At 47.9% G+C, this 72,089-nt stretch overlaps 1 protein-coding gene across 1 annotated transcript; it reads left to right on the plus strand.

Moving 5' to 3' along the window:
- Positions 1-11,903: 11,903 nt before the first annotated feature.
- Positions 11,904-41,648, plus strand: LOC119395844 (uncharacterized). The gene is made up of 4 exons (XM_037662849.2): positions 11,904-12,022; positions 31,848-31,889; positions 37,692-38,099; positions 41,312-41,648. Exons 1-4 carry the CDS (start codon positions 12,001-12,003, stop codon positions 41,569-41,571), a joined length of 732 nt encoding a protein of 243 aa, XP_037518777.1. The 5' UTR covers positions 11,904-12,000; the 3' UTR covers positions 41,572-41,648.
- Positions 41,649-72,089: the final 30,441 nt, after the last annotated feature.

The raw sequence follows: 72,089 nt of genomic DNA on the forward strand, positions 1-72,089 counted from the left end.
TTATAACGCGGGCAACGAGTTGCTAACTCGTACACACCTTGGCCTGCCTGCTGACGTTGTATCCTACACCACTAGCAACATGTCAAACTAGGAATCGTACGAGCAAAAGCCAGATACCAACATCACCAAGCGAGTTCGACCCGACGATATGCACACGCACCACGTGAAGTATTTGGACCCTATGGAAAGTACTTACTTCACCCGAGGTTTAAAAACGATGGCGCACTCAACTATTCAACCGAGTTTGAGTTTTGGGGTATTGGAAGTAAGCAAGTCTAACAAGGACGACCCAGGCAGCAGTGAAACGTTTCAAGATATTGCCGCGTACGGTACCCACTACGCCAAAAATCACAATTTTTGTGAAGTTAGCAAGCACCCACTACGCCATTATTCGTCATTCTGATGAGAAGCCAGGTAGCAGCTGCACATCTCTAAGGAATTATGTGCACTTTGTTGATGCGACGACAGATGGCGATGAATAATTATGGCTGAGCCCATTGTAATGGGTTGGAAGCTTTAAACGACCGACTAGTTACTTAATATGTACGCATTGTGTGACGTCCGGTCTTTATTTCACTCACCCTCCACGTTATATAACATACAATAACGTGAGAAAGAGGGAGAGATATGCAAATAACTTTATTGAGACCTTGGTCAAATGGATCATGGCTGCCGTATGGGCTTCCTTGGCAACCAATAGAAGTGCACTTGCGAGGAACCCACTACGTTATAAATCATAATTTTTTTAAGTAGGAAAGCAGCCACTATGCCATTTTCCGTCATCCTTCATAGAACCATGGTGTATGGGCTACCGCTAAGACCGTCTATATGCGCCACCCAGTCTGACAACTCGCTCGAGCACTTCCGGTGCCCAGGTAATAAACATCAGTTCTTCCATGGCCACCGTTCATGTCGGTCTCGTTTCATACACGTGGTACCCGTTAAACACCTGTAAGGCACTATGTGAACATTGATGATGCTGTGCCTTATGATGATGAATTATGGCAAAGCCATTTGCAATGGGTTGGAAGCATTGAACAACCCACTCGTTGCGCTATTCGCATTGTGTGACGCCTCGTTACAGAATTAGATTTTGTGACGCCTCGTTGTAATATTACTGTTCTACCACGCTATATTACTTGCGTAAATCTGGTTCCTTCCCAACATTAAGCCTGTATAGGGTCTTTTTGCAAAGCAGTTTCAAGCACTGGCGTAGCTCTGAGGTAAAACACCGGGCTCCCACGCAGAGGCCCCAGGTTCGAATCCCGTTTCATCCTAGATATTTATTCATTTCGTGTTCTTTTTTCTCTTATTTCGTGCGATAGCGGTTACGGACAATGGCGGCGGCGGCGTTGGCGGACAACTATGGTGTCAAAGACCGCCGTTGTTGTGATGTCATAACAGTTTTCACTGTAAAAACGAACAAATAATCTCCCCTATGCTTTCATTGGTTTGATTGTCAGACGGTTTCATTGGTTTTGTCTAACAAACAAATGAGCCGCTCGAACGATTCCCTTTCTTTCGTACATTATAACATCCGTCACGCAAGTAACAGGTTATAACATAGGGTTATAACATAACAGGTTATAACAGGTTATAACACAGGAAAATCGCGTCGTGTATTTCATGTACCTCATGATATGCAGTCTTGCAGCTCTCGCGGCAGCTCCATGAGCTTGATATACAAAAAAAATGGCATGGTGTGACGAGTTTAGGTGCACGTTAAAGAACACCAGGTGGTCGAAATTTCCGGAGCCCTCCACTACGGCGTCTCTCATAATCATATAGTGGTTTTGGGACGTCAAACCCCAGATATTATTATTAACTTGTGGCCGAGAAAGTGAAAGTTAATTTACAGCAGTACGCGCGGTATGCACTGATAACGGCGAACAGGGCGTCGGCTGTCGATCAACTGACAAGCGGTGAAGCGCGTCGGCATTTATATATGTGCCGTCGAACATTCCAGCGTTATCGCTGGTTGTCGCGCAAGCGCTAGAATAAGCTCGAGTGTTCGCGTCTTGCGCGGTATCTTAACAAAACGATCTCCAATAATTGCTGAGAGCCTTTGTGGGCGAAAGCCGATTACAGCAAAAGTGATAATGAGAAACGCACGTGGCAATGCCCCCCTCTGAAAAAAATTCAGCTGAAAAAAGGTTCAGCTGATTATTCTTAGCTTTCCAGATTGTCTAGGATTATTGACCGTCTTCTGTTCGTCTTCTGTTCCGTCTTCTGTTCTGTGTATTAGCCGTCTTCTGTTCGTCTTCTGTTCGTACGCTGAACCGCTAATTGCCAGGCAACTACTTCGGGATTCGATGAGATAAGCTTCTCGGCTCTTCTGCGCCGTTAAGCAGCATTTGCGCTTCCTTCTCCGTACGTTACTCACCTGCAAACGCCAGTCAGAGGCCCTATCAAGCGGCTCTAGCACAGTGTATCAAGCGGCTCCAGCACAGCAACGGCCAATGCAAGCAGCAATCATTAACAACATTAAACCAAGAAAGTACAATAAACAATAAGCCCAAGCAAGAAACTACAATAATAAAGCAAACGTACGGTCCTCAGATTCAGTAGCACGCGAAATATGGCTTGAGGCGCGCGACATGGACGACTTCAGGTCGCGCACGGCGTCGCTGAGAGTTCGTAATGCCGTCAGGGACAACCTCGTAGTGGAGTGCGCTGAGGCGTCGAAGTACCCTGTACGGTCCGGAGTATCGTCGAAGAAGCTTCTCACTAAGTCCCCGTCGGCGTATTGGCGTCCATACTCATACACGGTCACCGGGTTGGTATTCCATGTGGCGTCGTCGAAGGTTGTAGCAGCGGCTGTAAGTCGTCTGCTGGTTCTTGATCCATAGGCGGGCGAGCTGTCGTCCTTCTTCGGCGCGCTGCAGGTAGGTAGTCACGTCGATGTTTTCCTCGTCGATAACCTTTAATAACATGGTGTCGAGCGTCGTTGCCGGGCTCCGTCTGTAGACCAACTTGTATGGCGTCGTCTGCGTCATTTCTTGTACAGCCGCGTTGTAAGCGAAGGTAACGTACGGAAGCATGGCGTCCCACCTCTTGTGTTCGACGTCGACGTCCATGGCCAGCATGACGGCTATGGTCTTATTTAGACGCTCGGTCAGGCCGTTTGTCTGTGGGTGGTACGTGGTGACCCACCGGGGGCTTGTGTGGCTGTATTCTAAGATCGCCTGAGTTAGGTCAGCCGCAAACGCCGTACCTCTGTCGCTGATGAGAACCTCTGGGGCGCCTGTCGAAGGACGATGCTCTCAACGAAGAACTTGGATGCCTCAGCGGCACTGCCTTTGGGCAGGGCTTTTGTTTCGGCGTAGCGGGTGAGGTAGTCGGTAGCCACGACGGTCCATTTATTTCCGCAAGTCGACGTTGGGAACGGCCCCATGAGGTCCCTCCCGATCTGCTGGAATGGTCACCGAGGAGGCTTGATCGGCTGAAGGAAGCCTGCTGGTCTTGTGGGTGGTGTCTTCCGTCGCTCGCTGACGGTCTCGGCACGTCCTTACGTAGTTAGTGACGCCGGCGGCAAGGCGCGGCCAGTAGTACTTTTCCTGTACTCGTGGGAGCGTGCGGGAAAGTTTGAAGTGTCCAGCTGTCGGGGGGTCGTGCAGGGCATGCAGAATTTCTAGTCGAAGTCCCGAAAGTACAACGATAAGGTAGCGGCCTCGGGCCGAAGAGAAGTTATTCTTTACGAGGACGTTGTTTTTCTAGGAAAATGATGGCAGTCCTCCCCTATCGGAAAAACTACCATGGTGGATACTGGAAAAGGTGGTGGATATAGTGGAATTAATGCTGGGTATGCTGGAAATCATGGTGTTCATAGTGGACAGTGGTGGGTGGCATGGTGTACATTAGCTGGGTAAGGTGGAAATGATGGTGGACGATGGTGGAGTGTAGCAGCAAAATACTGGGTAAGGGTAGGAGACAGCGCCCACTATGGCGCGAATGGTGGAAAGCAGCGAGGGAATGCTGGGTGAGGAAAATGATGGTGTACCATGCTGCACCATGCTGCACCACGCTGGAGAAGCTGCGCCAAACACCGTCATTATACTCGAAAGCAGTGGCAGCTATGATGAGTATAATGTGAAATATTATTGCAGTGCAAATGAACAGCATTTTGAGCGAGTTGGTAATGCCTAATGGAGCAATGTAAAACTCAATAGACAGGATATCGAACTTGTTTTGTATTTGTAATACACCCCTTGTGAGCATGCCTTTTCTTTATTTCTTACATGAAATAAATCTATATTTTTGTGGTGAGTGGTCGAGCCCCTTGAGCTTTCGTTTTCAATGCTATATTTGTTTGCAGTGCCTATTGCATTGATCGCAAAAAAATTCTCAAGAATGTATTGCCTGATTATTCGTAAATTTTAATACGATTTTCTTGGCTGAGAATATTTATTCGAGCACGAAGAAAAAGCAAAATTAGTGATCACTGGATAGCAGTTAATTTTTGGACTTCCGTGGGATGTACCTACCCGAGACCACGCCTGTTGCGCTTTAACATTCGCGCTGAATTTGCTGCTCGCTCACATTTATGATAAGGCTGGAAGTAAACATCAACATCATGTGCGCTACGGATGTAAACGTTGAGAAAAATGTCCGTGAAATGCATGCTGCAACCGAATCACCTCGCGTAAACAGATTGACAATGTACTGTATTGCAAAAACAATCTGCGGCTTGAGCCGAGAACCTCATTTGGACGGGGGCAAGGTGCAAAGCACAGCCGTATACTTAGATTTTGGCACACGTAAGAGCCCCAAGTGGTCGAAATTTCCGGAGCCCCCACACTACGGCGTCTCTGAAAATCATATCGTACTTTTGGGACGTCGTCAAACCCCAGCAGTTATTATCTGAGCCGAGCAGCTGCTTCTCAGCTCTCGCTGCGCTGGTAGCGGCTTACAACCTAGCCTCCGAGATTAATGTCTACTGCCCATCTCTGAGGCCGTGTTCGCCATAGGCGCTGTCTCAATGGCGGCGGTGACGTCACGTCCGACAGCGTCGGAAGTGAAATTCGTTTAGGCCGTGGCCACTGGCGTCGCCGCTGTCGTCCTCCCAGATTTCTCTTTGCTGACATGGCGGCGCGCTGCTTACAACGTGGTCATGGCGTGGTGATTGTGTTTGTGCTGATGCGGTTGATTTTCGTGCGTGCCCGTGCTTTGTGTTTTATGTTGCGGTCATTGACTTAGGCGGAACATCTTGAATCATTATGATGTGCGGTACACGGCACACTAAGTGAGCGGCAGGCGCCAGCTTCCCAAGTACGATTCCCTTGTTGGTGATCATCATCGGTTGAAGAGTGCCGGAATAGTTTCTCACAACGCGCGCTGTGGCATGGAGAATCAACGTGACAGTTCGTGCACAAGGGAACTCACCATATTGCCTCTAGACCGACGGATGCCTGCAAAGGGGGTGGTCAGCCAACGCCGACTCGTTACATCACCTGAAGACGGGCGGACGTCGCAACGTGTACGCTGCCAGCATGTTCTCTTGCGAAAGGTAGGTGGCTGTGAGTGCTACTCTGTGCACGTTATGCATTATTATTGCTGTATGCGTATTGCTAAGGGATATTGAATATGGTGGTGCTGAATGTCTTTGCAGTTGTGTTGAAGCTGCTCCCGCCCGACGTTTGTGAACAGCTTAATCGCTACTGTTACAAAGTGCTTGGATATGTGAGACGGGCGCACTACCCGCCGTAAAATTGAAAGCATAGATCAAATTTTCGACAGAAAGGCTTTCGTCTTACGCAGGTATTTAACAATCGTCACTGCACTTGTAATAACCAAACTAAAAAAATTATTGCTACTGCCACCGGGTTGTGCTGTGACTGGGAATCGGTGAGGCGCGATAAGTTTCATTTGGTGATGCAATAAACAACACTGATTATGCTAGCACCCTTGTGCACTCATAAGTTTTTACGTCGGAAATAACGGGAATTTGTTCAGAATCCGCCCCTGAAGGACGATATAATGTGGTAGGTGGGCTTCTGGGGAACGCGGAATGGGGTGGAGGTTCGGCACTGCAGCGCTAGCGTCAACTGGCCGGCTGTGTATCCCCGTTGGCTGGCCGCCGGCATCGTCGAATGTGGATGCGGCATCGTCGATGTGGAAAGGGGCAGTGTAAGACGCATCAATATATTGATTACTAAACGAATCATTTATATTTTTTAATGATGCTCTTTAAATATTTTTCAGGTTGCTTGAAGAAATGCATCTCTTTGTAGCCGCTTCAATTATATCCACCGGGGAACTACCGTGATGTCGCGGTGAGGGTTTTCTACAAGGGTTTTCTGCAGAAGCTGCTCGTCGAGGCAAAGGAGTAAGCATAACGCCAAGAAATGTAGAAAAGGGAATAAACTTATTCACTGAGCCAGTGTGTTTTTGCTTAGTGCAAACATCGTATTATTGTGCCTGTTTTGCCTGATAACACATTCGGAACCAAAGCTGGGAGATACCAATTGGTTTTCTGTGGTTAAACTGTATGCCTTCTGTAACAGGCAAATATGTTTTGAAATATAACTGAAATAGCATTGAAAGGGAAATAGTTCATTGACAAATGTGCCCGCCATCTCCGTAGCTGCCACGTACCTTGTACACAGAATAATTTCTACCCACCAAGGCTACCGTCCACCATCTGCCCACCTAAATTACTGTCCACTATCCATCCACCTTGGCCACCATCCACCACCGTCCACCATCCACCCACTACATTAATCCACTATAATGGTGGATGGCGGTTTCCACCATGTCCACCACTTGACTTTTTCCAATAGGGTCGCCTGAATACTATTGGGACAACGATGGTCCTGCCCTCCAGATATTCCACTAGACCCTTCAGTTCCGGGTCGGCTCGCTGTCGCTCGGCAAAGTCGTCGGCACTTATGGCTCCCAAGAAGCTGTCATCATCCTGGTCGTCGGGCGGTGGTCAGTCGACGGGGGCTCGAGACAAGCAGTCGGCGTCGGAGTGCTTCCTTCAGGACTTGTACACGACGACAATGTCGTGTACGGCAATGTCGGCAATGTCGGCTCCACCGTGCCAGGCGACGTGAAGGGTCCTTCAAGTTAGCTAGCCGACACAACGCGTGAGGGTCGCTCATAACTTTGAAGGGCATGCCGCAGAGGTAGGGGCGAAACTTTTACATAGCCCAGATGATAGTGACGCACTCCTTTTCTGTTGTGGAATAGTTGGCTTCTGCCATAAACAGCGACCGGCTAGTATAACTGATAGCCTTTCCAGTCCGTACGTCCGCTGCACAAGGACGGCGCCGAGTCCTACGCTGCTTGCATAAGTGTGAATCTCCCTATCGGCGTAATCGTCGAGATGCTCAAGTATCGGAGGCGGCTGCAGGCGTCGTTTCAGTTCATGAAATGCTTCGACTTGCGCTGTTTGCCACCTGAATTCGACGTCGGTCTTCGTGAGCTGCGTTAGTGATTCGGCGCTACGTAAAAAGCGTTTGACAAAGCGGCTGTAATAGGCGCACAAGCCGAGAAATCGGCGCACGGCCTTCTTGTCAGTAGGTGGCGGGGAAGCGCCGATGGCAGCTGTTTCGGCGCACTCCAGTCTTGCTGATCATGTGACCCAAAAACAAGAGCTCCTGTACGGGAAGCGGCACTTTTTCTGGCTTCAGAGTGAGCCTGGAGTTCTTGATTGTTTGAAGTACGGATTCAAGGCGCTGGAGGTGTTCGTCGAAATTTGAGGAAAACACAACGACGTCGTCCAAGTAAACAAGGCAAGTTTGCCACTTCAAGCCAGCTAATACTGTATCCATAACACGTTGGAATGTCGCAGGTGCCGAGCAAAGATCGAAGGGCATGACCTTGAACTCGAACAGGCTGTTCGGTGTTACGAAGGCAGTCTTTTCTCGGTCTTTCTCGTAGACTTCGATTTGCCAGTAGCCGGCCTTGAGGTCCATCGCAGAAAAGTACTTCGCGTTGTGGAGTCGATCTAGGGCGTCGTCTATACGTGGGAGAGTGTACAGGTCCTTTAACGTGATTTTGTTTAAGCGACGATAATCGACGTAGAAATGTAGGGACCCATCCTTTTTCCTCAATAACAGCACAGGTGACGCCTACGGACTCTTGGACGGCTGGAGGATGTCGTCGCGTAGCCTTTGTCGACCTGTTTCTGGATGGGCTCCCGTTCCCGCGTCGAAACCCGGTAAGGACTCTGACGGAGTGGTCGAGAATTTTCTTCTGTTATAATGCGGTGCTTAGCAAGGGGCGTTGGTCGGACCCGCGATGACGACGAGAAACAGTCCTTCTATTGCGGAAGCAGAGTTTTGAGTTGGTCTTGCTTGACCTTCGGAAGGCTCGGGTTGACGTCAAAATCCCGTTCGGGACCTCAATTCGTCCAAGCAGGTTCGCCAGCATGGAAGAGGGCGAAAGCATTGCTGGCGGCCACACATTCGTCGATGTAGGCAACCGCCGTACCAATGTTGAGGTGCCTATATTCGTGGCTGAAGTTTGTCAGCATTACCTTTGCTTTACCTCACGCAGCTCGGCTATACCTCGTGCGACGCAAATTTGACGGTTCAGGAGTAGGTCCTGATCGCCCCCGATGACGCCTTCAAGGTTCGCAGGTTTTTCGGTGCCGACGGAAATAATGACGCTGGAGCGCGGCGGAACGGTCACCTGCTCTTCTATCACATTCAGAGCATGGTTCCCTAGCGTCGCGTGGGGTGGGAGCGCTTTGTCTGAGGTTAGTGTTATCGACTCAGACCTCAGGTCGATGACGGCGCCATGGCCACTTAGGAAGTCCGTTACAAGTATCACATCCCTGGAGCAGTTCTGTAGGATTACAAAGCTCGCGGGATAAGTTCGGTTGTTGGTGACTCGCCGCGCAGACACCAGCGGCTTTATCAAATGGCCTCCAGCGGTCCGGATCTCGGGGCGTTTCCAAGCAGTCCTTTGTTCAACTTTGCGGCGAAGCGCCCACTGATGACAGAATAGTCGGCTCCAGTACCGACGAGAGCGGTGGCGTTGTGGCCCTCCATCCGAACGTCGAGGTCACTAGTTCGTCGTCTTGCGTTGCGGTTAGGACATGGCGTCGGATCACGACTGCGTCGGTATGTTCCGCTGCTTCCATGTCGGGTCGTCAGATCTTCGGTGCGCGAGGTTTCGTCGTCAGCAGTCTGTCTGGTTCGCGTCGTGTTCTGCAGGTATCGTCGCGTTGTTGTCGTCGGCGGCCGCGTAGGATCTTCGGCATTTCATCGTACAACAACCGCACATCCATCGGTTGCTGCCCTCAGTTTCCCAGATACGGGCTAGGCGACCAGCCCCGGTTTGGGCCAGTGTACTCATCGCGGTGCTGTGACATGTAGCGACCGGGCGATGGCGAGCGGGAAGGCGTCGTTCTTGCCAGTGTGTTCCGGCGAGGTAGTCGTCGATGTCGCGAGGCCGCTCGCCTGGCTGCGGGCGTGGCGCGTTGACGGCGAATCCGCGTAGCCCTATCTGTCGGTACTGGCAGCGGCGGTACGTGTGGTCGGCCTCCCCGCAGTGGTAGCAGAGCGGGCGGTTGTCAAGGGCGCGCCAAACGTCGGTCTTCCTCGGCGCGTATCGCTGGCCGGGTGACGGGTGGCATGACGTCGGTGCTGGCGGCGGACCTGCAGGGGCGGCGCGGCGTCTTGACGTGGTCGAGAAGGAGGGGGGGGGGGGGCGTTCCGTCGGGCTGCAGCAGCATAGTTCATTGCTTGCAGCTGCGGTGGTGGCCGGCTGAGGAACACCCAGTGACTGTTGGATTTCCTCGCGTACAACGTCAGCTATCGATGTCACTTCGGGTTGTGCAAAAGGTGCGAGCTTTCGCAGCTCCTCTCGCACGATGGCTTGGATCGTTTCGCGCAGATCATCGCAGCCGCTGGCTTGAACTGCTGCGCTGTCTTGGATCAAGAGGCGGTTGTACTGGCGGGTTCGCATTTCCAGTGTCTTGTCCATGGTGGTTGCTTCTGAAACGAATTCTTGGATGCTGCTTGGTGGGTTCCGCATCAGTCCCACGAAGAGCTCCTCATTGGCTCTTCGCATAAGGAAGCGAACTTTTTGTCCTCGGGCATGGCAGGGTCAGCGGGGCGAAACAATCGGGTCATTTCCTCTGCGAAGCTGGCCACGCTTTCCTTTGGGAGTTGGACCCGTGTCTCCAGCAAGGCTGCGGCCCTTTCCTTTCGGACTACGCTCGCGAACGTCTCCAGGAAAGCGCTGCGAAAGACGTCGCAGGTTCGAAGGGTGGACTCCCTATTCTTGAACCAGGTCCTTGCTGCGTCTTCCAGGTAACAGTAGACGTGGCGCAGCTTGTCCTCGGAGTCCAAGTTGTTGAATGTTGAGACCCTTTTGAACGTCTCGAGCCAGGTTTCGGGGTCGTCATTTGGCACTCCATAGAAGGTTAGCTCTCTGGGTGGCTGCATCACAATCGTTGCAGGGAACGTCCTCGTCGCGGTCTTGGTCTTGTCGGGTAGGGGTCCGTATTCAGGTGGAAGACCTTGCTGCGTGCGGCTGGCCCGCTGGTTGGCGTTGATGTCTTCTTGACGGTGTGGGCTTGGCTCACAGTTTGAGGGGGGTGCTTGGTACATGGAGCGGGAAGCACCTCCACCAGATGTCACGGGGTCGTGACGTCAACGAAAACCGCAGGCGACGTGTCCAAGATGAAACTCTTTATTGGCTGAACTTGTGGCCGAGAAACTGAAAGTTAATTGACAGCAATACCAACGGTATGCACTGATAGCGGCGAACAGAGCATCGGCTGTCGATCAACTAAGAAGCGATGAAGCGCGTCGGCATTTATATATGTGCCGTCGAGTATTCCAGAGTTATCGCTGGCTGTCGCGCAAGCGCTAGAATAAGCTCGAGTGTTCGCGTCTTGCGCGGTATCTTAACAAAACGATTTACGATAATCGCCAAGCTTTTCGAACAATGACGCGCGGTTTGCGCTGAGCATTGCTGACAGTCTTTGTGGGCGAAAACCGACTACAGCAAGAGTGATGATAAGAAACGCACGTGGCAATATGAAGAACTCGAATGAAAGGTTGTGACATTAATTTTTTTGTAATGCATGACATATACGTCATGACATACATGGCACAAACGCGTCATGACACACATGGCACAAACTTGGCCTCCAGCGGCGGTTTCATTACCTTGATGCAAACCAAAATTGGCACGATGTGATATTGGTGCATGAACATATGAGTTATAGGTCATGACATGAACAGCATGACATACATGAGAAAGCGCCATCGTGACGCGATGGTTGTCGTTTTATTAAATGTGCATTAGGTGGCGTGTGTGCACGACGAGCCTGAACGACAGATGACGACATGAATGTCTCCTGTACACGAGTAACACCAAAGACACGATGCGATAGTCGTGAAGCCGTAGGGGTCGTCACATTAGCATGGCATATACAGAATGTGCATGCATGTATGACAAACAGGTTTATTTATAACGGAGAACTAAGAAAAAGCAGCTATGCAGTGTATCTCAAGAAACACTTGTGCTTCCGTTTATCGATCGCGATGTGACATATGGCACGCGTCATATGTGACGTGTCACCTACATTTTGTCACAAGTGTCGCTTACCTATGCTTTCCGTGAAACCTATGCGGAAGCAGAGTGTATAGATGGCAATCCTCGTTTGCTGCCTTAAGGTTTCTCGCTTTCTTGCAAGTAGTTCTGCCATTCTTGCTGATGCTGGTCTTGACTGTCACGAAAATATTCCTGAAGCTTCAGGATCAACTGAAATATAAGCAGGGCATTTGGTTCTAGAAAAGTTTAGCTTTGTTGTAATTCTCAAGAAGTCTTATCCACAATAGACCCCAATGAACGTGTGCTTAGCATTTGAAAACTCAAAGGCTCCTCGTCAGTTGTTTACAAGGAGTCCTACAAATAGCAGCTGCCTCAGTATGGGCGTCACTCTCCTAAAGAGAGCAATGCTACAGAGGATTATCAAATATTTCACTGTGTCTTTTTCATTCCTAAGCAGCGGTCGAATAATATAACTGCGAAAACATGCTCATACTTCGTCAAATCAGTGAGTACTACTGCTTTTACAAACTGACACATGCCACATCAATTTTCAGTAGTTCGTTTCTCAGCGCCGAGAATCACAATCACTCTTATCCGGCTATTTTGTGTTCGCTCCAGTAAAACGGCGGCTGATCCACACTTATTCCTGTCCTAAAGGCGCTTATTGGTGGGCACTCGGCGACGATGCAAAACAGCGACAATCAAGGTGGGGAACGGACTCTCAGCGTAAGCTGCGTTTTCGCCGAAGAGGGTGACCAACTCGAAGGCGCTAGAGAGGACAACCCACTGCAGTGTTCCAAGGCTTAGCTACAATTGCCCCGGCTCCGAAAAGGGAGCCACCCGGTGACCTAACAGATTGTCACTGAGCGGGTCATGGTAGGCATTGAGGCGTTCCACATTGGCAATGTCGCGCCCTCGGCGGCTCATGTCCGAAAATGGTTCAATGGGTTTGATTAGTTAGCTGAAAGGGGATGTACGTTCGAGGACATGGTAAGTGCCGCAGGGACGACACCGTAGGGGTCGGCAGGGGCGTTCGACTATGCGGTAGGGGCCACGGTAGAGGCCAATTGCAGTGACAGGTACCAAGAGCCATACGAGCGCTCCAGAAAGGAACGTGGGCACAGAAGTGGTTGTCTCACCGCGAATGCTCTTCTGAAGCTCTTGGTCATGTGTAGTAATGGTCTCGGCAAGCTGGCGACACTCTTCAGCAAGTCTGGCTGTTGCAGAAATAGGCGCACACTCAGATTAATCCGGCTTGTACAGAAGGATAGTGTCAATAGTGTGTGACGGGTGCCTGCCGTACAATAAGAAAAATAGGGGAAAACCAGTAGTTCACTGAGGAGCGGTATTGTAGGCGCAAGTGACGAGGGCAGAATCGCATCCTAATCTGTGTGATCGGTGGCGACGTACATGGAGAGCATATAGCCGAGCGTACCGTTGAAGCGTTCCGTGAGGTCATTCGTCTGCGGGTGGTGAACAGTATTTTTGCGGTCAACAACGTTGCACTCTTTGACAATGGCTTCGACGACTTCCGACTAGAAGACACGGTCTCGATCACTGAACAGATCCTCGGGTAGACCATGACGCAGCATGAATCGGTGGAGCATGAAGGAGGCCACGTCGCGCGCTGTAGCCGCTAAAAGGCCGGCAGTTTCGGCGTAAAGGGTGAGGGGGTCTACAGCGACGATGGTCCAGCGGTAACCAGCCGACGTTAGAAGAAGTGGCCCATACAAATCGACTCGAAGGAGCCCAAACGGCCGGTCAGGGCAATGTAGAGGTTGCAGACCAGCCGGCGGCAGGTTAGTTGAAGTGTTGCGGCGCTGACAATCGATGCAGGAGCCAACGAATTTCCGCCCGTAGGGATACATCCGTCGCCAAAAGTACAGTTGGCGATGCGGTGGTAAGTTTTCAATACAACAGAGAACGCACACTGCGGATCAGAGTGGAACGACTCGGATATGTCAGAACCACGATGCAAGAAGTACTTTAGGTGAGCGAACGACGCGGAGGGAGCGCTTCTTGGGGATAGGCGGATTATGTTCTCGTCTTCCGCGTGGGGAGAAATGGCGCCTTGACAATGTCGCGTTACCGCGCGATATCGACCATCGACACGTCGCGCTAACGCCTCGTTTCGTCGCTCATAGCGTCGCTCGTCGCTGTACAGTGCATTTCCGCACATATGGGGGTTGGGCTTTCGCAGTCCAAGTGCTACGTTAGCAGTGCAGTGCACTGCTACCTTTGCTTCTTGATCTCGCTTTTGAAAATAGCATATTGGCCAAGTATTTTTCCGTTGCGGAAGAATGGGCAACTGCTTTGTGCCCTTTTGCAACAGTGGCTACAAATGTTGCAAAGAGAAATGCGTGCTTTTCACGCCACCAGCCAACGAAGAAAGGCTTCAGTCATGGAGGCGTGCAATACCACGAAAAGACCGCGTGCTGCAAAAGACATTTCTTGCACCGTGGCCCCGTTGTTTCTTTCATTCCCTCCTCGTGTTGCGGCGCTGTTTCCATAATGAATATAAACTAACTTGCCCAAATCTCTGTTCTCTTAAACTTTACGTAAGTTCTTCAAAAACAAGGACCCATAGGACCGGGACACTCCTTTAGCAAAGTGAATCCAGCATTGACATGCGTTTGACATGCGTTTGTTTAATTCTAGTTGCGAAGTTCAATGTCACAGGACTTCAAAGTTGGAGATTTGGTGCGGCATTTTGAGTTTCCCACTTAATTTTGATTACTTGGAATGCTCAGGTGCGCGAGAAATCAAAAGAAAAGGGATATCACTGCATTCCTCTCGTTTCGAATTGTAATCGCCGCGGTTGTGAACGTTTAAAAAATAACCTCAGCGACGTATCAGTTTACTGAAGGTGATAAGAGGGTGCTATTTCTTGTACTTGTGGCGAAGCAATTGGTACTGTTTAACGGTTGCGTTCTCCAGCGGCTCCTAGTGGGTCGTCCTCTTATAAACGCCGCTCGCTCTCGGAGCCCGTGCTTTTGCCTTGACTGTCGCCATAGCGAATTGCCGAGTCCCGTCCAATAAACCGCTTAACAAAATGGTGGAGAGTGCTGTGCTCCCATTCGATGCCTCTGGAGCTCCGATCCCGTACCCTACCAGCTACCATGCTTCAAGACGCCGCTCAGCAGACGCCTCCGCCTACACCGACCGCATGGCCCGGTGTCCCTCGTATCCGCGACCCCCCAGTCTTCACTGGCGCAGATGGGACCGACGTGGACGACTGGCTCGTGATCTATGAATGCGTGAGTGTCCCCAATAAATGGGACGAGGCGGGAAAATTGACCAACTTGGTTTTCTACCTCGCGGGTGTGGCCGGCCTGTGGTACAACAACCACGCATCCGATTTTACGACCTGGTCCGACTTCAAGACCGCCGTCATCAACGTGTTTGGCCGCCCTGCCGTTCGTAAGCTGCAGGCCGAACAGCGTTTGCGAGAACGAGCTCAGCAGGCCGGCGAAACCTTTACCAGCTACATGAAGACATCCCCGATTTGTGTAAGAAAGCCGACGTCACCATGTCGGAATCTGACAAGATGAGGCACATTATGAAAGGCATCGACGACGATGCCTTCACGATGCTGCTCGCCAAAAACCCCAGCACAGTGGCCGAGCTCATCACGCTCTGCGAGAGCTACGAGGAGCTGCGCCGGCAGCGGTCGATGACCCGTCGCTCTCCATCCCGCGACGCCGAGCTCGCTGGCTTCTCAACCATATCCGACCACTCCGCCTTGCTCGCAGAGGTGAAGTCATTCGTGCGCGAGGAAATTGCGCGCCAGTTCTCTCTGCTGGATTTTGCTCAACCTCAGTACGTTCAACAGCCGTCAACCATTCTTCTCCCTCCCCTGCGTCGAGCGATTGAGCAGGAAATCGCGGAGGTCATGCCTGAGTACCACCAGCACCATCCAGCTCCTGCACCACTCAGTTACGCCCAAGTTGTCGCCAGGACGTCCCCAGTAATACCTACGGCAGCCCCACACAGTTACGCCGAAGCCGCCGCTAGACATCAGTCCTTCGAAGCGGCTGTGCCGGCTACATACGCCGACGTCATGCAGAGGCCACGCCTGCAGCCAACGATGCAGTCATATCAGTCGCCACCCCGTCAATCACGTCGTGCGCCATGGGCGGGCCCTGCTCCAGCAAACCGATGGCGCTCACCTGACAACCGCGCCATATGCTTCGCATGCGGTTACGCCGGCCACGTGGCGCGTTACTGCAATCGCGTCCAACCGCCTCAAGTCGTGTCGCCCGCCACCAGCCAGTCAAACCGCACATTTTACGCCCCACCTACGCCTCTCTCGCCGACGTCACGCCAGGCTCCATGTACTCGGCGCTCTCGGTCTCCACGACGTCGCTCACTGTCGCCGATGCGCCCACGTCCGGTCGCACGCGACCAGGAAAACTAGTCGTCGCAGTCCAGGAGGCAAGGGCTGCGACGCTGTCGAACTGCGAAAGCCCTCAGCGAAGCCCAGCGAACGTGATAGACGTGTTTGTCGACGGTGTTCCCACATCTGCCCTTGTCGACACTGGAGCCGCCGTATCCGTTATGGACCAAAAATTGAGCCGATTACTACGAAAAGTGAGGACGCCACTTTCTGGGATGTCTCTCCGTACAGCCAGCTCCCAGAATATTCATCCTACAGCAATATGCACAGCTCGCGTCGTCATTCAGGACGTTCTGTACGATGTCGAGTTCATTATAATTGCTGCATGCTCTCACGACGTCATCCTGGGATGGGATTTTCTCTCCCGCCACGACGCCGTAATTCATTGCGCACAAGCAGAAATCGAGCTCTTCCCGTTCTCAGATCTGACGCCGGCAGACACTTCATCGGTATCGAGCAAGATCCTCGTCAAAGACGATACCAAAGTGCATCCAAACTCGTCGACGGCTGTGTCAGTCGACTGTGCCGGTCTCTCCGACACCATTGCACTCATTTCGCCATCTGACCACGTTTGCACAAGGAGAAGCTTGCTGGTACCTTTCGCGACCGCCCAGGTCACTCAGGGCATTACCGCTATTTTTGTTCACAACCCATCTCCATACATTGTTACGTTGGTGCGAGGGGAATGTCTTGGCAGAGTGGAACCCCTTGAAGACGCACAAGTTATGGACGCACCCGATGACACGCACTGTCCGAGTTCCGGTACGCTCAGTGCTGTTTCCGCGTCCGATTCGTCACCTGCTGATGTGTTTAGGTCCTCCATTGCTGACGACCTCACATCGGTCCAGCGTTCCCAACTTCTGTGCCTGCTGGAAGAATTTCGTTCTTCTTTCGATGTCGGGCAAACTTCTCTCGGCCGCACTTCCGCTGTTACGCATCGCATCGACACCGGCGCCCAACCACCACTGCGGCAACGCCCATATCGCGTGTCTCCGGCAGAACGTCGGGTCATTAATGAGCAAGTCGACGATATGCTTCGACGCGACGTTATTCGGCCCTCGGACAGCCCATGGGCGTATCCCGTTGTTCTCGTTGCGAAGAAGGACGGTTCCGTGCGGTTCTGTGTAGACTACCGACGGCTCAACAAGATCACTCGCAAGGATGTTTATCCGCTGCCGCGAATCGACGACTCGATTGACAGCCTGCAAGGAGCCGAATTCTTTTCATCATTTGATTTGCGCTCGGGGTACTGGCAAGTACCCATGGCGGATGACGCTCGACCGAAGACAGCCTTTGTCACGCCCGACGGCTTGTACGAGTTCAACGTCATGCCGTTTGGTCTGTGTAATGCGCCCGCGACCTTCGAGCGCATGATGGACACCGTTCTGCGCAACTTGAAATGGCACACGTGCTTGTGTTACCTGGACGACGCCGTGGTTTTCGCTCCCGACTTCTCTGCGCATCTCCAACGTCTGCGACATGTTTTGACGCGTTTGCCCAACGCCGGCCTCCAACTGAATCTGAAGAAGTGCCGATTTGCAGCACGGCAGCTGACAATCCTCGGCTACGTCGCGTCCAAGGACGGAATCCTCCCCGATCCGGCCAAACTTCGGGCCGTGGCCGAATTTCCCAAACCTACATCCGTAAAAGAACTGCGCAGTTTCATAGGACTGTGTTCGTACTTTCGACGCTTCATACGAAACTTTGCCACCATCATATCACCGCTGACGAAGCTCCTTGGAAGTAACGGACCCCTAAATTCGTGGTCGTCCGAGTGTGACGACGCGTTCGCAAAGCTCCGTCGTTTGTTGACGTCTCCTCCCATACTACGCCACTACGATCCTACGGCCCCAACGGAGGTACACACGGACGCCAGCGGTGTAGGCCTCGGCGCTGTCCTTGCGCAGCGCAAGCCAGGGTTCCCCGAATATGTCGTGGCATACGCAAGCCGTACGCTTACCAGAGCCGAGAGCAATTACTCAGTCACGGAAAAAGAGTGCCTGGCGATCATATGGGCCCTTACAAAGTTTCGACCTTATTTGTATGGTCGCCCGTTTGACGTCGTCACCGACCATCATGCACTATGCTGGCTGTCGTCATTGAAGGATCCCTCAGGCCGTCTCGCCCGCTGGGCACTTCGCCTGCAGGACTACGACATCCGCGTGCTGTACCTCAATGGACGCCAGCATGCTGACGCCGACGCCCTCTCGTGCTCCCCCTTGCCTGACGACAATGCCCCCTGCTCAGTACCTCACATGGCTGTTGCTTCAATCAACGTTCACACCATCGCTACCGAACAGCGCGAGGATAAATGGATCACGTCGCTGATCGACTTGCTCACTGATCCGTCGGCAACACCATCCACTCGCGCGTTGCGTCGTCAAGCCCACCATTTCGCCGTTCGTGACGACCACCTGCACCGACGCAATTACAACGCCGACGGCCGCCAGTGGCTACTAGTGATACCCCGCAGTCTGCGTTCTGAAGTATGCGAAGCCTTCCACTCTGACCCGCAATGCGCGCACTCTGGGGTATCCAAAACTTACCACCGCATTCGACAACGATACTTCTGGCGTGGGATGTACCGCTACGTGCAGAAGTTCGTTCGCTCCTGCCTCGATTGCCAACGCCGAAAACCTGCAACGCACGTGTCGCCTGCAGGTCTACAACCATTACCTTGCCCTAACCGTCCGTTTGGGCGCGTGAGCATCGATTTGTATGGACCACTTCCTCTGACGTCGGCTGGTAACCGCTGAGCCATCGTCGCTGTTGACCATCTAACGCGATACGCCGAAACCGCCGCCCTCCCAGCGGCTACAGCGCGCGATGTTGCCTCCTTCTTACTACATCGATTCATACTGCGTCACGGTCCACCCCAAGAGCTTCTCAGCGATCGAGGCCGCGTCTTCTTATCAGAAGTCGTGGAAGCCATTCTGAAAGAGTGCCATGCTGTTCACCGCAAAACTACTGCTTACCACCCGCAGACCGTGCGGCCTAACCGAACGCTTTAACCGCACGCTCGGCGACATGCTGTCAATCTACGTCGCCGCCGATCACACCAATTGGGATGCCATTCTGCCCTTCGTCACCTACGCCTATAATACCGCCCCTCAGAGCGCTACTGGTTTTTCACCCTTCTTCTTACTGTACCGAAGGCACCCGTCGCACACCATCGACACGATACTTCCATACAAGCCGGATCCATCTGAGTGTGCGCCTATTTCTGACACAGCCAGGCTTGCTGAAGAGTGTCGCGAGCTTGCCAAGACATTTATGACGCAGGAACAAGAGCTGCAGAAGAGGATTCGCGATGGCACCACCACTTCTGAGCCTACGTTCCTCTCTGGAGCGCTCGTATGGCTCTCGGTCCCTACCACTGCATGTGGCCTCTCTTCAAAACTGCTGCCGAAATACGAAGGCCCATACCGGGTCGTCGAGCGCACATCCCCGGTCAACTACTTGATCGAACCCATCGAACCAGCTTCCGACATGCGCCGTCGGGGGCGCGCATAGTCAACGTGGAGCGCCTCAAGGCCTACTATGACCCACTCATAGTGACGAGCTGTTAGGTCGCCGGACGGCTCCCTTTTCGTACCCGGGGTAATTGTGGCGAAGCAATTGGTACTGTTTAACGGTTGCGTTCTCCAGCGGCTCCTAGTGGGTCATCCTCTTATAAACGCCGCTCGCTCCCGGAGCCCGTGCTTTTGCCTTGACTGTCGCCATAGCGAATTGTCGCCGAGTTCCGTCCGATAAACCGCTTAACAAACTAAATACTTCAGATACCATTGCATTCGTCATATTCGCTATATGCACACTGGTTAACTGGAAGAGCTGCCTCAGTAGGCGTAGGTGTAGGCCGTTGTGCACACGGTGGCGTTGCGTCCGCTTGAACTAGCCGTAGAGTATCTGGATGCGCGCGGTCGTCAAGGCAGCCTACCGAGTCGAACTTGGTAGCGCCATCTCTCGGTCTCCTTGCGAAGCAGAACACAGTAGCGCAGCGGATTGTCTTGGCGTTCAATCACCTAAAGTAGTTCTTGCACCGTGGTCAGAACGCAGTATTACTAGTAGCCACTGGCGGCCGTCGCCTTCGTAATTGAGTAGGTGGACGAGGTCGCCGTGAAAGGCGAATGGTGGGCTTGAAGACGCAGCGCGCGAGTGGATTATGTTGCTGATGGATGAGTCATCAAGTCTTTCAGCGTGTCAATCCACTGATCATTGCGCTGTTCGTTAGCGATTGTGTGAATATCGATGGAACAAAGGGCAAGGTGAGACACAGAGCGGTGGGCATTGTCGTCAGGCAAGGGAGAGCGCGACAGGGCGTCGGCGTCAGCATGCTGGCGTCCGTTGTGGTACAGCATGCGGATGTCGTAGTCTTGCAGGCGAAGTGCCCAACGGGCGAGATGGCCGGAGGGATCCATATGACAACCAGCACAGTGCATGATTCCAGGCATTCCTTCTCCGTGACGGTGTAATTGGTGTCGACTTTAGTAAACGTGTGACTTGCATATGCAACTACATATTCCGGGATGCCCGCTTTCCGCTGCGCAAGGGCAGCGCCGAGACCAACAGGCATCCGTGTGCACCTCCCTAGGGACCGCAGGGTCGTAAGGGCGTAATATGGAAGGAGACGTCAAAAAACAATGGATCTTTGCGAAAGCGTCGTCGCACTCTCACGACCACGAATTGGGGGCCCTGCTGCTGCCAAAGAGCTTCTCAGTGGCGATATTATAGTCGCGAAGTTTCGTATGAATCGCCAAAAGTAGGAGCATAGTCCTACGAAACTGCGCCGTTCTTTGATGGACGTACGTTTGGGGAACTCTGTCACGGCCCAAAGCTTGGCTGGATCGGGAATAATTCTGTCCTTGAACACGACATAGCCTAGTATTGTCAGCTGCCGTGATGCAAATCGGCGCTTCTTTAGATTCAGTTGTAGCCCGGCGTCGCTCAAACGCGTCAAAACATGCCGCAGGCGTTCAAGATGCGTGGAGAAGTCCGGGGCGAAAAGGACGACGTCGTCAATGTGGCACAGGCACGTGTGCCATGTTGCGCAGAACGGTATTATCCATCATGCGCTCAAAGGTCGCAGGCGCATTACACAACCCAAACGGCATGACGTTGAATTCGTACAAGCCGCCGGGCGCCACACACGCTCTCTTCAGTCGAGCGTCATCAGCCCTGGGTACTTGCCAGTACCCAGAGCGCAAGCCGAGTAATGAAAAGAATTCTGATCCTTGCAGGCTGTCCCGGCGTTGTCTGTTCGAGGTAGGGGATAAACGTCCTACGGATGATCTTACTGAGTCATCGGTAGTCCACACAGAACCACACAGAGCCATGCTTCTTCGCAATGAGAACGACAAGAGACGCCCACGGGCTGTTTGAGGGTCGAATGGCATCGCGGCGAAGCATGCTGTCGACTTGCTCGTTAATTACACAACGCTCTGCGGGATATACACGATCTGAACGTTGCCGCAGTGGTGGTTGGGCGCCAGTGTCGATGCGATGCGTGACAGCGGACGTGCGGCCGAGAGAAGTTTGCGCGACATCGAACGAAGAACGAAATTCTTCCAATAGACACAGAAGCTGGGAGCGCTGGACCGACGTAAGGCTATCAGCAATGCAGGAACCAAGTAGTACATCAGCGGGTGATGAATCAGATGTGTAAACAGCACTGAGCGTACGGGAGCTGGCGGAGTGCCTGTCACCCGGTGGGTCGGTAACTTGTGCGTCTTCGAAGGGTTCCGCGCTGTCGAGACATCCCCATCGCACCAACGTAACAACACACGGCGATGGTTTGGTAACAAATGCCCCGCCACGGTGGTCTAGTGGTTATGGCGCTCGACTGCTGACCCGAAGGTCGCGGGATCGAATCCCGGCCGCGGCGGCTGCATTTCGATGGAGGCGAAAATGTCTGAGGCCCGTGTACTTAGATTTAGGTGCACGTTAAAGAACCCCAGGTGGTCAAAAGTTCCGGAGCCCTCCACTACTGCGTCTCTCATAATCATATGGTGGTTTTGGGCCGTTAAACCCCAGATATTATTATTATTGGTAACAAACATATCGGTGACGCCCTGAGTCACTTGCATGGTCGCAAATGGCACCAACAACCTCTTCCTAGTGCAAACGCGATCAGATGGAGAAAGGAATGCGACGGTATCGGAGAGAAAACGGTGCAATAAACTGAGACAGCCGTTGACGAGTTTGCAGGAACTTTGGTGTCGTCTTTCACGAGCACCTTGGTCACAGCCGATAGACTGTCAGCCGGCTTGAAAATAATGGTGAGAGCTTTATTTCGGCTGGTGCGCAATTAATTACGGCGTCGTAGTGGGCGATGAAATCCAATCCCAAGATGGCGTCGTGAGAGCGCGAAGAAATTATGGTGAATTCGACGGCGTACACAGCGTCCTCAATGATGACGCGGGCCGTGCACACCGCTGTCGGGTGAATACTTTGGGCACTGACTGTACGGATGGAGAGCCCGGAAAGTGGCGTCGTCACTTTTCGTAGTAATCGGCGGCTATGTTTGGCGTCCATAACGGATACGGCAGCTACAGTATCTACAAAGGCAGATGTGCGAACGCCGTCCACAAGCAGGTCTACTACGTTCTATGGAATTTGCTGAGGGCTTTGGCAGTTCGATAGCGTCGCAGCGGTTGCCTGTTGGACAACGACGACTATTTTTCCCCGTCTCGTGCAACCGGACGTGGCCGCATTGGTGACAGTGAACGGTGTCGTGGTGCCGCTGAACGGCGTGCAGACGGAGCTGGGCGTGACGTCGGTGACATAAGCGGTGGCGGGTCGCAGTATGGGCTGCTGGAATGGCTGGTGACGGTTGATTCGACTCGAGGTGGCTCCACGCGATCGCAATAGTGGGCGACGTGACCGGCGCATTCGCCCGCAAAGCAGATAGGGTGGTTGTCGGAAGTGCGCTATTGGCTTGCCGGTGTAGGTGCCATCCATGTCCCAGGACGCGAGGGACGGGGCATGATGGGCTGCAGTCGGGTCATATCGATGACGTCCGCGTACGCCGCCCGCACATTCGCTTCGAAGGCCTGAGGCCTGGCGGCTGTTTCGGCGTAAGTGGGGGAACCACAGAAATCGCTGGGAGCCAGGGGCGTAGCCAAGGGGGGGGGGGGGTTGGGGGGGTTCAAACCCCCCAGAAATTTTTCAGTTTTGCTTGGGTATATAGGCATGCACACATACAAACGCACGCACGAACATACATAAAGTATGGCTGACCCCCCCCCTCCCGAAAAAAATTTCTGGCCTACGCCCCTTCTGGGAGCGGTCTGGCTACAACTTGCGCGTAACTGAGCGACGCAGGCGCCGGAGGGGGCTGGTGGAATTCCGACATGACCCCCTCGATTTCCTTCTCAATAGCTCGGCGTAGGGCAAGCATCAGTGTGGTCGACAACTGTTCAACATGCTGCGGGTGAGCGAAGGCCAGTAGAGAGAACTGACGGGCAAATTCCTCGCGCACGAATGACTTCATTTCGGCGAGCAAGAAGGAGTCGTCCGAAATGGCTGACAAGCCAGAGAGATCGGCGTCACGTGATGGAGGTCGACGCGTCATCAGCCGCTACCGTCGCAGCTCCTCGCAGCTTTGGCACAGTGTGGTGACCCCAGTGCGAGTTTTTGGCGAGCAGCATGGTGAAGGCATCATTGTCGATGCCTTTCCTAACGTTCCGGATCTTGTCAGACTCAGACATGGTCGCGTCGGTTTTCTTGCACAAGTCGAGGAAGTCTTCGATGTGACTCGTGAAAGACTCACCGGACTGCTGTACTCGTTTACGTAATTGATCTTCGGCTCGCAGCTTACGAGCAGCAGGGCGGCCAAACACGTCGATGATGGCGGTCTTGAAATCGGACCACGTAGGAAAATCGCATGCGTGGTTTTTGTACCATAGGCTTGCCACACCCGCGAGGTAGAAAACCAGGTTGCTCAGTTGGCCTGCCTCGTCCCATTTATTGGGTACGCTCACGCGCTCTTAGATCGCGAGCCAGTCCTCCACGTCGGTCCCATCTGCGCCAGTGAAGACTGCGGGGTCGCGGATACGAGGGACACCGGGACAAGCGGTCGGAGCAGGGGGCGGCGTTTGCTGAGCGGCGTCTTGCGGCATGGTAGATGGCACGGTACGGGATTGAAGCTCCAGGGGCGTCGAATGGAGACCGAAGTTGTGGCGACGGTACAGCACTCTCCACCACTTTGTAAAGGCGTTTATTGACGGCGGGATTGACGGCGACGGTGCACAACGACGACAGTCGACGGCGCGCAGACTCGCAGACTCATGAGCACGAGCACAAGGGGCGTGCTCTCCGAGAAGAGGCGAAGAGGGCGACCCACTAGAAGGCGCTCGGGAGGACGACCCATTACAGCGTTCCAATGCTTCTCTACAAGGCGTTTATTGGTGGGCACTTGGCGACGATGGACAACGGCGACAGTCAAGGCGGGGTACGGACTCTCAGCACGAGCCGCGTTCTTTCCGAAGAGGGCGACTCACTAGAAGGCGCTGGAGAAGTCGACCCACTGACGAGATTCCGGTCTTCGCTGCGCTGTTTTTATGCCAGTTGCATGTAATGCCCGCGAACGAAGGAATGTGTTACTATCGCATCCCTTGTGGCATAGCGACAGGGCTTCCCGTCCTTGGAATTTTTCCTGGTACTATGGCATTCCCCTATTTCTCCACTGTACGAAATGTACCAGGTGAAGTCTATCGAGCCGCAGCCATGAAGCAGCAACGACTACGCTTGTAGCCACGACATGCGCGCGTCTACGAGCAACCAGGCAGACCAGCGTGCGTGGCAAAACTCATCAAACTGAACTTTACTGAAACGCCAACGTTGCCCACTCACGCGGTGCCCAGGTGGCGCCAATTACTGGTTCCACTCGTTCCCCCATTGACTTCACTTGCTTCCGAGAGAATACTAACGAGGAGGTTTCTTTACTACTCTCGCGTTTTATCTTACAGTGTTGGGCACATTCCCAGGATTTGGGGATATCTGTACGTGGCGCCATCTCTCGGCGGCAGCAACGGCGTCCTGTCATAACTCAATGGGAAATATGCGAAAAAAGTCATATCACTTCAATAAAGCTAGTTATCGAAAATATCTCCTGGTTCTATGCAGCAGAGACCTGCTGGAACATTTTGGTAAAATTGCAGTATCGCACTACAACGCGACTGGCTTCCCAGGACAATTCAACACAGCCCATTAGAAACACATGGAGCCCCATTGTAAAATATTGAGCACCTCGGGAAACCACGCGGTTTGTAGAGCGACATTGTAATTTTAACAGAATGTTGAAATAAGTATCTGCTGTATCGAACCAGGAGTCGTTTCTCATAACTGTCTTTTTTCGTCAGCTACGATTATAGATGCGAGGCATCTTATGGCGGAGTTCAAACCAGTTATGTGCGGCGTGACCACCCTCACTGCGCATGCGCAGACCCTCTCCACACACCTCCACTCCCCCTCTCCGCTGATCGCTTTGCTTGTGCAACATTGTTAAACCTTGCTCCACACTGCCAGATTATGCACTGAGATGTCACGCAATCGATGCTGGAACCTTTAAGTACAGCAGGCCTGCAATTTCCTCTAATTGTTGGTGTTCTAGATTGCAGTAGCGTAGAGAAATGACACCTTCATTCAGCACATGGTCTTTGGTTCAGGTGTATCTATCGGGGGGCGCGCTGCAGACTTCATCTTAACACATCCAAATTCTTTTACTTATTTGCCTCCCAAAATAATAGCTCGCACAGTGATTGGCCTATCACACTGTGTGCAATTGTTATAGACAGGAACAACACTCTTACGAGCGGGATATTGCAGCCACCTAGTGCACTTTCTATGAGTTTTCCTTTAATAACCGCCCACATTGGTCGCAGTTTTACTAGAAGCAGAATGGCAAGAGGTACCAGCATGCACGTATACATTTAGGCTGCAAGAAATCTGCAAACTCTGAACTTCTAGGTACACGTGTATTGTTTGTCAGGGTTGCCATGTCCAGAAAAAGTAGACCTGGATAAAAAGGTTGTAGCCTCCGTATTTGTGAGAGATCTGTTTGAGCATCCACGCACTTGGATATAGCTTCAACCATTACAAAAGATAGTGACCTAAAGAAGACCTCGAAAATGAACATGAAGTCTCGACCGCGGTTTTTCCAAAAATGATCGTGCTGTGATAAGCTCACCACCAGCCGACTTCTCGTGGACTTGACATGCAGCACGGCTTTGCACTTGGTTCACGACGGTGTAATCGGTTTTTGACTACCACGTATATCACCTTGCAATTTTTTTGTTTCTCCAACACCAGGATGCCAAGCATTCAGAAGCTTAACTACACTTGATGTTGTATTTTTGGGTTGACTTCACAAAAACCCCGCAAGATGTATTCTTATTGTAAGTTGAGTCTTCCAGAGAGTGAAGAGTTCCTGTGAGCTCAGAATGAGCCGCGTATGAAAGCACTCAATCTCTCCCTATTTAGAAAACAATTGTAGTATTCTATAATACATCAAGATAGCATATTGATTCACCCTATCTGCAGGCATATCATGAATAGCTTGGCTTCTCGGTAGAAATCCCCTCTCACTGTCGGCATATCTTATTGAGCATCCTGGTTTGTTAGATAAGCATGAATTTCCCGATTGACAGAGTCAACGCCCACATGTACTCGATCTTGCGCGCTCCAATTGATATAGCTACGTGTCAGTACTGGGCCGACACCATTCTAAAGTTGGGAACAGTTTCTTGTTGGTATTCTAATTCACTTATACGAATGCGCTGATCAGAAGCTCTTTCCTTTCAAACAAAGCTTGCTCTGACTCCATCTGTCCCTTTCTGCCCTGTAAGAGTAGTTGATGGAGAGACCGCTGTTCAAATGAAATGTTAGGCAAGAAGCACTGCGAGGGATGCACCGCTACGTACAGAAGTTCATTCGCTCCTGCCTCGATTGCCAACGCCGACAACCTGCAACGCACGTGTCGCCAGCAGGTCTACAACAATTACCTTGCCCTAACCGTCCGTTTGGGCGCGTGGGCGTCGATTTGTATGGGCCACTTCCTCTGACTTCGGCTGGTAACCGCTGAGCCATCGTCGCTGTTGACCATCTAACGCGATACGCCGAAACCGCCGCCCTCCCAGCGGCTACAGCGCGCGATGTTGCCTCCTTCTTACTACACCGATTCATACTGCGTCACGGTCCACCCCAAGAGCTTCTCAGCGATCGAGGCCGTGTCTTCTTGTCGGAAGTCGTGGAAGCCATTCTCAAAGAGTGCCATGAGTGCCCGCAAAACTACTGCTTACCACGCGCAGACGAATGGCCTAACCGAGCGCTTTAACCGCACGCTCGGTGACATGCCCTGAATGTATGTCGCCGCCGATCACACTAAGTGCGATGCCATTCTGCCTTTCGTCACCTACGCCTATAACACCGCCCCTCAGAGCACTACTGGTTTTTCACCCTTCTTCTTACTGTACGGAAGGCACCCGTCGCACACCATAGACACGATACTTCTATACAAGCCGGATCCATAGGAGTGTGCGCCTATTTCTGACACAGCCAGGCTTGCTGAAGAGTGTCGCGAGCTTGCCAAAACATTTACGACGCATGAAGAAGAGCTGCGGTAGAGCATTCGTGATGGCACCACCACTTCTGAGCTCACGTTCCTCCCTGGAGTGCTCGTGTGGCTCTCGGTCCCTACCACTGCAAGTGGCCTCTCTTCAAAACTGCTGCCGAAATACGAAGGCCCATACCGGGTCGTCGAGCGCACATCCCCGGTCAACTACTTGATCGAATCCGTCGAACCATCTTCAGACATGAGCCGCCGAGAGCGCGACATTGTCAACGTGGAGCGCCTCAAGGCATACTATGACCCGCTCATAGTGACACGTTGTTAGGTAGCCGGGCGGCTCCCTTTTCGTACCCGGGGTAATTGTAGCGAAGCCTTCGAACTTTGTAATGGTTTGCGCTCTCCAGCGCCTTCTATAGTGGGTCGTCCTCCTTGGTTTCCCCTGAAAGGACGCCGCTCACGCTGAGAGTTCGTGCCTGCCCCCCGTGACTGTCGCCATTGCGCATTATCGCTGAGTGCCGTCTAATAAATACCCTAACAATATATACATATATATATATATATATATATATATATATATATATATATATATATATATATATATATATATATATATATATATATATAGAAGCCACAAAGGACATAATTCAGAAATACTTTTTGGCGCGCGGAATCAAACGGGCGATCTCTCGCTCCGCAGCGCGCGGCGTTACACGGCTAGGCCATGAAGAGTACAGTCTTTCAGCATGCTAAAGGCTAGCTATTTATATGCAGCATCTACTTCAGCATGCTTTCTTGCTCACCAGCGAGATGGCGTGAAGTGCGCGAAGGGCGCGCTTTAAAGGTCACTGCTCCGCTCGTAGCGTTGCGCGCGCGCGCCTCCATGCACTTCGCCCTACAGGGCGTGGTCGCCTGAGTGCGCGCCTATTTCGTGGAGGGAGGAGGGGGGGGGTTGTATATCTTGTGCTTTCACCGCGATGTCCGCGCTGAAGTTACACAGCGCACGAAGGTCACTTCGCTCGTTGCAGGTTCCGCGTTTGCGAAACGAGCACACTGTTCAAACAGAAATAAGTAACAACTGTGACACTCGATAGTTCGCGCTCGACTTGTGTGCATGTTCTTTTCGTGTGTCCTTTGCGCTTGAGCGACGCGGCGGAAATTTCGAGCTGCTTTCCGTTTTTCGCTTTACATTCCAATTTGTTGCCATCATATTCATTGCTTCGCCGTTGCGGCGAAACTGACTTTTTTTATGTCAATGAAAACGACAGCGACTCAGAGAAGTGAAGAGACTGCCTAAAGCGACCATGCAACTTTGAAACAAACCTTTCTGACAGCCCCAACGAAAGCCTTAAACCGCGAGAGTGTATTACGAAGTTTACCCCTCGCATTCAAGTATAGCCCACGAAACTGTGCCATTATTAGTACCACATCGTGAAAATATCGGACTCTTGGTTTCAATGTAGCCATCGTGCAGGAAACTATAGTGCTCGTGTATTTCAATGCGTGGTACGACATGGCAAGACTGACTCTGGTCCTACATCATATGCTTTGGCACTTTCCGGCAGGAACACGCCGCCAATTCTGGCGCAATGCAAGCACTTTGAAAGCGTGTTGAACAAGTCGGTCAAAAATTTGTTTCATTGTTCTTCCAGTGTACAGGCTCATTTATACCAGCAAATGCGACACATATTCTCGATTGCCGACTTCAATAAAAATTCGCTACACTAACGCGCCCCTTGCCCCTCACTTCAGCTCGGTACCCGCTATATGTAAAATTCCACGCTCTTGGTGCCTCGAAAAAATCCAGCCGCCAATATGGTCGGGGTGGTAGCCTCTAAAGTTCCTATTTGTAGAGCCAGGCCTGCGCGGAACATACACCACAATGATAGCATAAGCCCGTTGCAAACTCTCTTAGGGCGCTTTCCTTAAGTGCAGTTGCGAAGTACCCGCTACGTCAAAATTCACCATTTTTGCGAAATACCGAAGTACCCAATAGCTTTAAAGTGCGCGCTAGTTATACAGTTCACATGGTGTGACGCCTGATGCGATTTTACGCTTCTCGCAAGCAATATTTGTACGCCTGCTAATGACTCCTCGCCCGAGATAGCACCTCGAGATGTCTTTTTCCGAAGCAGTTTCAAGTCCTGGAGTCGTTATGTGATAGAAAATTTCACTACAACACAGAACATCTGGGTTATATTCCGGCTCGAAAAATAATTTTTAAATGCGAAGCATTTCATGACGAACTTCTGCGACTTTGAGCGTATCTATCTATCTATCTATCTATCTATCTATCTATCTATCTATCTATCTATCTATCTATCTATCTATCTATCTATCTATCTATCTATCTATCTATCTATCTATCTATCTATCTAGCCGCCTACGACTTTGAGCTCTCCTGGCCGTTTCATTAATGGGATGTATACCAAAATTGGTATGACACAACATGACCGTATTACGAACACAAATGCGAGGTCATAACATGACAACCATGATATGCGTGTCATGAACAGCATGATTTACATGCCACTGTTTTCGTGCTCCTGCGGCCGTTTCGTTAGTTTGATATAAACCAAAATTGGTATGGCGTGACAAGAGTGTATAACGAACATAAGTGACAGGTCCTAACGTGCAAATCATGCACGCATGTCATGTACAGCATGACTTACGTGCCACGCTCATGGTGCACTCGCGGCCGTTTCGGTATCTTGATATACACCAAAATTGGTATCTCGCGAAGTGACTGTGTGACAACCATAAATAACAGGAGTTAACATGAAAATTATGACACGCATGTTAGGTACAGCATGACTTACGTGCCATGCTCATGGTGCACTCGCGGCCGTTTCGCTAGCTTGATATACACCAAAATTGGTATCTCGCGAAGTGACTGTGTGACAACAATAAATAACAGGAGTTAACATGAAAATCATGACACGCATGTCATGTTTACTGAAAAACCAAAAAGACGCGTACCATCAAGGAAAAAGTAAGGACCGGACAGAAAGGGCGCAAGTTGACTAGCCTGTTCCCACGAATTTCTTCTGCACCGAGGCCCTCCCCGTGTGGGAAGAGGCACGCAAGGCCCTTTGTCGCCTGCTCGGTTGGCGTGGTGTACGAGATCCCGCTTAGTTGCGGTAGGGTATATATCGGCCAAACAGGCCGGTGCATAAACGACAGGATGAGGGAGCACGAACTTTCGGTGAAAAATAAACTTTCAGCACATTTGCCTGTGCATTGCGGTTCCTGCAAGTGTGAGCCTGGGTTTGCCAGTGTTTCCGTTCTTGGACAGAGTAACAATGTCTTAGCGCGTGAAATTATGGAAGCATACTATATTAGAAAGAGGAAAGAATGCTGTGTTAGTGACACATCTGTTGCTCTGCGTGGGGGTGAATTTAGTTTCATCGATTCATTTTTCGGTTAGTTCATCTTGTTATCGCGGGTTTTTGACGAGCGTGTGGGGCGATGTGCGCGCGCAGGGTCGCTGTGGTTATATATGACGGTGATGTTCTGGGAATAAAGTTCGTTGCGAGTGACGCCCTTTCTGTCCTGTCCTTACTTTTTTTACTGTCCTTACTATGCATGTCATGCATAGCATGACTTACGTGCCCTGCTCATGGTGCCGTTGCGGCCGTTTCGCTAGCTTGATATATACCAAAATTGGTATTGCGCGACGTGACTGCGTGAAGAACATAAATAACAGGTGGTAACACGGAAATCATGACGTGCATGTCATGTAGGGTATGATTTAGACGCCACGCTCATGCTGCACTCGCGCCGATTTTGTTAACTGGATATATATCTAAATTGGTATGGCATGACAGGAGTCCGTGACGAACGTAAATATCAGGTCACGCATCGTATATACGTAGCAGAATATATGTTTCATTAGCATGGCATATACGAGATTGTACACTCATGCATGTATGACAATCTCGCGATATATAGCGAACTAGATGTCACGACATGGATGACTTGATTAGCCTCAATGACAAACAAGACGTAGTATGCAGCTCTTTGCTGGCTGCTTCGCACTACATCGATTCCTACATTGCGTGGGATCTGCCGATTATTTTCTTTTCTCATTGTGCGCGATTGCGGCGACGGACACCGATGGTGGCGGCGGACATCGCCACCCAAATACGCCGTTGTGAGCTCAAAAAAAGCTTCCGCTCTAAACCTTAAAGTGTTGACGATCTAGCAGAAATGTGCCCCTTCCGCGTTGTACTCAATAGCATACTTTTCTCGAATCAAAGAAATCCTCTTTCATAGCGACGCTATCTTTTATTATTTTTGTTGTTGTAATATTCATGTGTATTGAAACATAACTGATAACTGCACCCAACATGAAACTGCCGTGTTTTTCAGGTACATGCGTCTACTCCTGGATTCTCATGGCCACATTAGCTGGTAAGACAGAAAAATTAATTATTTTTTTCTCCATAAATCTAGTCAATAGTGGGTAGCATTTGTTCGATCACCCTGTATATTTATATACGTTGCCCGTTCCTATTCACAAGTATAAGGTGGTATTGGAAGGCTTGTTTGTTCTTAATTTTAATTTCAGCGAGAGTGCTCTTAATGACGCATTCACGATCGCAAAATTAAAACAAGACACTTTGCCTCTGTCTGCTGTTTGTGCAATTCAATACACATCGAGGAATGAGCAAATGTGCTTCGTGGTGTAGCACATTTATTTATTTTATTTATTTTTGCATACTGCAGCCCAATTAGGGCTATCGCAGGAGTGGGTTTTCTGTACATCAGCACACACAAGAATACAACTCCTAACAACAAACAAACAAGAATACACTTTTAATAAACAAATCGCAAATAAATACATTCATGCAAATACAAATACAAATTACAACTCTTCATCAACAAATCGCGAATCAATACATTCATGTAACAAATCTTCTAAAGGCAATGATCTAGTTTACCCAGGCAATAGACTCCATTTTTCTATAGTGTGCGGAAAGAAGCTGAATTTAAATAGGTTAGTATGTGGATGGAACGGTGTCAGGTTGAGTGTGTGGCTATTCCTTGTGGGTTTCAGTTTATCAGGAGACAGATATTCGTTAGTTAACGTGTAGCGTGGGGTATTAACAAGAATATGGAGCGACTTTAAGCATTCGAGATCGCGTCGCTCGGACAAGGTTTGTAGACCTAGCGTAGCAAAGTGAGAGGACAGCGAGAAATTCCAGTCGTAACGGCGGAAAATGAAACGGATGGCTTTCTTCTGAACGGATTCTAATGTGGTGATGTCCGATTTTTTATGAGGGTTCCATACGGGGCAGGCATATTCGAGGATGGGACGAATGAGCGATTTATACGTTAGCAATTTTGTTTCGCGTGGAGCATCTTTTAATGTACGATTTAGGTAGCCCAGTTTCTTTAAAGCTTTATTGCAAGTGTATTCGATATGTTTAGACCAAGACGTGTTGGGTGTGAAGATGAGGCCTAAGTGCTTATAATCGGACACACGTAACAGAGAGGAGCCATTGAAAGAATAATCGAACAAAGAAACGGAGCTGCGTTTACAGAAGGAAAGAGCGACTGTTTTAACAAAGTTTATGTTCATTTGCCATGTGGCGCACCATCTGCAAAACTGTGCAAAACAATCATTAAGTAAAATGTGGTCATCATTAGTATTAATTACATTATATAGTACACAGTCATCAGCGTAAAGGCGGATTTTCGCAGACACATAATTGGGCAAATCATTTATGTACAATAAGAACAAAAGTGGCCCCAGGACCGAACCTTGGGGGACTCCGGATGATACATTCACAACAGACGAGTTTGAGGAATTAAAAGAAACAAACTGAGAACGGTTGTTTAAAAAGCTAGCAATCCAGTCAACTAAGGAATAATTGTTAAGAATAGCGTGAAGTTTATGCAGAAGTTTAGAATGTGTAACAGTGTCGAATGCCTTTGAAAAGTCGAAGAAAATTGCATCAATTTGGTAACCAGAGTCTAGAGCGTGCGAAATGTCGTGCGAGAATTCTACAAGCTGGGTTATTGTACTAAAACCTTGGCGAAAACCATGCTGGGCATCACTTAGGATGTTATTATTTTCAAGAAACCCCATGATATGCTTAAAGATTATGTGTTCTAAAAGTTTGCATGATTGTGACGTTAATGAAATCGGGCGATAGTTTAATGGAGACTGCTTGCTGCCAGATTTATGCACAGGAAGAATTTTAGCTAATTTCCAAGTTGAAGGAACAGTTGAGGTGCTTAAGGACTTTTGAAAAATTACGGTCAAGTAGAGGCTCGTCCACTCACAATATCTAAGAAGAAAAATATTAGGAATGCCATCAGAACCAAGAGATTTCTTATTTCCCAAGCGCAAAATTAGGTTCATGACACCGTCGAGAGACACGGAAATGTCATCGACTGATTTATTTGAACCATGTTGAAAGCTGGGGGTGTGCAAGTTGTCAGTAGTGAATACCGATTGGAAGTATTCGTTGAACGCGTTGGAAATAGTTGAGGGGTCACTACATGGGACGTTATTTATAACAACTGTATTTGTGGCAGCTGAGGTGGGCAAAATAGATGCCCAAAATTTTTTAGGGTTGCTTTTCAGTAGATCTTGCAACGTAACTTTGAAATAGAAGTCTTTCGAGGAATTAATTTTGATCCGAAGTTCTTCTTTGGCGAGGTTAAATTCCTGTTTTTTAAGGGGGTCACCGTTTTCTTTTAAACGCCGCAGTCTAGCCAGGTGTAGTATGTCACGCGATATCCAGGGAAGGTGGGGGTTTTTCTTTTTCGTTTTTATCGGGACGAAGCGCTCAATACAAGTTGACACAGTCTTCTCAAAAGAAGCCACCAAGGAATTCACATCATTACATTCGCTGAGGCGTTCGAAATCATCAAAAGAATCTGCCAAAAGATCAAGAACGGACGTGTCATCGGCTCGTGAAAAATTGGGGAATGTAGAATAGACAAAATGGTTGGTACGCACAGGAACAGAAATGGATACTAGAACAGCCTTGTGGTCTGAAATACCATCAGCGACTTCGCATACATAACCATTGTCTAAGAGGAAAGGACGAACAAAAACTAAATCTAAAACTGCATCCCCTCGTGTGTTAGTTTCAACAATCTGTTTTAGACAAAAATAGAGCGAAAAATCTAACAGAACTTTGCTGATTTCTACGTCATAGCCTGTGAGCGATAGAGATGGCCACAAAATACCTGGAGTGTTAAATCACCCAAACAGATCAAACTGGAAGCAGATAAGAAGCGCTCATGCATGAAAGTTGTTAAAGCAAGCAGCTGATCTATGTTCGATGATGGTGAGCGGTAGACTACGCCAGACTATGGAAATGCTTCCAAAAAAGACCTTGCACCAAACAGATTCGGTATCAGGTGGACTGGGGATAACTGAAAATTTAAGATCAGACCTTAAAAATAGTGCGACACCCCCTCCCCTGCCATGACGTCTGTCATTTCTGACGACTGCAAAACGTGGAGGTGTTATTTCGCTATCATATATATGTTCCTTTAACCAAGTTTCTGTTACGCCAGCTATGTGCGGTGAATGGGCCGTGATAAGTGAAAGAAAGTTTGGAAACTTGTTGACTAGGCTTCTGGCATTAACATTTAAGATGCGCAGTGGCTCGTTAGGATCATTCCCGAGGCGTCAAGGAGCATTAGTGGTGACATTAGAAGAAGCTTTTGCTGGGCGAGAATGAATCTTAATGAGGGCGTTAGTGTCATCGTTCCAGTTGTACCTAACTTGATCTATAAACACATGATCAAAACTCAAGCGTACAATGGAGCCATTATCCCGAAAGGGTTTTGATGCTTCCCATATCCTCTTTCTGATAGTTCGTACGCGCGATGAATAGTCTTCGGAAATGCGAAAGTTAGACCCTTTAGGTTTGTAGCCGTTTTTAAGGACATTTGTTTTTTCGCGATAGTCGAGCAGCTTTATGATAATGGGACGCGGTCGATCGGCTTGCCTACGTCCAATCCTGTGACACCTTTCGATATTCGGGCAATCAATTTGCAGATTTCCTTTGAACCATTCAGAAAGGTTAGACAGAAGAAGGTCAGAGGATTCGTCCGGTGTCTCAGCGAGGCCATGCAGCAGCAAGTTATTGCGATGAGATCGGTTTTCTAGGTCATCATTCCGCATAGCGAGTTGATTGATTTAAATTTGTAGCTGTTGAATATCGCTGTTCACTTTACTACCGGTTGCTGTAGAAGGCGTGACGGGAAGCGATTCTAATGCGGAGACACGAGTCTCCAAAGCATCAAACCTAGAATTGACAACTTCATGATGACAACTGACAACTGATGACAACTTCATCTTGTGGTCACTAGCCGAACAATAGCACCGTGTCTGTATTTTAATTTCCAGGTCAAAATTTCATGCGAACGAAGCTATTTTCACTAAATCGTCTGCCCTGCGATTTCTCTGACGGCAGAGGAAGCGCACGAGTGAAGTCGCGCTTGTAGGCAGTGAGCAGACTTATGGAAAACGAGACTGCCAGTAGAGAATAATGAATGGCGGGAAGAGCATAGCTTTACCGACACGCGACTGCGGACCTCCTTATATTGGCTGAGTGCGCAACTGCGCTTCCTTTTATTGCGATAGCAATTACATGGACAGTCTCGACGGGTTTTTTGCCGTTGCCGTCATGTCCCTCCCGTATAAAGTCCAAAATGATAAGACCCCCCCCCCCCGTGCATCGTATGTTCTACCGCGGGTAATAGCACGCGAGTGGGGGCGACGAACGCGGCCGAAGCACACATCAAACAAGCCGGCCCATTTCCAACGCTCGAAGGGTGCATGCGATAGCATCACCCCGCTCGGGAGGCCTGCCGTCTAAACCGACAGGAAACGCCCCGCCCGTCTTTAACGACCATGAAAAGACTCTAGGTTGGGGGGGGGGCAGTTGTCGCACGACTAGCCACTTTGAACTTTGAATCTAAGGGCACGGTCGCGATCGCTGGCGCTCGCGCTATCTCGACAGCCATCATAGCGGGCGGCTCGTATACCCTTCTACGTGCTGCGCTCTCAACGCAATGTGACTATGTCAAGAGCATCACTCCCTGGAGCGGCCGTATTCTCTTACACCAGCGTTTTGTAGTTACGCAAGATCGGATACAAAACAGTCAGCTGCCAGCCCCACTTCGTATAACACTACAATTTAATGCTATCCCATTCATTAATTGCTTCGCCCTTGCGGTGAAACTGAGACTGTTTCGTTTTGTTCTTTTTTTTTCATTCCAAGCATATACGCCTTTGTCGCCAGAAGTATCCCGAAGGGATAGAGGGAGAGAGGACGTCCAACTACCTATTGCTGTATTGAGGGACGCACACGAAGCATCGCACACTAATCTGTCGTTCATGTTGTAAACAGTTTTAGAAGTTTATTTACGATAGCGGTCTTTCTGCGGTATGCTACATGTATTGGACAAAACGCATCCCGTGATAGCGGATGCTATGAGTTTGGGACGCGAAGAAGAGAACAAAGAGAAGGAGGGGGAGGGAGTTCAGGAGCATCCTTGCCCCCCCTAAACTAACAGTGCATGCTCTTTCTCGCCTTCGTACGTCGTCGCAAGCGAAATGCAGTGCTGCCACGGTTTCACTCTTATCTTAGCGTAAGACGCTTTTGGTTAAGAATCTAAGTAGAAAAGGTCTGCAGTTTATTGCGTTCCTGCCTTGACTGTTACTTTATTATTCAGTGTTGCAATCAAAATTAAATACAATCGCTGAAATCTTAATGCTTCAGTAACAGACCATTTTTCATGCAAGCGATTTAAGAATCGCTTGCATAAAAAATGGCCAGTTACGTAGGGTACTGAAGTGAAGCACAGGAAACATGCTTTTTTAAAGAGTAATCTGTATCATAAATTAGTTCCAAAAAAGAGCTCGTTATATGTGCTATTCAAGAGGCCCTTCAGTGTAATGCAAACGCAGCAGTGACGCATTCACAATGTTGTTTGACTCGTGGTTTCGCTTAGCCTTCTCTCATTCAGCGACGCCCAATTGCAATGCACCTTAGCTGTTCATGCACGATGCAAAATTATATTGACAATGCTTTTGTTGGGTTATTATCTAGAGCATAGAATTTGAGCTTAGAGGCCAATAGACTAGCTTCTTTAACGGCCTCAATAAACATCAGGACGTAACCGCAACTTAGCCACGCTGATTACTGTGTCAGTATGACATCCTGCCTCTTCTTCTTTCAGATACGACGTACAGAGAGGATGTCCTGCGGAGATATTTTAACAAGCTTGTTCCCCCTAGGATGAAATTCAATTTGCCGGATCATTATTTTGCTCTCCGTAATCCTTTTGACGTCAAGGGTACTCAGTATAGATTCAACCTAACGGCTGGGAAACTTCGTGTTAAAACCCCCGTTTTAACAATATTTGACGGAAAAGCTTGCAAGATCAGCCGTGCACTGATGAAAACAGTGCAATGCATATTTCCAATTGATGGCTCCTCTGCGAATTACACCGGCAAGTTATCCTACGGGCGACACGTTGTTCAGACGTTCAAAGTGAAGCTTACTGTCGAAGCGTACACGTATGAAAATTCAGGCTGGAGAAACCCTGCGGATATATCTGTTTACATGAGGCCCAAGATGTCTGCAGGTAAGCCCTCTATCCTGGTGACACAATTCTTATTCTGTTCTACTCAGGTGACGTCAACGTGTGTAAGCAAGCATCCAAATGAAAACCTATAGCGGAGTTTTTACCAGCTTAGCTGTTTAGGGGCTCGCTTTCTAAGCTGTCCTTGATGTCACGCTCGCAGCTGGGATCTAGACGACATTCCACGCGATTTCCCCCTGAGTCAAATAGGGCGCCACCACCTTAGAGAACTGAGCGTGGGCGTCAGGACCGCGGCTCGGTGCCAGCCAATAGGCGTTCCCCAATGATTGAGAGAGGATAGTGCATGGAAGGAGAAAGAGAGAGAGCGCTTCAGATGGTCGTTCCCGCCATGGATTCCATTCGTGTAGGAAGCGGGAGTGCGCTCGCCAGTGCCGCCCAGGCCGCACCTTCCCTTCAAACATCCGATACCCAACGCCTAGAACGCAAGCGCGCACTGGCGCGAGAACGTCAACGCCGACGAAGTTCCAATAATCTATCGGTCTTCGCTAGGCAAGCAGCAGCCCTGCGCCAACAAAGACAAGCTGTTCGCAAGCAAATGAAGTGTACAAACGATGCAGACAGTTTCCCACAACGCGATATATACGCAAGGGCAACCCAATAGAGAATACATGTGAACAACAGAGAAGAATACAGCACAATCACAGCTGCGCTGTTTATTCAGATTTCACATGCTTGGAACGGGGTTTAACTGTTTTAAGCGAAATATTATCACTCACAATTTTAATGCCGGCGTCGTACGCGTAAAAAGCTGTGGCGACGAACGTATAGACGTGCGTCCCTCGAAGGTGCGCCGATCACGTACAGTGCCGTCCACTCTTAGGGCGAACACGGCTCAGCGTGGCCGCGCTCTGCGGAGCGCCAGAGCATATAGCGCGGTCGCGCATCGAAACGAAACGGCGCAGGCGCACGGGAACGCGCTGCTCTTGCTGTACTACAGCGAAGCAATTCCGGGCGTGCCCGCACCGGCCAGCACTGCAGCAGGCGATGCGATGCAGTCGCTCCTGTGGGTCCTTGTGCGCCTGCGCCACTGCGCTTTGAAGCGCGGCCGCGCTGGATGCACTAGCGCTCCGCAGAGCGCGGCCACGCTGAACCGTGTTCACCCTAAGAGTGGACGGCACTGTACATGCGTATCTGTATGCGCTGTTTTTCATTAATTGATGTTTTCTCGATCGTGGGTTTGTCAGCGATGATCAGCGGTTTCTCATATGGCAATTTGATCTTTTATCGAGGTCAGTTGCCATTTCATGGTGCCACATTTCACTGTTTCCTGGATATGAACGCATGACCGCTGTTGTGGCTTGTGACAACTGAAGTGTTGCGCTGCCACGCGCGTGGCTAACGGTCCAATTTCCGCCATGGAGGCAGGAAACCGCTAGGAGGGACCATTGTGCAAATAGATAGATAGATAGATAGATAGATAGATAGATAGATAGATAGATAGATAGATAGATAGATAGATAGATAGATAGATAGATAGATAGATAGATAGATAGATAGATAGATAGATAGATAGATAGATAGATAGATAGATAGATAGATAGATAGAAAAGTCGTACGTCGTCTAGTCACACACGTAATTCTTCGCTTGCGCCCATTTTTCCACTAGGGTAACGACTCCCGAATGCATGTTACTGCGTAAGCATTTCTATATAGCGTCTCAAAGAGAAAACTATCTGTATGTTCGTCGGCCACGTGAGACGATCGCCTCTATAAATATATAAATGAAAAAAATTCACTTCGGTGCTCGGGTTGGAACACGGGCACCCACGCACTGAAGGCAAGTGTCTGCCATATATTAATAATATAAATAATAATATCTGGGGTTTCATGCCCCAAAACCACGATACGACTTTGTGACACCTGTCAGCGACATGGGCACTTGAAAGTCTTTTCACAAGAAGACTGCTTTCGAAAAAGAATTTCGCCCGCCGACACACGACCGAAAGCTATTTCCCATTCAGAAGCGGTCCTTTCTTTTTTTTTTTTTTTTGAAACAGTGTTCGTCGATCTCAATCACGGGCGTACACGAGTAGTCTCGAAACCAATGGGAACCAGCAATTATGGACTGATTAAAAAAGGACAAATGCTTATTTTGTCACCTGGGGACATACTGAAAACAAATTTTTCATTGCGTATAAGGTGTAATGAACCCTTCAATGCTTATTTTCTTGTGTACTCTCGTAAGCAGATCGAACGGGTCGGGGATATCACGTGCGGACGCTTAGCGCGTCGCACGCACGGTCATGAGAAGCACACCAACGCCGTTGACTATATCATTGTAGTACACTACACCATTGACGAAACAGCTACGGCACACGCAAAAAAATATATTAAGGCATGTTCGCACTAGTGGTGGCCAGCCTGAAGGAACGTCGGAGCTGGGCGGCCTTCCTTGTCTCTCGGTATTTTCCTCTTTATTTCTTCCTCACTTTCTCTATGTTTTTCGCATCTCTGTTTTTTGTCTGTCTCTTTCTATTTAATTCTCTTCCTTTCTCGCTCTTTCTATCTTCTTTCTTCCCTTTCTTTCTCTCTCTCCCTATTTATCTTCCTCTCTCTTTGTCTCTCTCTTTCTTTCGCTTTCTGTCTTGCTCTCTGTTTTTCCATCTCTTTTAGTGTCTGTTTCTTTCCAGCTCTTTCTCTCTCTCTCTCTTTCTTTTATTATCTCTCCTTCTTTCTCTGTTTGTGTCTGTTTGTTTCTATTTCTTTCTCTCTCCCTATTTCTTTCTCTGCCTACCTTTTTCTCTTCGTTCCCTTTCTCGTTATTTCGCTTTTTCTTCCTATCCATCTCGGACGAAAACGTCCGAGATTGAAGACCACGAGACACATGCATTGAAAAAAAAAACCTAGAAAGACGCATGCGCACTCACCAAACCTTAACATTGAAATCACCAAGCCTTAACATCGAAACCCAAAAGGAAGCAAGCGCCATCAAAATTAAACAGGCCGTCAACGTCAAAACAAAAAATAGCCTTACTTACTCCATGCAACAGTCAGCCACATGCATGTGATCCCGTCGTGCGTCGGCATATTTTCAAACTCTGGCAAGAGATAGCTGGGGCACCCTGCTGTATATTAATCTTTGCGCACCAGTATCTCGATTATTCCTTTCTAACATTGAAGGAATTGTTTTGTGGATTAATGTGCTGCCAATTTAACTCGCTGCTGAATTAATGTATCTTGCCTGTTCCTTGCAGGGAAAACACGTCTCGCAGCAACCGACATATTCGTTACGGAATTTATAGTGAAAATAACCGTGAAGCCCGACTTTCGCAATTCCTCAGTGTTTCACGGCAACAGCACAATCATCAACAAAGTCTACGACGGTTTTTGGGACTATGTGTATAGAAAGAGCAAGCCAGATATGCGAAAAGTAGCGAGAGACTCCTACGCTAGACAACTGGCCAAGAACGCAGAAAAAACACCGATAATTGAGTGGTTGTTCTGGAAACAGTGAGAAGGAGCATGTAAATCGAAACAAGAATGATGAAGTGTCACCAGCTGTAGAATATCCAATAAAATTTAATGAAAGTGCGGAAAACGGCGTCTCTTAATTCATACTATGTCGCAATGAAACCGACACAAGCTTGCTAAGCGCTGTGGTGTATCCAGCCTTTTCTTTTCTTTTTTTTTTTTTAGTGGCGTTTGTGCTCCGACCGGGTTGAAGTGGGGAGGGCGCAATTTCAGTGATGTAGTTCGCGCGTATCATTATTTTTACGCATAAGTATCTCTCATTTTGACAAATTGTTTCATATAAAGAAGCACTAGGCACAGCCACATTATCTGGGGAAAACGGTTACTTTGAGTCTACGGCTGTAAGAAAACTTCTCCAGGCAAGCAGGCTGGCATCGCTCTTTATAAACCGGCATGAAATACGGCGCAGATACGGGTTGCGCGGAGTTCAATAGAGTGCGGTAGTAAATAAACGATCTCTAGGTCGCCAGCATAACATGAGGCGTGTTGGTGATACCACAACAAAATGTGTTTCTATCAAAATATACCACGTTGGTCGGCTGAATATACTAATCTACATTAACTGTGCCTCCTCGCTTGGCCAGGCTTTTACCCTCTCACCTCTCTCTTTCCCACCTCTTACTATTCTATACCATACATTAATATGCGAGCTCTCTTTTTTTCCTATCTCTTTTTTTGTGTTCCTGTCTCTCTTGTTTTCTCTCTACTCCTTTCTATCTACTTCTCTCTTTCGTCCCTTTCTTTTTGTCTATTTTTGCCTTCCTTTCTACGTCTTTCTTTTATTCTCTCTCACTAGTTGTACCCTCACCTTGTGTCTTTTTATCTGTTTCTTTCATTTTTTTTCAGCTATTCCTCTCTTTCTTTCTATCTATTTCTTTCTCTCTGTCTCTTCTCCTTCTCCACTCCATCCTTCCCACCTCCTCACCCTCACGTCTGTCCTCTTCAACATCACTTCCATTTCCCACCCCTTGTTATACTATACTATACTATACTATACTATATATAGCCGAGTGGTTAAGTCGCTCGCCTTCGTATCGCGGGTACGCGGCTTCGAATCTAGCCTCACTGGGAAAATGTTCCCCCAACAATTTCTCTTTTTGTACCTCTATTTCTCGTTCTTTCTTTCTCTCTATCTGTACTGGTTCTCTCGCCCATCAGCGCTATTGTATCCCGCGCCTGAGAAATCGGCGCGCGTGTTCTGGGAGCAAAACAGAAGATGAAGCAGACGACGGCGATCAAGAAGGGGGCGTAGAGAGCGCGTACCGGTGCGTGATGATAATTTTTCTTGACTCTGCACTGACTTGAAGGGACACTAAAGACAAATATCAAGACGACGTTGATTGTTGAAACAGCGGTCCAGAAACCTCGTAGTGCTACTTTTGTACCAAAGGAGGGCTTATTTTGAAACAAAATAACATTTTATAGGTCCGCATCGCGTTAGCGTACTTCAAATCACCCGCCTGAAAGTGGTTTTTCTTACGTCACTGCTGCCGTGCCCAACGATTACCGCGCGGCGGTGTGCCCTGGCGGCGTGCACCATTCGGGCATCCCGCAACATCACATGCATGCAGCATTTTGTCGTACTTTCTGTCAGAGCGACTTTCACGAGCGCGCAAAACACACGATGCAGTATGCGATAGCGAAACTACCAATGAGACGGTGCCGGGCGAAGCGCAGTTCGGCGAGAACGGAACTTTTGACCCATGTGCGCTGGCGACGCCAAAGAGGTTCTTTTTTCTGTGAATCAAACAGAAACGACCAAGCGGCATTTTATTACGTCTCTTGATGCACGGAAGGTTCTTTTTTTTATTGCAGCTAGTTTGAATACTAGTGAATAATTGTAGTCGGACCCCCTCACGTCATCGGGATCACTTCCAAAATGTCCCACTCGTGGCGCTGATCGCGTGATACCTACATTTAGCTTAATTTCGCGGTATGTAGGGCACTTCTGTTGATAATATTCCCCTTTTAGACGTTGTCATACATTGAGCTTTCACTGTCACATGAATTGTTATTTGCCTTTAGTGTCCCTTTAAACAGCTCCGCTGATAAAATACGCACCGCCTACACTAAGTGGCGCAAAACTGAATCACAGCGTAGCTGGTTCTTTGCTAGACAGTCCCTGCTCTGACTGGTTAATCCTAGCCGCTGACATGCTAAAATGCGATAAAAACTTATCCCTCTTTAAGCCGATATTAAGCTTAGTTTAGGTTTGGCAGTACTTACTTTGCCTTAACTAGGCTTATCAAAGTTGTAACTAGGCTCAACGTGGCAAAGGCAAGCTGTGTTGAGTTTGTGTTCGGCTACGCGGCATATTCATCCTCGATCAGTATCGATTGACTATCGATTGGTATCGTTTGGTCATCGGCGGTGTTGCGGAGTTGCCACTCCGGAATCATTCCACATTTTCGCGACCCCGGAATTGAATGGGAATGGAATGGGGACAACCCTTGGAGGAATGGAATGGAATGAAATTAAGCGCCTTTTGCACGGAATGGAATGGGAATGGAATTACGTCTTTTTCCGAAAATAGAGCATGTTTTCGTCTACGCGCTGTTTTTCAAACTTCAAACTTCAAAAATTAGTAAGTCAGAGCCTCGAACTTAACAGCAAAGCAGCATTTTTAAAAATGGCTTGGCTGATTACAAGCACGGTACATTTTTAAGCATCACGCCCACTAAAATTCTGTCGTTATATAGGCTGTGTTGCTCCGAACTTTGTCACTATTCTTCGCGTAACAGCGTTTTTATGCCGTTAGTATCCGTCGTCGGAACTACAGCGACGGCATACCCCCCCCCCCCCTTAAGTCTTCTTGGTGTTCATCTGCAACAGCCGAGCAGATGCTTTCTGCTGTGCTGGGGAGGGGGCCTCTTTTGTTAGGGCAGGACAGCGCCAGCACCGTCGCGAATGCAGAGGGAACTTGCGCAGACACGGTTAAGCCCCTGCCCTATTGGACAGCGAACGAAAGCTGCTCTCCCCTGCTTTCCCCCCTCGCAAAGGCAGTTTTCACTGTGAATGCAACGTCGGCTGAGGTGGAACTCATGTTTTCCAAGGTATATGTAAACTGGTAGCGTAACTTCCGTAGAAGCCCACGTGTCAAGCCGGTGGCTAGTTGTTGCAACAGTCGCCATCTATGTGAGGAGGGGACAAACAAAATTAAAAAAAAGAAAAAGATGACGTCACAACCGGAAGCGGAAATGACGTCACGTTTTAACGCGATGGGCGCGAAATTATGAAATTTTTTGACAGAGCGCCGCTTCTTACTTTTTTTTATAGCTGCATGTTCTTTTTCTTATCACTATGACGGCTCCATAATGGAAGCCTGCAAGATAACGGGAAGACGAAAAAGACAGATTTGATAAATAAGGTGTATTTTATTGGCGAAATATTGCAGTTGAACAGGATATTACCCCAATATATATAACACAGAAATCAGAAGTAGCATAACAATTCAACGTGCACACTGTGATGGTGCAATGTGGGCCCAGGATCCGAAATAATTCAACCGGCAGTCAGGTGATTCTGTACACACAACACAGACTTTAACACAACCGATAACTCTGACGATTCACACACAACACACTACAGCATTCCTTATTTACATCCTAAACGTCCTACGCGCCTCGCACACAAACTGTCCTACTCGCCGTTATGAACTGTTGCCGCTGCGGCGAGGTCGGTCGTCACCGGTACTCCTTGGGCAGTCAACAGTCACGTTGCCTTGACCGTGGCGAGGTGGTAGTGGTGGTGATGATGGCACTGCAGGCCGGTAGATCACCAGGCCACTGCAGCGCAGGTTAGCTGCCCGTCGCCAACATGAGCCGCGGCCACCTCGTGACACCACTCGGGCCCCAGGACCTCAGGCCAGGTCTCTGTGTCAGCACCGGGCACAGAGCGGGAATCAGGCTCACCAGGTCCACATGGCTGCCGGACGCCTGGTTAAGCGATGTCGCGACCCGAACCGTTCCAACCGTGTCGCGCTCCAACTCCTCGAGCCGCACGCCCCGCTCGCGCTTCCTTTTCGTCGTCTTCCCCTCCAAGGCGTTTCGCAGAGCAGAACTGTCGTTCCCTCTTCGCCCCGTCACGGGCCACACAATCCACATCATCACACACACAAACCTTGCACACGTGTTGCTCTTGCATCCGTAGACAGCGCAGCGTTTCTTCGCGTAGCGTGGCGGACTCATCATCCCGAAGGGCGACAGCACGCCGGCCGTGCGCTGGCAAAACAGTCACTGAAACTGTTCTCGATGGCTGCGATGGGCTATATTACCTTCTGCCAAGTAGCACGACTAGAAAACAACGGTTATGCGAGGAAATATCTACGGACGACAGGCACAAACCTACTGCGCAAAAACGAGCGACGACGTTTGCATCTCAAGATGCGCAAAACCGTTGGCCCATGTTACCAGACTGCCTGCATGTGCCCGCTGTTTCTGAAAATAAACGAAAAAAATGGCCACTCAACCACATACCGAAGACTAAAATTTGATTAAAGTAATCTACTAATTTAATTCGTGACAAATAAATTTAAAACTAATGAAAATAAACGCTTAATTAATTTTTTGTTTTCATTATTTGTCCCCCCCTCACCTAGTAGCGCTTTAATCGTCACGCGGGTGTTGATGTTTGTCGCAATAGGTTTCCGACCACTTTTCGTTCCGATTTTCGCGACCTATTTAGATTGACCTTGTGTTTTCTACGGCATCCCCGATAATGACAGCGAAGCGAAATTGGCTTTCAAGCACCTCTTTCGAGCGGCTCATGTTTGTGAAGCGCGCAACACATATATATAGTTACGTAGACGCAATTGCTTTATGTCTTTTTTTTCTTTTTAGAACCAACCGTTGAAGCAGCCGTCATTCAAACTTCGGGTCTTAAAACCTAAGTGGCGACGCGCCCATTTAGCTCATAACAGTTTGTTGCAAAATTTCGATGAATAAAATCAAGATAAAGCTTCTTTTTGCACCTTGCACTGCTTGCGGCCTTTATTGCAGCATTTAAAAGTCACGAGGACGCCTAAGCACTTTTTATGACGTAGTGATCGCCAAAGAACTAGTGACCAATTGCCGGACGTATTGTTGTTGTTGTAGAAACATTTGTTTGAGCCGATAAAAATAAAATAAAGGTGGGTGGCCTGTTCAGAAAGCTGCGAACGACCGCTGCTGCTCTAGCGCGGGATGTCAGGCGAGTCTAGAGCTGAAAGCTGGTCAGCCCGCGCTCCCACTGTTCCGGGGTGGGATCATTTCAATTCAATATTATCGTTAAGCTATGACTCGGCACATACCCGTGTTCGCATCGCCAAGCAAAGAGGGCATTGGGGAGGAACGTATTTTGCTACACCCTTAATTGCTACTACTGTAATATCATGCTCAAATTAGCCGTGTAGGCCTGGTACATGTTTTTTCGAAGTCGAAGGCGGCGACACATTCTCTATGTCAGTTTAGTGCCTGACAGCAGTTTAGTGCCTGACACACGTAAATAACCTTTGCGACAAGGAAGACATTGATACCTGTGCACAGGCGAACATAAAAAGTTCTCCTCACCCCATCCATGCTTGCGAGGCGCGCTTCACAAGAGTGAGTCCTGAAGAGCAGTGCGGCCCAGTGTTCCGTATTCGATGCAAAGGCACAAGGCAAGGGGCCCTAGCGGTGCACTGTTTGAATTAATACCAGCAGACCTAGAGGATTTTGTTCCCCATGAACCAAATCTTCGTTTTCTCCATATTCACGACCGCTTCAGACGCGTGGCAAATCTGCTTAGTCTTCTTGAACACTACTTTTGTCAGCATAAAAATACGCTACGTCGTCATTTTAGCACTAACACATTTAAGTTCAAACGCGAAATTACTAAATTACGAAATTCCGATGTGTCTGTTCATGTCACATTGATCGCCGCGGACATACCAATTTTGGTGTATATCAATTTAGCGAAACGGCCACGAGTGCGCCATGAGCATCGCATGTAAATCATGTCGTACATGTGATACATGTCATGATTCTTATGTTACCACCTCTCATTTACGTTCGTCGTACAGTCACGTCCCGCACTGCCCAATGTGGTGCATATCAAGCTAGCGAAACGGCTGCGAATGCACCATGAGCGTGGCATGTGAACCATGACATGCATGTAATAGTTTTTCATGTTACCAAATGTTATTCATGTTCTTCATACAGTCACTCCGCGCAATAGCAATTTTGGTGTATATCAATCTAGCGAAATGACCGCGAGTGCTCCATGAGCGTGGCATGTAAATCATGTCGTACGTGACATGCAAGCCATAATTTTCATGTTACCACGTGTCAATTATGTTCGTCATACAGAAATGTCTCGTCAGACCAGTTTTCGTATATATCCGTTCATTTAAACGCCCGGTGGGGCCCCGAGACCATGTCGTGTAAATCATGCTGCACATGACATGCCTGTCATTATTTAAACGTTAGGACTTGTCATTATGTTCGTCATGAACTCTTGTCACGCCGTACCAGTTTTGGTATATATGAAGTTAACGGAACGGCCGCAGAGCCCAAGGTCGTTGAGTGTAATTCATGCTGTTCATGACATGCATGCCATGCTTTTTATATTCTCACCTGTCATTTATGTTCGTAAGACGATCATGTGATGCCATACCAATTTTAGTATACATCTGATTAACGAAACGGCCAGGAGAGCACAAAGTCGTAGGCGGCTAGATAGACAGATACGCTCAAAGTCGCAGAAGTTCGCTAAGAAATGCTTCGCATTTAAAAACGCGCCGTTGCTGCGACCGTCCCATTCGGCGCGTTTCCAATAGAAGTGAAATTCCGTTTAACACACCGCGAGGTGGTGGCTTCGCCCAAGCCTCGCTCATAGCGTCCATCCATATCGAAAAATAGCTCTCCGACGCTCGCCTGGCTGTCGCACCGCGTTCCCCGCTCGCCCTGTGAAAATTAACTGCCACGCGTAGCGCGTAGCGTCTTTCTTCGCGTTTGACGACGCTTTGGAGGAGTGCATACCGAGTATCAGTGTTTATTATGCGCTTGTTTATGCCATAGTTGCGCGGGATTCACCATATGCGATGTCCCCAGGCAGCACAGAACGGTGGGCCGATGTCGGCGATAGGCTGGCAGTTCCTGGCCCATGAACGGACCATGATTGACAACGTGCCGCCAATATTGGCTGTGCCAGTCTAATGGAGCGCCGATGTTGGACCAGCAGTGACAACGTGCCGCCAATAATGGCTGTGCCAGTCTAATATAACGGTAACGTTGGGCCAACATTCAGAACGTGCCGCCGATATCGGCTGTGCCAGTCTAATAGAACGGACATATTGGGCTGAGTTATACAAGCAGCAGCCAATATGGGCTGAGCCATCCAATTAAGCCGGAATTATTGGCCTGTCGTTCGAACGATATTGCCGACGTCGGCTAAACATTCAACTTCGTCGGCGTAACATCGGTCCGTTATGAGCCAATTTCTGCGCCTACTGCTGTTTGGTGCTCTTCGGTGGTCCCACTTCACACGCCGATTTTTGAAGTCCGAGAGATGTAATCTGCCGGACACAACATAAACATATTTTGGTCATTAAATCATACACAGCTCGTAGATATGCATGATCGTTGGTTGAACTAGCGCAAAGACTATTTAACTGAGAAAAATTTACCCATTTTATCACCTGCCAGGCGTCCGATCCGGTGCTTCGCTATGAAGCAACCGCGAATCCGGCTACCGTACGTAACGCAACCGTAACGGTGCGCTGGACGTCGGATGGGACTTAAATTGTATCGTGTCGTGTGTCCTGCTTTGCTGTCACCGCGATCGATTAGGCTGTCTCGCGTTGTTCACAGCGCAGTACCGGTTAACGGCTTCCCACTTGTAGGTGCTCGACGTGTGCGAAGTGAGAGTTACGCAGTTGATCGAGTTAGAGCGTTGTGGTGATTGAATCGTATAATACGTGCGGTTGCCGTAACCTGACACGTATACCCACATAGTATGTTGACGCCACGACCACAGAAGTCAACTTCAACGTCTTGAAATGCGTGTAGCGCGGTGTGGCGGAGTGCGTGGGCGTCAAGCACCTTGTGTACGCGCCGCATCGTAGCGAGATCGAATCTCGGCCTGCTAGCTTTTCTTTCGTGTTTTCTTTGCTTAGAATAGGTTGTTTACACCCTACTCTACCCAAAACAGACGGCCCGCGCAGCACGACGCGTAAAAAAACGCTTCCGAGACTTTGTACGTGTTCTTACACTGAACATAGCACGCCAAACCTAAATAACAAAAAAAGGAAAAAACGCGTGCATGCGTCCACGAAACCACTTTGATTAAAGACAGAGCCAGTAACGCCCCCCCCCCCTTTCCTTTTAAATCGATGGAAAGAGGGGAGGAAAGCTGGAAAGCTGTTGCCTGGAAAGCTGTTGCCTCCATCAAGAGCGGAAAGTTTTATTTTAGACGTAGCTGCTATCCATTGTTATTATTCTTTCGTTTCGTGGTGGGGCGAAGGCTCGCTGTTTTTCGGGAGATTTGTGGATGTACCCATACAATTGGAAGGATTCGTCAGAATTCGCGGGAGTCTCCCAAAAAATCGGGATAATCATTTGGCAGCTGGTGCCAGGCCTTGTCCACCGCACTGAAAGGGAAATGTTTATGATTAAATCTCGAAAGCTACGATTGTTGCAGTTACTGCAACCAACAAGCTGGCATAAGTGACTGTTTACAGCACTGGAGAATGTTGCCTGTGCTGTGAGCAACAGTGAATTTGGGCATGCGCTCTGTTTAAATTTCTCTCTCTCAGTGTCTGAATATTTCGATCCTATCCTTATCTTTCTAGTTCCCTGCCTCCAGACTCAGTGTAGGTGAGCAAAAAGGATTTTTGTGCTCATTAACTTGTTTACTTGATTATCACATCTCTCTATGCAATTCTGTGCTGTATATATGTGCCTGCAGAAGCTTCTAATCGAGTGAAACAGAACTAGATACGAGGGTGAGGAGCATGTTGGTGCAAGCCAAAGTAGCTGCAGGCGCATATCACTTTTGCCGTATTGTCCTTATATCTTTGTGATATAATATATGCTGCTATGCACACATAAAGTCCTCATGGGGTCTTCATATTCATATAGTACAGGAACATGTTTCCCGCAAGACTTAATTTGTTGAACTGCATGCAACAACCATTTTCACCTTTACTTTCATAGTACAGATAAGATATTGAGCTCATCTGTATTAGTAAATTTTAAGATGGCCGATGTTGTTAGAGAGACAGTTTAATTTATGAGCCACAGAAGACACAAATATGCAAGATATGCACTTTGTAGTTAAGGCCGGTTGCATAACCAGGGCAGTGGTGTAAATCATAGAGAGGTCAAGGGGGTCCTGACCCCCCTTGTATTCAGGCTCGACACCCCTTCCAAGTGCCCCCCTCTTGAGATTTATCCTTGAAATATCATATTTCAAAGGTAAATATGTCAATTAAGCAATTCAATTGCTTGACAGATAAGCATAGTGCACTCTCCCTAAAATCAACTCTGAAATCTGAAACCCTTCCAGTGAGTAGAAACAAAGTACTACAAGAGGGAAAGCTGTTTTTGGTTTCAAAAGACACTGTAGATGTCATGCTTGCTTACATGATACGGGCGACATCTGACGTGCCGAAAATGTTTATTATTCTGGCCTTTGAAGTGCAATGTGAAGGATCCCCGATCAGCTACCGTTATTTATTTATGTACACGATTGGGTAGAAGATTCTGACAACAAAGTAGTATGAGTTTGATTTCTGAAATATAATAGTGCTATTAAAAAAATCTCTGGTTAATATAAACACGCTTTACAAGAATGATTCCATGGGTAAATCGTGGGATACTAACAGGATATACGGTAGGAGGTGAAGTTAAATAAAAGTATTTCCTTTACATGTTACAGTAAAAAAGCGCTAGCATTTTCATTGGATGGTTTAACCCGAATGACATGTCAGCTATACCATATAGCTGACGTATGCTACAGCCAGTGGCGGATCCAGAGGGGGGGGCGGTAGGGGCGATCGCCCCCTCAATACCTGTATCAGCCCCCCCCCCTCCCATGCCTGCAGTGCCTGTCGCCCCCCTCCTTTAGCAAGTTGCTTCGGTTGCCATTTAACAAAAGGGGAAAGAGAAACTTGTCCCCGCCCTCTACCTCTCTCCTCAATACCCTACCACTCCCCACAACAAACACACCACAACAAAAAGAAGAGCCTGTCGGCCACTTCAGCAGTTCAGGCACAACACTGAAATACTTCACAAATACCTTCAACGCCTTTCTTGCACGATAACGTTAGGAGTGTACGCAAATGCTGGAAGTACCGATGGAAAAGAAAGCCATGACGCATATCTGGCTCATATTCCATGCACTGACAGAAGAAATTTGTGCTAGGATCCTGAACTATGGCTTCGGTACATCTCTTGAATGTGCCCTCAAGAATGCTGAAGCCAAGTGGACGAGACATGACTGCAGACTGCATCGCCACAAGTTGAACACGTTAACCACCAACCACGTATCCATGCTAGAGTGGATGCCGCAAGGAATCCTGAACACCTAACGCCACTGCCTCTAACTCATCATTCCCGAAACCTCGACCAACGTAAGATTCTGCTGACAAACTGCCATCCCTCACCAAGTGGTGAAACAAGGTTACCCCGCCTAGCTTGAACCACCTCATCGTAAGGTGGTTCAATTTTTTTGGCTTCCATGCTTATAACACTGTCTCGCCGAATTCCCCGCTCTAAGCTCACCATGTTCATCATGGCTGGGAGTGTGTTGTAAAGTGAACGAGAAAGAGGACATTGGCGGGAGTGCGCACACACAGTATTTTTCGAACATGGTCATTTCTGACTGGCTTTCGCGTCTGTCCCTTCCATACTCACGTTGATATTCTAATGTTTTTGCACTAAGCAAAAGGCGCGAATGACTGATAAATTAAGAGAACAACAAAGTATGCGCGCAAGCTTTCAGAAGGCTTTTCATTATTGCAGCATTTACAATGTGCTAGAAATAAAGCACTAAAATGGTCCTCCAATGACATTGTACGTCTTTTAAACAGAAATATTTATACTGTGTTTCTGCTATCTTTCCGCATGTGTGGAAAGAGCCAGGCTTGCTTCAGTAAAGTGAGGCTTAGATGCTGACATGCTGAATGAAGATCAATGTGCTCTCTAGTATAGTCACTCTCAGATTCAGCTCGCACATTCCTCGATTGATACAGCCTTTGTTACTACGTAATGCTGTTTCTTGCTGTAAATAAGTTCTTAGATATGAGAAGTAACAACACTATAATCTCTTGAAAGAGTGCTAGCAATATTTGAAACCATGAATATAGCTGTCAGCAACAAACTCAGTTTGTTGTACTAAAGCTTCTGGGAATCTGAATAGCATTATTGTAGTGTGCTGGAATTACGTGGAAAGAACCAATTGAGCAGCACTTGAGCAATTAAGGCAACAGTGAAGTCGAAGAGACCTCGTACTAGTGAATTTTCCCATCAGCAAGTAGAGGAAGAGCTACTACATGTGAATATCCTGTGTACACAGTAAGCTTTTTGGGTTCTATAGCTGTGCTAAACCAGTTTCAGAGTTGCTGTGTGACCAAAAATGCCTCTGAAATTGTTTGGAGTACTGTACGTCTGACATGTGGCGGGCTTCACAGCATTTGTCACATTATAAGATATCAAGGACAAAATGCTTGAACACTGCTTTTTGCTGTTCATGGGCACAAGTACCATCTTAATCTTTATTTTTTTTCAAATGTGGCTTTACCTTCAGTGTTTATGATGTGGGTCAGTTGGGAAAGACGAGCACGACTTAGGACCATGAGCTTGTTGAAGTATACAAATAAAACAAAGCTCAAGATGTGTGAGCATGCCATCTTTTATGCCTACTGATAAAAAATGTAGTGCCTGAACCTTCTTTGTGTGAGAACTGGTTGCTGGAATCAAGCTCACAGAAAACACAAAGTTGCACTTTCTTTTCAAAGCCACTTAAAGAGTGCCACAGAAGGCCACAGAAAATTAAATTAACTTCTTCACTCTTATTGTGGCACTCAAGAGCTAGCACATTTGCAAACCCCTCCACAACATAGATTTACTCAATGGTATGAGATATAACTTAAAGAAATGATTCAATAATTTTTATAGCTATCATAACAAAAGTGTCACAAACACAGTTGTGGGTTATGCATTTTTTCTCACACCTAAATGATTATTTCAAGATACCAAATGTGGTGCATAAATGAAATACAGAAAAAGAGATTTTCCAGAATCTTGAAGAGCTGATGCCGTAAAGATTTTTTTACTGGCTTTACTCAAAACAGGTGAACGTGCAGTTTTAACCATGGCCTCCTGCAGAATGTTATTGATTCTATGAAGTAGGATATTTTCCCTCTTTCAGGCCATTTGTGTACTAATGACGACATCCACATAATAGTGATACATCTGTCTTGTTTCCATGACATATTTGAGTAAAGGTTACTCAAAAGAAAAGTTTTGTGAAGTGAGCGCAGCATGTCACAGATGACGGACGGTTTTCATCCTGCATCATTTCATTAAGATATGTGCAGCACTCAAGTTCACTGCTCACATATGTGTCCTTCTTCCTGTGCGCTATCCCTGTAGGTCAGAGCTTCTTCATGATGTCAGGTATACGAGATGTGTAGTCACCAGCAGGAATGTGGGCTTGGTGTTGGTCAGACTCAAAGAACTTAATAACTGGGCAGACCTACAGTCATGCCGTAAACAGGTCTTACAGTGCTTCAGCCAATATGTCTGCCTTGAATGTCATGCGTATATGTTCCATTCCATTGCTCATTGGGTGGTAGGTCGTGGTCAAATAAGGTAGGCTCAATTTGGCTTTCTGTCTCTGTTTTGATGGAGGACGACATGCCAATTTAAAGTGACACAGCCAGCGGCTGACAAAAGCGGGAGCAACAGTTGCAGCTGTAATGTCTGGAGTCGGAATATATTCCATGCAACACTTGAAACATGCAGTCAACACGAGCCAACAAGTTTGGCTTTGGTAGGGTGGCAATGGCACGATGAGGTCCACAAAAATGTGGTCGAATCAAGTGTTTGGGCCTGCAAACATATCCAAGAATGTAACAGTGTGACTGAATCTTGAAGTGCTGCAAAGCGATCAACACACACGAGTCTGCTGGTGGAACACCCACGTGATGCTACATCATATGAAATCTACCGTGAAAAGCTCTTGGATTGCCCAGATACTACTTGGGTGTGAAGGATTCTCTAGTGGTGTGAAGTCTTAATGATGATTGCAAGTGGGCATAATTGGTCAAGGCTTGTGTCACAACATGTGTCACAACAAGCGTCTCCTGTTCCTGGCAAAGAAACCACTGAAATTCTAGCAACGTTGAAGCTTATAATTCTTGTACATGCCAGAATTTCTCGTCATCATGTCAAGCAGTTGCCACTTTTTTGAGGTCTATTCCTCTGAGACAGGTGACAGCATTAGTTGGGCAACGTGTCAGGGCATCAGTGACAATGTTGTCAGCTCCCTTGATGTGCCTAATGTCTGTACTGAATTTCGATATGTACGACATCTGCTGCAGTTTGCGGGTAGTGTGGACACCACCGTTGCGACTGAGGAACTTTAAGGCATACATGAGATGTGGACTCATGTATTTCATGACAAAAACTCACTTCCCTACATGTAATGATGAAAATATTCTGCTGCTGCTTCAGTCTTCACCCAAAAGTGCTGTAATCTCAGTGGTTTTCAATTTTCAGGAAAAGGAAGCGATTGGGTGCCTGCACTTCTTAGATGAGTTGTTGAAGCACATCCAGCACCTAAAGCTGCATCCAAGATGTCAATGATGATGCATAGTACGTGGAACTCTCATTTGATGTTAGGGGATCCATGGTGTCACCAAGGTGTCTCTCGATCCCTGAAAGGCTGCTCGGGCGTGCTTGGTCCAAGGGAGCTCAATAGCAGCACTTATGTGTATCAACAGCAGCATGGGCGTGCGCAGGGTTCCCCATCAGGGGGGGCAAAGGTTCATCACAGCGCCCCGCCACCCTAATAAGTCAATGTATGGGGCAGATTTTGTGCCCCCCCTCATAGGTGACTGTAAGGGTCAATGTACGGGGCAGATTTTGCGCCCCCCCCCCTCTTAGGTGATTAGGGGGGGCGGCCGCCCCCCCCCTGGCCCCCTTGTGCGCACGCCTATGAGCAGCAGGAAGTGGAGAGGATGTAGAATGGCCCAGTGCCAAGGTACAAAATGGTAGCAGTAGTTCACAAGACAAAGGGACTCGCAGAGCTGGCATCTAGTATTCAGAGATGGGAACTTCTCAACAGCCATGACTCTGTCTGGGTGTGGTTTAATACTGGAGACGCCGAGACAAGATGAAATGGCCAGGAAAGGTAAGCTTGTTGATGCCAAATACAGGTCTATGTTGACAAATGTTCCAAGCTTGGCCAGGTGCTGGATCACAGATTGCAGATGTGAATTGGGCTCATTTGATGAACTGCTTGTGAAGAGTAAGTTGTTGAGGTAAGCATGAAAGAGGTCGAGGCTGTGTGAAACGCTGAAATGTCCATCTGGAGTTTCTCGTGCCGAATGGCATGAAGAAACTCAAACAGACAGAAGAGTGTCACTATCAGCATGTTCAGGATGTCTTCTGGAGCCACAAGGATTTGATGGTAGGACCGTACGAGGCCAATTTGGGAGAAAATTGTTGCACCGTGTAGTTTGGCTGTGACTTCACGAGAATGTGAGGTGCACTGAGTAATGATCGGGCATGATTGCTTGCTTGAACTATATGGCTCAATTGGTAGTTGCTGCCAGGCCGTCAGCCTCCTGGTTTAGGATTCAGAACCATTTTCAGAGCAACACCATCACACAGAACACGTTGGGCTGCAGGTGAAAGTCAGTGAAAAATCTGAAAATCTATATATTTGAGATAGGCTGCCTCAAAAATTCTTTTGAACTGCAGCCCAAGACCCTCTTTCCAATACAATTTATCAGTTCTGTGGTCCCGCCAAACCGTCCAAATTTGTATTTTTCTATCTTTTTCTCAGGGACCATATTTCACACTAACTTTTCATTTGGTAATGACAATATGACACCGCGGTAAAATAGATAAAACGGTGATGATGTAGTGCGCAAGAACGTTGCAACGAAAAGCAGCAGCTGGGTTAATTGTCAAGCCTAAAAACGCAGTAGTCAATCTGACATATCTTGCACCAGGCCCGTAGCCGGGCGGGGGGGGATTTTGGTGAAGTATGTGTTTTTACCAAAAATTCATAATAAAAATAGGTGTTTTTCTCAGCTAGTCGAGGTTTTCAGCAATGCCCCCCCCCCCCCCAAAAAAAAAAAATTCCTGGCTACAGGCCTGTCTTAATTGCACAGATCCAGAGTCTTCCTCATCGGTTAAGCTGTCAACAAAACGTAATCTTGTTAAGGCTAAGCTAACAGAGAAGGCTGCGGGCGTGAGTTGGTGGGCTGTTATGGACATGCGCGTTCCATAACCGTGGATGCTTGGTCGTTGTTGTTTACAAGCTGCCTATCGTTTGTACGCAGGGCGAAGTGTATTAGTGTGATATTATAAGTACGTACACACGCCATGTGACCAACTAGGTCGCTTTGTCAAAGGCGCAGCCAGAATTATTTCGGGGTGAGGTGAAACGCTCACCCCGAAATAATTCTTACCCCACCTTATGGCAACGCCTTAGCAGATTGTTTCTCATGGCTTTTAACACATATGCCGAGCTCAAGATGACTGCAGCTGCATAAGTCAACCATCCGGAGCTTCAGCATGATGAAGCAAAATATATGCTGCATTCTCGCGCCACCTGATCTTGATTTACACGTGACTGCGTCGATCGCCTGCGTTTTCTTTTTGTTGAACATTCTTTGTAACGGTGTCTTGATCGTGATCGGACCAATCCGGATCGAATTTCTTTATTGCGATAGACAATGGTCGCTGCTACACGGTCCAAAATAATCCGGGTTGTGTTTGGTGCAGACGCCAGCCAAATCACGATCTGGTAATCAGTAATCCCGACGCGCCGATCGCGACCGTATTGATCCCACCGCTATCAAAAGAGCCCTGTGACACCTGTATTTAGCACAGTCGTGGTTCGCTTGTTTTGTCAGCTGGCGCTATATGAAACGTTTCAATTTCGTGTTATTTTTATAAAATTCTATTTGAGAGTCAGCGCGCCGTTCTGTAGCCGCCCTGTGCCATCATACCAACTCGCCCAGCTGAGCGACAAGCGGGTTTGATTTTTGCTGGTTGATTGCACCATCGCAGCCTTTCTTTTGACTGCTAAATATGGCTAAATAGCACTTTTGTTAGAGAGACTTGAAGGCCTCTTTGCTTTTGTTATGTCTGGATACTCCTCTGGCTACATTTCGGGATATTTCTGATATTTCGTCGACGTTTCTTCACGAAGACCTGGCAACCCTGCTTTTGTCATCCGTGAATCGTCCGGCGCATCAGCAACAGCAAGTCAGCTGATGTCAACTTGTGAGTATAAGTACTGCAGAATGGGCAAGTTGGTGCATTATGACAACGTGTTGGTATAGCACAGCTCAGTTTGAGCAATAAAAGAAAAGAGGCTTCAGCGAAGAAGGAAACACAGGCAACAGGATGAGCGCTAAACTTCCAACTTTTTGTTTATTGCATGACCTGGCTATGCATTGTAAGACGTGTGCATGCACTCCATTGTTTGACCGTTGTGTCGTTTTGGGCCGCAGTCGTAATCAGTTGACACGTGAGATCATCGAGGCGAATTCTATTGCGAAATATGTGAAGCTGTGTGTGAGTACGCCATCTATAGCCTTATCTGAAAAAGAGATCGATTTTCTTGAGCGTGTGCAGTGAGGTGTAGGTAATGTGATATTTGTGTAAACTGCGTTTTCTGGTCACGTGTGCTGCGCCACATGTTTGGTTTTTGGTCAGGTAGCGGCGTCACGTGTGCTGTGAGGTGAGCCATATAATGTGCTGTAGGGTCATGCAATAAACAAAAAGTTGGAAGTTTAGCGCTCATCCTGTTGCCTGTGTTTCCTTCTTCGCTGAAGCCTCTTTTCTTTATTACTCAAACTGAGCTGCGCTATGCCAACACGTGGTGAGTATAAGTTATTGTTCTTTCCTACGAGCGTTTTCTTGTTGTTCACGTGCATCTTAATGAACTGGTCACCATCGTGTGCGAGTGTTCTGCTAGTTAGTAGGGCGAACAGTTGCGGCTCAGCCATCAGTCGCGTACGTGCTATCCGAGTGATCGATCTTTGTTATGTCGAGCGGAGGGTACGCAGTAGGGCGCTCTATTGAGGGATTTCATGTGCAATTTGCGTAATCGTAACTTGCAACTTGCGTAAACGCACAGTTAGATGACGACAGCCTATGTGCCTGCCTCTGTCTCGGGGATCGTTTACAAAAGGGGCACAGAATTAGTGAGCCTCTCGCGCAAGAAATTTCGGTGTCACAATTTCGACAGTGCAGTGAAGAATGCCGTGTGGATTCGATGTGAACAGTAAAGAACCTGAAAAACAAACGTAACAGACTCTTTTGGTGTTCACTGTGGTCAAACGGTACATTTCGTCCCTTGTGATTGGTGCGAGAAAGGTGTCGCAATGCACCACCACGCTTCGGCCTAGTGTTCTTCAAATTTTACTGATCATGAGTTCATGGGCTGGCTGGGTTCTCTTATTAAGGGCGCAGGGTAAGCTCTATATATCCTGTGCATTTTTTAACAAGTTGAAGAACCGTTTTCTAAGTAACTAGAAGAGGTATCACCTTAATGTGTGTATCATTGTCTTAAAAAAAAGTTGTGGTCTTTTAAGTGTAGAAGTTTAGCGGAAATCTGACTAAATGTACTATTTTTCTAAAAATGTTCTTCAGCTAGAAAAAGCGACTTTCTCAGAAAAGAACGAGTACACAAAATATACACAAATGGATACACGTCCTAAATAGCAAGGAAAAAAAATTTAATGTTTTTAGAATTCCGCCCTACACTGTGGTATCACAGTGAACATGAGTACACAAGAACGAGGAGAATGCTTTCTTATGCTGTTCTCCTTTCTTTAGTCACATTTTCCCCGGCAGTAAGCTGGCACTCATTCTTGTGTCACCATCTTCCCTGTGCTGCTGCCTTAATATTTTCAATTCTGATCATGCTCACCACCTTGTGCTATGTTTTCCCTCTAAGAGACTAGTAGTGTCAGCCACGTGCTACAATATACATGCTTGTCACTAAGGCTAATTTTATCTGCTCACATGTCAAACTTGGGCAGTGGATCGACAGTGTGAGCCAAATGGTGCATGCGCATAGCAGAGCACGTGTAGCACCCTTTTGCAAAACTACATCTTTTCTGTACATCTAAAACTCGGCCAACTACTGGAATCTGCCGTGACCTCAGCACGGTAATTATGTGCAGCACGGCCCATTGCAGCGTGTGGCAGTTCTGTGTGGTAGGTCAGTACGCTAGACAGGGTTTGCGTGACTTGCCAGCTGCATCAGATTTAATGTGCATCGAAGTTTAATAGTTCTGTGACAAGTAACGAGGTGGCTTACATCAATACGAGTAAATAAAAGTGGCACGTAACATTTGTATCAATTTGCTACGAAAGGTGGGCTTACTTACTCTTTTTTTCATTGCTTTATAAGTGCAGCACTTGCAACACTTCTTTTCAGTTTGTTGCAAAAATTCACTGGTGTCAAATATGAGGAATAAAATATCAAATTGCCAGTCACGATTTTCCCAAATGCTTATGTTTGCTTTGTCTGTCAGCTTCATGTGGCTTTAATAACAGAAACCACGACCCTCAGTTTCTCATTGACAAAGAACATTTGTGTATTACCAAAGCACTGCTAAAGTTTGTGCTTTAAAAAAAAGTAAAGGTCCACAAAGTGATGCATGTGACTTCCAAGTTTGGTGGGAGAAGTTCGTGTGGTGTGCTGCTGCTTGTACCCACGCCTTCATGGGCACAATAAATTCTATGGGATCATAACCTGTGCGGGTTGCAATGATTCAGCGTCAAATGGCAACACACGACCAAAGATAATTCGTCTGTAGTGACCTGAAGCCCTGGACTTGGTGATAACGAGATTGCGGGTCACTTTCAGAGCAGATGCAGTCGCTGCGCTGTATTTCAAAGTGGCAACACTGAAAACGCGACAGCCGTCTTCCTGCTGCTGAAATTACTCCTTCACTTATTTATTATGGTCTATCACTTGCAGTGAAGTTACCTTTACTGCAGGCGGCTCATTTTCTTGATAGCCATCGAATGAAAGCTTAGCACGATCTACAGCCATGGCTCGCGCCTCCTTGTCTGTCTGTTGCTCGGCGTCGACAACACAATTGTCAATTGTGACTTAGTCAGGGAAGCTCTCTTGAATGCCTCTTTGAATCAAAGCCACACTGACTGGTCCTATGGCTCATCATTCAGGTCGAAAAATTCTTCGCTGTCAGGGTTGTTTTCTCTCCTGAAACCGGCCTTTTCAAGCAGTTCTTATCAAAGAACCCCTGACATCAACACTTAAACTTCGACATGTTTGTGTTGTTTGATTGTCCTGTATACATGGGCACTTGTGACCAATTATTAGTGGTGTACATTGCCTTTAAGGTATTTTAATTTGGTTTTAGAGTAAGCGTGAGTGCTCATATTACTTGGCAGCGCCTCGCGACATTGCCACTCTTTGTGACGTTCCACGAGTGAAGCGAGTATAGTCGATGCCACAGGATATTTAAGGCGTACACAATACCATGACTGGCAGCCGGCATGGGCCTTTCTTACTCACTCCTCTCGCTTTGTTGTCGGGCTGCTCTCAAGGCAGTTATGGCTGCTTAGGCCAGGAATGCTTTTCTTTTTCGTGAGCGGGCACACACTTAACAGGCATAACTCATACCGAAGCAACCACATTGTTTCATTCCTTACTGTGTGCGAAGCGCCGATTTGAAAACTGCACTTTCAATGTCACCACAGCTTGGGCACACGTGACCTTAGGTGCTCCCCCACGGTCAGGCACTAGAGTCAGATAAAACTTTAGAAGTCAGTGGCATTTCCTCCTCCAAGACGGATGAACACAAGCCTGCAGCAGTGGGCGCGCACTCGGGACTGACGTCATGAGCGGGATGGCCAGTGGCTCTGCCTTCGGAGAACATCTGCGCGTGCATGAGCAGGACTGTTTCTTTAGTCGCGGAGGCGATCGGCTGCCGCGCTTCAGTCGTCTGGGTGGAGTTTCTCCTGTCTTCTCAAGTTGTATCCATCTATAGGTGCTTACTATTTTAGGCAGCCATTTCAAAGTGACGCTGAAATGGTCACAATTAACTGTGCCAGGATTAATTATATGATACGTTGTAGCATTTATGATTGAATATCAGGATTACCAGACACAAAGCTACAAATTGCTGTAAAAAAGTCTCAAACAAAACTTTTGCTGTCAGGGGTCCTTTAACACCTATTTTCAGTTTTTTCAAGATGCCTGCCAACACCTTGATAGAAATTCTTTTGAATTCCCGATTCCTCTGCATGTCAAAGAGTTTGGCTACAGGCACTCAACAAGGTGTATGCGGTAGATAGCTTTCACAGTGGGCGCGATAGCTTGATCATTTGGCAGGAGTACTGATGTCATATTTGGGGGAAAGTAAGCCAGCTTAATTGCTTCTAGATAGGCTAGATTCCTGTGACTTGAGTGCCCGTTCAAAAAGAAGAGCACTAGCTTCTGCCTCATCTTTTGCCTACCAAAGTACAGCAGCTAGGTGTTTAAAAGGTTTTTGTTTATCCCTGTCTTTGTGTTGGCAGTGCAGTCAACTGTCCCATTTATGCGCTGCTAGGTGGGAGGCTGCTTGTACTTCCCAGTAAACAGCAGTTCTTTTTTTACATATGCCGTCCATAAGGCAACGAAGTACCTGGTCGAACCCTTCTTGGAGCACTTCTGTGACAGCGGTTGCCTGAAGGAGTGTGCGAGGTTTCACCTAAAAATAGGTCTACTTTTATCGGCATTAAGCACACCTTCATCCTTGTGCCTCACAAGAAGCATCGGAAGCTAATTTGCTTTCCACTCTGGCACAGCATCCACACTGGTGTTGTCGCATTCACCTCAGGTTTGCAAGAATTTCACTCCATGCCTCGCCTCGCAAAGTTACAGCAATCTTTGGATGATTGTGACACCACTGTGTCTGGGGACCTTAGCTAGCTGTTCCACTTACTTCCTCAACAATTCTCCATTCATTGGAATGTTGTAAGCTTATGCATCTTGGAGCCACATCAGAAGTCCTGACTCAACCTTTAGGTATGCTGCGTCACGGAGCCTAAAGCGCATTGGACGAATTTTCTGCGAGACTTGCCTGTAGCAATTCCTTTGCTCTTCGCAGTTGAATTCTCGGCCTGCTTTGACAGTCCCATCGTTCCTGCGACATCCGCCTGCTTTCCTTGTCACACAGCTCTGTTAAAGATCTTGATCCTGTCGCTCAGTGAAACTTGCTCATTTTCTGGAGGCCACTGTCTGAGCAGTTGCGGGCTGCAGCTGACCAGCACAGGAAAACAATGCCAAAATGGCGTTAAGCTACAACACATCACGTGAAAACTGGCTTGGCTAGAGGCTCGGCTAAAAGTTGCCCAGTTGCCAGCAGTGATTTAACCTTGCCATGGTTTAACCCTTTCAGAATCGGTGACAAATATACAGCACTGTTGTGGGCTTGAAAAACACGTTAGTTTACCAACTCTCTTTTTTTAGCCCAGCAAGTGCTGTCATCTTGTGATACAAGACTTTTTTCTCTTGTGCTGTTGACCTTTCATTTGCATTCGTAGGCTTGGTTAGGCCAGTGTGTTGGCTATAGCTCGGATGTCCGTGCTAGTGCACAGTGGCCAGTTTCATTTTGTCTCTTGGGTGGTTTCTATTCGTCGTGCACACGAAAACTGATATCTCCAAATGCAGATCATTTTTTTAGCGAACCAAAAGCACTTTGATCGTATCTATCTATCTATGAACTCACTCGTAAGCCGACTCACTCAGACTGGCTCATACTCCGATCAAGCCACGAGTCTGACTGAGCACGGGCGAGTAACATTTTGCAAGTCTGAGCTGGAGCGAGTGCGGCTGCGAAAAATTTTGGTGAGTTTCAGTCCGAGTGAGCCCTAAGCGCAAGATATATTTCTTGAGTGAGTCTGGGTGAGCTCCACCTTTTTGCCAAGCTATGCTTGACACAAACCAAAATTTGCATGGGAGGACAGTGTATGACGAACACTATTAACAGGTCATGACATGAATAGCGTGATATGCTTGTTGCATGCGTCGTGAAACCCTTTCCCTCAGTCATGTGTGACGCATACTCGTATACCACAGCCCATAGAATATGCTTATGAGTCACAAGCTATTCACATTCCGCATCAACCCAGTAATGGCTGTGACACATTCTGGAAATCTTAATGTGACAGTGTTGAAGAACCTGTGTTGCAGGAAATCTGGTGGCGGCGTGGGCAGCTAAACGAGTGAGCGAAGAATTGATGTACACAAAGAATAAAAATCATGTTTCAAAACGGAATCGAGCCCTGGCATTCTGTGTGGCAGTCAAGTATTCTACCATGGATCCATGCCAGTGCTTAGAACTGCATCGAAAAAAACCCTTTAGAGGCGTCGTTTAGGGGCAGCATTAATTGTGGTTGCAGTGTTGGCTATCCGTTTGCATAACAATGGAATAAACATTACATGCGAAGTCCTATGACTCTAGAGGCTATAGTCAACTGTTGCGCGACCCCGGAGGTCTACGCGAACAACTGCTGCTTATGATCAGCACATCACCGCACCATAGCATGAAGTTCATTTCGATAAAATTGACATCTGTGCTTTAACGTGAGTACCGACATGACAACTACACTGGCACCCTATGGGTGCCAGCGTAGTCGGCGTGACTGGTAAGCCCCCAATATAATGATAACTACTGAAAGTGCACAAGGACGTCGTCCACCTGTCAACATTTGGCTCAAAGCATAAAAAAAGTGGCATAGGCTGCAACTCGCCTACTGCTTCGCATGACATCAACTCCCAGAGCGTGAGGGATCTGTCGGAATTCTGGTTCATCGGGTTGTGATTTCAGCAGCTCACAGCCAAACGCTGCATACAGACGATGCTGCCATGCTTGTGCATTTTCTTTAAGATTCATCAAAATTGCTTGCCTCCCGGTAGCAACAAGGTGAATAGTTACCAGAATTTCCTGACTCATTTGGTTTTTCTGACAGGCGCATGACCATAGCGCTTTATTGCGTACGCTCACATACCCCGTGATTACAGTGTGAATGTGCACAATGGTTCCTCTGCTGCAAACAAGTCAAGCACTAATTCGCTTGATTCAGGCTACTGCCAAATTGCAATCATATTCATTGGATGTTAGCCGTAGAGACCAGAATTAGCTAACCAGTTTAAAATTGAAATCTGACCGAGGAGCATCTTCTCAGAAGTGTGCAGGGCATGACGATTCTGACTAGTCCATGGGTGACAGTAATCTGGTGCACACATTTTTCGAAGCCCTTGGAACATGTTTGTGAATAGACATTGCATCTGTACCAATGAAAAATATTTTTCTCACTTTGTTGTCATTTTCAAAACTAAGGCTAGTTTATTTCAAAAGAAGTCGGACTGTGAAGATTGTAAATCTGCAATAAAAGAAAATGTGACTGTGGTTTCACATTTGGCAAAAAAATGACCATCAAACGGCAAAGCGAGCAGATATTGGCACGGTCAAGTTTATTGACAGCCCCTGTCGCTGCAGCAAAAGTATGTTTTACAACCTAAAGGCAAAAAAATATCTAATTTTGTTCGCTGTAGTTGATAGTTCATCCTAACGTGGTTTTTTAAGAGCAAATTAATTTGCATGAAGTAGGCTGACCAAACTGAGCTTGAAGTATACAGTCAGTTATATCTGAAAGTCTCTTGTATGCCTGTTTGTTGTAATGAGAGCTTATCCTGTATTTACAATTTTTATCATGCAGCACCACATTCGTGAGGCACCACAATCGTATAGAAACAAGCATGTGCCTACTAGTGCCATAAATTCCAGCCAGCTAATCACGCTCGCACTATGGAAGTGCGATTACACAATGTTTCAGCCTCGGTTATATTGCAATTAGTACCTATGGCTGGCCAAAGTGCAACACTGATCATGGAAGAGGGAACACGCACAATCACAACAGCAGATGCCACGATGGCCCTGCACGGCATTGTGCGCATTATTGTGGTGCTCACATAGCTGTTCACTTAAGTTGCTGCCTGTTTGCCCCACATATGTTTTCCTGCATGTAAGTGGAATTAAAATACCATTCATACTCTGCAGGCAGGAGAAAAGCGTGTTCAGTGGTGGGCATAAAGCAAGTTGAAATAGCAGAGAAACGTGCAGCCTCTGAAGAGAACATGCATTGACCAAAGCAGACTGGTCATGAATCTCTAACCACAGGCGAAGACACCTTGAGGTCGATACGAAAGCCAAGACAATCCGCTGCTTGATGCGTTTAGTATCACGTTTGGTTTGGTTTGACGGACTGTTTCACATGTGAGCATTTCTGTTGTTGAGAAAGGCCAGTTGACTCGCTTTTAGGAAGTCTTTTCAGCCTCCGTTGCAGCCACGCTGCCTTCGACTGCCGACATGGGTGCCACTGTTTTGTTAGTTAGCTTCCTTAAGTGAGGTGTTCGATCTCGTTTCTTAGTGGCCACATTTAGTGGGATAACTGCGATTAGGCTTTCCGTCTAACTGGATCTAACTACGGTTTAAGGGAACTGAGGTTTGTCGTAACTAAGGTTAACGTGCCTGTGTACCCATGGTTTCAAAATGGTGCAATATAACAAAAAATGACGACGTTTCGTCTCCCCACACGGGAGCCTTGTTCACAATGATAGAAAACGGCGTAGTGTGCTCTTCTTATGCATGTGTCATCACGTGTTGCAGACATCGCGCATACACGGGGGGGGGGGAGTGCCCCGATATTCCTGTTGAGTGTATGCGCAGTAGTCTGAATGGCCAAAGGTTCCATGTGCAATCGCAGAAACAACTTTCTTTCCGTGGCAATGATGCAAGCGTTATCCCAGTTGATATCGTGTCCAGTAGACGCAACTTGCTCGGCGAAGGCATTAGAAGCTGCTTTCTTGTTCTTGACGTCATTAAAATGTTCCCGGAGCCTTCTTTTGTAGTTACCTGTTTCGCCAATATATACATGTTCACAGTCTTTGCAAGGAATTTTATACACTACACCGGGAAAGTCGTTGCTGTCCAACTTATCCCTGACATTATTTGCGAGACGACCTCTGAGCTTGCGTGCCGGAACGTGAGCCACTTGGACATCGTAGCCGCGCAAAACCCGAGCGGGAGTTTCACTGAAGCCTGGGACGTAAGGCACCGATGCGCGTTTTCTTGTAGAGATTGTGCAAGATTGAGCTGGGCGTTGCAGTTGTCGCTGCACCGACTTCATGAACGAACGCAGGTATCCGCAAGCAGCCAGCTCCCGTCGAACGGTCTCCACATCTTCTAGTGCGTCTTCTTGCTTAGAGCAAATCCGCCTAGCGCGCTTCACAAGTGTTGACACCACTGAACGTTTATGGCAGGTGGGGTGCACAGAATGAAAGCTTAGGAAACGACTGGTATGTGTATCTTTTCTGTAAACGCTGAAAGTCAGGCGGCTACCGTCTCGTTTCACGAGGACATCAAGGAACGGAAGGCATCCATCTGATTCTTCTTCCACGGTAAATTGTATCGCGGCCTCAATAGAATTTAGTCGTTCTAAGAATCGTGGCAGGCCATCCCGGTGCAAAATACAAAAACAATCATCCACATATCGAAGAAAAGTTTTGGGCGGGGCAGCCCAAATTGTTTTGTAATGATTGTTTTTGTATTTTGCACCGGGATGCCCTGCCACGATTCTTAGAACGACTAAATTCTAATCGGGCCGCGATACAATTTACCGTGGAAGAAGAATCAGATGGATGCCTTCCGCTCCTTGACGTCCTCGTGAAACGAGACGGTAGCCGCCTGACTTTCAGCGTTTACAGAAAAGATACACATACCGGTTGTTTCCTGAGCTTTCATTCTGTGCACCCCACCTGCCATAAACGTTCAGTGGTGTCAACACTTGTGAAGCGCGCTAGGCGGATTTGCTCTAAGCAAGAAGACGCACTAGAAGATGTGGAGACCGTTCGACGGGAGCTGGCTGCTTGCCGATACCCTGCCTTCATTCATGAACTCGGTGCAGCGACAACTGCAACGCCCAGCTCAATCTCGCACAATCTCTACAAGAAAACGCGCATCGGTGCCTTACGTCCCAGGCTTCAGTGAAACTCTCGCTCGGGTTTTGCGCGGCTACGACATCCAAGTGGCTCACGTTCCGGCACGCAAGCTCAGAGGTCGTCTCGCAAATAATGTCAGGGATAAGTTGGACAGCAACGACTTTCCCGGTGTAGTGTATAAAATTCCTTGCAAAGACTGTGAACATGTATATATTGGCGAAACAGGTAACTACAAAAGAAGGCTCCGGGAACATTTTAATGACGTCAAGAACAAGAAAGCAGCTTCTAATGCCTTCGCCGAGCAAGTTGCGTCTACTGGACACGATATCAACTGGGATAACGCTTGCATCATTGCCACGGAAAGAAAGTTGTTTCCGCGATTGCACATGGAATCTTTGGCCATTCAGACTACTGCGCATACACTCAACAGGAATATCGGGACACTCCCCCTCGTGTATGCGTGATGTCTGCAACATGTGATGACACGTGCATAAGAAGAGCGCACTACGCCGTTTTCTGTCATTGTGAACAAGGCTCCCGTGTGGGGAGCCAAAGTGTCGTCTTTTTAATTTTTGTGTATTTTACCTTGGTCGGCAGTTTTTTGTTATATTGCACCATGTTTGTCCCCGACCAGACGGGATTCCGTCGGACTCTTGACTATGGTATCAAAATGCTGCGTTTGTGGCAACCAGCTGGTGTGAAGTTTGTTGGCATGAGCCGCTGCCCTTTCACTATGGTTTGCAAGAAGTCTGAGTGGAATCTGAGAAGTAGCACATGGTTTAGGCAACATGGTCTGTTTCGCAGACAGTAAGCAACAAAATTCGGCAGATCCCACGCGTTGTGGGAATCGGTTTCATGCGAAGGAGTCAGTGAGTACTCCTATGCTGTATTTTATGGCTTTGAGCCAAGCGTTACGAGGTGGATCGACGTGTTCTTGTAAGTGTAGTAGCTGTGTGCACATTGTGGGCTTACCAGGCACGTCGACAACACTGGTGTTTATAGGGTAACTTATGGTGCGAAGTAGCCCTCGCGTTAGAGTACATACATCAGTATTATCGAAAGTAAGTGCACTTTACGCTGCACTCATGCGAATATCATACGCAACTTTTGTTAATGTATTTCTCTGGGGTCGAACAATGCTTCAATATAGCTTGCTGAATCATAGGAATACAAATGGAATGTTTATTAGACTGCTATAAAAGTGGAGCCAACATTGGAACCACAGACGTTAATCTGATGTGACACCTCTGTCGTAGGAGTACATATGTAGTGTTTATTGCTTTCTTGTAAAATTATACATCCAGCACCACAATTGACGTTGCATCGACATTACGCCTGCATAGGCTGTTTTTTTAACCAGTTTTTACACATGGCGTGGCTCTATGGTAGAATACCTGATTGCCACACAGAATTCTTAGGTTCGATTCCTGCTGGGATCCTAATTTTATTGCTTCCATTCGTCGGGTCAGCACTGCCGATGTCAGTTTTTCTTAACGTTCTCGCATTTAAATTACTAATGCCCATTCCCGCGGTTCCTGGATATATATAAACTGTCAGTTACCTGTGGCGCATACCCGTACACCGCTGCCTGTGCTAAACGGGTATGTGCCACACGTGTCTGGAGGAAAGGGTTTGACGATGTACACGACAGGATTTTCACATTATTCGTGTCATGAACCGACAGTCATATTCGTCAAATCTTCTTACCCTCCTATCCAATTATGGTCTACGCCAAGTTAAGGAGGCAATCATGAGAGCACCCAGACGTAGGTGGCTAGCTGGAGAGCTAGCTAGCTAGCTAGGCAGACAGACGGACAGACAGACATGTACATAAAAACGCTCAAAGTGCCGTAGGTTTGCTAAGAAATGCTTCACATTTAAAAAGCTGCCTAAAAGTGATATGGCAAAAAACTCCGCAATGAAAAAGCACCTCTAGATTCAATTGGGCATGTTGGTACATACTGATCATGTGCAGCACAATGAAACGAAGACAAGAGAAGACACACAAATGACAAAGAGTGGCGCTGCATTGCTACATAATGGAAAGATACTGCAGCAAAAAAATAAAAAATAAAAGACAAGCGAAACAAGAGGACAAGCACGAGTGCTGAACTTCTGAATTTCATACGGAATTATTGTTCATACGCCGTCTAATCGAGGTGTCATCACCTGCCCATGTGTAAATAAACAAGCTCTTTATCTGCGTATGTGACAGAGGCCATGATTAGGAATGCTTCATATTCTATGATTTCTCATGTCATACAAGTTTTGCTCTTCTTAAAGGAGTATTGACATGATTTGCAGGCATCACAAAAGGGATATTTTTCATTCCCTTGGCATGTAATATTAAGGCCCTCCAAACATCGGAGGCAGGAAACACGTATTTTATAATATTTTAGTTTATTTGAAGAGCTCCTAAACCACTCCGAGTTCAGAGAAGAGGAAGTGGTTTCTTTCTTGCCTTCAGTGTCTCGCCCTTCCTACTGGCGATATCTCCTCGCCACATATTTCTTCATAAAGCATGTGTACAACGTCAGCACTAGGCGTTGAGCTTATAAGGATCTCACGCTTGTCGGCTACACTCTGTTATGTTCACTTGTGCAGGCAGAAATGTAGAAAATTAAGTAAAATCAGTTGATGACACACGATAATCATGCAAGACAAAGGAAGCACAGGTGGGCTACTGCATGGCAAAGCAGGGTAGGAGACAATTCACAACTGATATTTCTTGTATATAGACCAGTTGAGAGTTTGTACCCTAATGATGTCACGTGAATCACCGTTCTGGCGTCACGAAGTGTGCCAAAAAGATGAGAAACGCCAAGAGAGAATAGTGCGCTTGTTTTTTGTGTTTTCAGAGGCTGTTTAGGGGCTCTTTAATGTCACCACGATAGACGTTAGGATGACGAGTCAACTCAGTTTGCTGTGTTTGCGAACTCTGCATCCTGCATGTGGCCAAAATCGCTCTCAGAGTTGATAAACAAATTCACTCATCACTGCTTACGTAAGACTGATGGCAGACGATAGACTGTAGCTGCTGCTATACTCGGGGACAACTTTTCTTGGCAGTGCTGTGTATGCTACCGAACCTAAACGCACGACTGCTAGCACGCCAGGAAATGGTACATAACTTTCTTGATAATTCTCCCATTAGCCTTAGGCCAACGAATAATGTTTTATTTATTATGAGACTAAAAGAGTCATAGGTAATATTATTGCTCACTTTACAAAAATTCCTTCTTTTTTGATTTCTTAGAAGCACTACTTATTCTGCACACCCGTTTTCCGAGGTAAAAATGGCATTCCCGACATGTGTTGGTCCTTGTCCAGTCGCAAACTCTATTTCTCAGAAAAAAATATACCCAAAACATGACACTGAAATATACCCTGAGCAATTGAAATGTCTCTTCGATTCACATTTTTCATGTATATGTTTTTGTAAAGGCACTAATGCTGTGAGCAAGCAAAACATAAACTGGAATTTGCCTTCATTTTCCTGTGCTGCCCTCTGTTTTTTGGTAGGGGCTGGAACGGCCGCTATCGCCAGAATGAAAGCCTCAGAGATCAAGACGCATTTTGCAAGTTTTCCATTAGGATGAAGGTGCTTGCATTGTGACATAATGAAAAAAAAATGCAGATTGAAATCGACTGCAAGCTGCGTAATACTAGCGGAGTACCATGAATATGCGGTAACCTCACCTCGGTAGCCTTTGCTTGACTGCCAAGATAAGCTGTCTTCGAGTATTGTACATCGCGAGTTGCTGTCCCCTCATGACCTAGACCTATGCCAGACTGTGTTAACATGTCGCTGTGAAGCCGCCCCCTCGATATCGAAACAGAGTGATTTTTTAAGGCAGCGCAATTAAAAATATACTCAATGCATTTCGAGGCACGATTATATATACTCTAGGGTTCTCGACACCAGTGTTTTTGTTTTTAGACCACCAATGAAAAATTTCTAAAAATTGTGTGTCCACTCCTTCAACGACAAGTGTTTTTCAAGTTGGTGAGCAGTCCTTACAAGTTACACAGTGGTGAGCCAGAAAACGAAACCTTCATGCACACTTTTTATGTTTGCATGGTCCTTGAACCTATCATTGATGCATGTCCCAGTTTGGCCAGTGTACACTTTTCTAGATCTTCGAGAAGTTTGGTACACTACCCCTCTTGCACACTGTGCAAGAGGGGTAGTGCCTGTGCTTTACGCCGCAGACACATTGCTTGCTTGCTTGCTGCTGGGTCAATCATTCTGCTGAGATAAGATAGCCTGTAGTG

This window comes from Rhipicephalus sanguineus, chromosome 6, assembly GCF_013339695.2.
Source record: "Rhipicephalus sanguineus isolate Rsan-2018 chromosome 6, BIME_Rsan_1.4, whole genome shotgun sequence".
Classification (NCBI taxonomy): domain Eukaryota; kingdom Metazoa; phylum Arthropoda; class Arachnida; order Ixodida; family Ixodidae; genus Rhipicephalus; species Rhipicephalus sanguineus.

What these genes read in the sequence shown, in the direction of transcription:
- LOC119395844 (XM_037662849.2), top strand. Translation starts at nt 12,001, where the DNA reads ATGCTCATACTTCGTCAAATCA. An exon ending in TCTCATGGCCACATTAGCTG is followed by an intron (nt 31,890 to 37,691) that starts GTAAGACAGAAA and finishes TTCTTCTTTCAG; the next exon opens with ATACGACGTACAGAGAGGAT. An exon ending in GAGGCCCAAGATGTCTGCAG is followed by an intron (nt 38,100 to 41,311) that starts GTAAGCCCTCTA and finishes TGTTCCTTGCAG; the next exon opens with GGAAAACACGTCTCGCAGCA.